Source organism: Cyprinodon tularosa, unplaced genomic scaffold (assembly GCF_016077235.1).
Source record: "Cyprinodon tularosa strain WSP-4 unplaced genomic scaffold, ASM1607723v1 ctg168, whole genome shotgun sequence".
Lineage (NCBI taxonomy): Eukaryota > Metazoa > Chordata > Actinopteri > Cyprinodontiformes > Cyprinodontidae > Cyprinodon > Cyprinodon tularosa.
In genome coordinates, this window is record NW_024038513.1 from 872591 (window position 1) to 925000 (window position 52410).

Genomic DNA, 52410 nt, shown 5'->3' on the forward strand with positions numbered 1-52410 from the left:
CAGCACAGCTGATATTTCTCTCCAAGATGGAGTCACAGCCAAACAGGAACAGACGAGGCAAATAGGGGTCTAACCCCCAGGATAAGACCCCTGGGTACCTGAGAGGAAGCTGGATGCTACACATCAAGTTCTTTAGCGAAATGAGTCAAAGCTCTACAGCAGAGTTCTTCATTTCTAGTTCTCCAGGACTGGTGTCCAGCACCTTTTACATGCCACTCTGCTTCCACACTGAGTCAGAGAATCAGGTCATTAGCAGGACGGAGGAGAACCTGACTGAGTCTCAATGAAGTCATTCAGTCGCTTGATTCAGCTGTGGCACATCTAAAAGGCGCAGGACATCGGATGTTCGACCAAAATTTATGAACTCCGTGTAAGATGGAAGAAAGAAAATTAATTCCACCAAAAGTCCTTCATCTTATATTTTTATTAATGTATTCTCTTTCAGTTTTTTCTTGGAATTATTTCCAAAAACAATAATCTGCATAATAGTTTGGGGAAAGTTTAGTTTTACTTCTGCAGGTAATTTGTTAATATTTTTTTATTGTTGACTGAAATTTTTTGGGTTGTTTTGTAGTTATATAGTTTGTAGTTATATATATATATATATATATATATATATATATATATATATATATATATATATATATATATATATATATATATATATATATATATATATATATATATAACTTTGAATCAGTCTGACTGGATGATCTGGTGAACTGTAAAGTGCCTTGAGATGAAATGTGTTGTGCACTACTGGCGCTATAGAAATAAACTGAATTTAATTGAATCTCCTGAATCGTGCTACATGTGGTTTCACATGAGTTTACTGTTTCCAGCTCTTGAATCTTCTTTCTTTAGCCAAGAAATCTAGTTATTTAGTATATTAGAATCTGAACCATAACCAAACTGGCCTTAAAAACCAGTTCAGAATGTTATAAAGGAAAGAAAACAGAACCATCTTAAATACATTTTTTTATTGTAGGAGGGAAAGCAGGTAAACCTCCTGCACAACAACATAAAACCCAAACTAGAACCAGGTCAGAACCAACCAGATAAACAAGAACCCCCTTACATCTGTCAGTGTTGCTATAGTAACTGTTTTAGTTAACTCCATCTCAAGCTTGTCTGTTTAAAATTAAATAAAAGGCAGCAGAACTTCTGTGAAGTGAGGGTCTGAGGTTCAGTGGAAGGACGATGAGATTCTGAGCGCCACTTTGACCCTGGACCTGCTTTCCATGGAGGTCAGCTCAGATTCGTCAGATTGGATCAGGTTGGAGAGTAAGAACTCCTTTTTAATAAATTTGAAGCTCCTCCAAAACCAGCAGAAAACTGACCCCCAACAAAAACAAAGTCCGTATAAATAAAATAAAGTTTGTTCTCTGTACATCCAGCCGACAGCTTCATAAGCTTCAGCCTCAATAATCCCCGTAGTCTGAGGTTGTCATCTACTCAGCTTCTCATCATACCTGCAGGAGACAGAAACATAAGATATTACAATAAAAAAGAAAAATCTGGAGAACAATTAGATTCTTTTTAAACGTTGGGAGGATTCACTTTAATTTGGGATGTTAGCAAAATACACTCAGAGATACAAAGGTGATCCAGAACAGGTTCTGAAAAGCATCACAGCATTTACAAGATGACGTGAACACAGGGGCGGATTTACCATTAGTCAATACTAGGCAGGTGCCTAGGGCCCCAAGTTCCTAGGGGCCTCATAACTCTGTTTACATGTATAGTTAATACAACTATTCCTTATTTGTGCACATTAATTATGTTTTTGATAAAAATACTTTCTTCAAAATGCCATCAGAACGCTGATAATATTAAGTGTGTCTCAGCCCCCCCCCCTTCAGTGTCCACCATATTGGATCAGTCCATTTGCTGCACATGTTCAGAAAGGTCCAAACAGACAGCAGCAAACCATTTGAAAACAAACCATGCAAAGAGCAGTGTTGCCAACTTAGCGCTTTAGTCGCTATATTTAGCCACTTTTCAGACCCCTCTAGCACTTTGATTTCTAAAAAGCTCCTAGCGCCAAATCTAGAGACTTTTTTCTGCTACTGGAGACTTTGGAGACAACATCTAAAAGCAGCGAACTCTGCTCTCCAGAGCGAGTAGATTGGTAACCCCGCCTCCTGCTCTCCTCTATCTTGTCTGCTGTCATGATTCATGCAGCTATTATTTCATCCAAATGAAAAATGGAGAACAGAGAAGCAGATCATGGCTTGTCTACAGTGAAAAGAAGGACTGGGTTATTTACTTTGGCCTTTTTGGAAACACAGGAAGGAGCAATCAGCTAAGTGAGCTTAGTGCTTGGAAAAAATCTTTCATTCCTTTAGAGACAGCATGAAAAGTCAGCTGAGTACAAAACATAGAGAGGAAAACAAGAAGAAAAGGGACACGAAGAGAGGGACACAACCTAGAACAGATAATGGATGTCTATTCTATTAACATTTCTCTATCTGTAGAATGGGTCTGTTTTATGTGTTGTCTTCTCCATTCAGAGGGCCCCCTGCCTGTCTTTGCCTTGGGCCCCACATTTCCTAAATCCGCCCCTGTGTGAACACGTGAACCAGTAGACAGATCTGCATGCAATTATAGAATTTCCCCAGAGAAACAGAAGGTTCACAATAGAGGTAAAGCCGGTTACAGCAGAGATGCATCACGCCTAATTCAAAGCAGAAACTGAAGAAAGACAGAAATGAAGCTCCTACTGTCGTATTGCATCTGGGATCTGCAGCCTGTCTGTTGGGATGGACTGAGAGAGTTGCTGAAGATTCTGAACAAAACGAATCTTCCTGCTGAACTTGTCACTGTGAAGGACAGGTGAGGTCAGAAGTCACATTAATTACTACAGGAACCAGACATTTAGATGTTGCTTTTTAGGCTAAATCAGGTCATTGTCTTGATTTAATCTAGAAATCGTTGTTGAAAATTGGGCTCTTTGGTCCGTATGTTTTCTTTTCCCACTTTAGTCCAATAACAGAGCAGTTTGCAACGTCTTTTCAACAATCTGAAAATTACTGCCTTTCACTTTTTAATGTAGACATATGGACGTAAATCATGATGTCTTTACAATGTCGTAACCAGTTTTTGCTTGGTGAGAAGACGCTCATGTTGGCAGGTGTTCTTCGGCCCGGTACAGTGCTGCTTAGTTTAAATGGATCAGATGTGATGTAAAGAATGTGTTTCTGATCATTTTTTATGCTCCCCGGACTCTTGGGTGGAAGTCACCTGCGCCGATCACACGCCAAAGTGTTATCCATCTGGCCAAAGTAGCCAGGACGCATCATCATTTCCGACACTAAAAGTGGTAAGGTATGCCACAGAGGGCCTGAGTGGGATTCCATCTCCAGACTCCTGAGTGAAAGTCACGCGCGCTGACCAGTCAGCCGGAGGGTTATCCTCTTGGCCAAGCAGCAAAGGCGCATGATCAGTCATAGACATTGTGACAGAAGCCCACACTGTCACATCTCTCCTCCTCTTTCCTATGAGGTTCCATCTGTGCCAAACATGTGTTCAAGTGTGCTGTGACGTCTGCATGTGTCTATCTAAGGCGTTTACAACATATCTGACATCGTATCTGACATACTTATGTAACTGAAGCTGTTTATTGTGGTCGGAACATTTTGTTTCTCATATTTAATATGAATTTATGCTATTTAATCACTATACATTTTTACTCAACATTTTTCACCTGCAAGGCCACACAATCCCCCTGCATGAGGGCGTTTTTACATACATTCTTCTTTCTCAAGGTTTATTTATAACATGTTACAGTTTAACCAAAGTGTCTGTAATTAGTTTTGACTCTCACAACTTTTCATTATTGTAAGTAAGAGGGGACGGACGCTGGCAAGATCAGAACAGGGCAGATTACCATGCAATAAGGGCCGTATGATGAACCGTTCTCCAACTGATGAAGCGCCAACTGAGAGAAATCAATGTATCTACGTTTATTTAACTGGAGTAAATAGTTGAATGCTTTTTTCCCAGTACGATTTGAAACAGATGGATATCTTGTGTCCAAATCCTGAGTTCATATGTATTGTGTCTGTTGGGATCCTCAGGCTTGCCCACCAGAGGACACCGAGGATCCTCTTCTGCTCTCTTTGTTTTTTCCCTTAGGTTTGGAGTTACTGTGGGGATCTGGAGATTACCCTCTGTCTCCAGCAGGATGCGCTGTGGGTCTTCTGGAGCTGGAACTTTCCTGCACACCTGTTCCTAATCCTCTCATTAGAAGACCTCTCCTTTATAAGCTCCTGCCTGACCTTGATCCCACGCCGCGATTAGGTTTTGTGAAGAAAGAAAGGATCCTGGTCGAGACGTTGGTCGTTTGGTGCATGGCGCGTGTTTTGAAGCTGCTCTGCTTGTGGAGAAATGTCCTGGGCCGTGAGTAGTGAGGAAACAGGAAGCGATTCTTGTGGGATGGAAGAGGGAAATAGTGACAATGAAGGTTGGAAGATAGCAGCATCAAAAAATGAGAAAAAGCTGAAAAAACAGAGATCAGTTAAAGGGGAATCTAGTTCAGAACAATCCAGTGATGATCAATCCATACATTCCACAGCAAAACAAAATGAATTCAAAGTCATATTCAAAGTCGTTAATCAGGCAGACTCTTTTACAAACTGGAATCCGGTTCACTTAACAAAAACCATCAATAAACTTGTTGGAGAAGTCAGAGGTGCCAGAATTCTGTACAGTGGAGACCTGCTAATTAACTGCAGAGACAGCGCCCAGCAAGGCAAAGCAATACGAATTAACAAAATTGACGGGATAAGAGTTCAGTGCAGCCTAATGGAGAACAAAAAGATCAGCAGGGGAGTCATTGGAGGAGTTCCTCTAAAAATTTCTGAAAAAGAGATTCTGGAAAACATAAGCGGTGCAAAAGTAAAAGAAGTAAAACGGTTAAAAACAACAAGAAACTGAGAAAGATCTGACAGTTTATCTGTACTAATTAAATTCGAGGAAGAGCAATTACCAAGCAAAGTATTCATTGGTTACATCAGTTACAATGTCAAAATCTACAATCCTCCACCATTGAGATGTTTCAAATGTCAAAAATTCGGACACATTGCAGCAGTTTGTAAAGGGAAACAGAGGTGTGGAAGGTGTGCAGGAGAACATGAATATGGTAAATGTGGAAAAGAAGCTAAAATAAAATGCTGTAATTGTGGTGGAGGACATACTGCTGCTTATCGCGGCTGTGAAGCAAGCAAAAGGTCTGAAGAAATAAAAAAAATGAAATTTGAGCTTGGAATAACTTATGCTGAAGCTGCAAAAAGGATCCCATCTCAGTCAGAAAAACCCAAACCTACAGTTCAACACACGGCAAATTTCAAACCTCTAGAGAAATCTCCAAAAATTGATGAAGACTCACTAATTGTTAAAAAGACAAATTTTGTTCTTTTCATGGTGGAAGTGATTAATTGTACTGCTCAGACGACAAAAAAAAACAGAAAAAATCAAAATAATAGTGAAGGCTGCAGAAAAATATCTGGATGTTAAAGATATGAACTGGGAGATGGTTGGAAGCATGATGGAAAGACCAATGGGACCATCAGAAACTGGCAGAGTTACGATGACCTAGAGTAAATTAAAATTATACGGGCAAATGTAATTTAGTATAATTTAGTATTATGTGGGTTTAAGTTACACAGGTATTTTTTTTTTTTTTTTTTTTTTTATTGGGGGGGGTGAATCGTTTCCTGTTTCCTTGCTTTACTCCATATCAGTTGGTGGCGGTAATGCACATTTCACAAGTTTGCCAACCGCCATAAAATCTCATAAGAAGAAGAAGATCCCACGCCGCAGTGTTGATCTTAGTTGGTTAGCTTCCTGAACCTTCTGCTCTTGACTGAGTCTTGGTTGTTCCTAGGTCGAGACCAGATTCTAATATCTCTTTATCTGTGCCTCACAGGAATCCTCGTGAAGCTCTGGATGAGCTAAACCTCTTGTCTCCTCGTGAAGCTCTGGATGAGCTAAACCTCTTGTCTCCTCGTGAAGCTCTGGATGAGCTTAACCTCTTGTCTCCTCGTGAAGCTCTGGATGAGCTTAACCTCCTGTCTCCTCGTGAAGCTCTGGATGAGCTTAACCTCCTGTCTCCTCGTGAAGCTCTGGATGAGCTTAACCTCCTGTCTCCTCGTGAAGCTCTGGATGAGCTTAACCTCCTGTCTCCTCGTGAAGCTCAGGAAGAGCACCCTCACTGGAACCCAGTCTCTGGTCTGCAGCTCTGGAGGAGCTGCATCTCAGGAAACCAGTTTCAAGCCTAAAGCTCTAGGAGAGTTAACCAGCTAATCTGCCCTGGTGAGCCACCCCAAGAATCCTACGTGGATGCTACCTGTCGACTTCCCTGTGGAGTTTCCCCAAGAGGTTCCCATGTGGATTTCCCCTGTTGTTTCCCTGCAGTGAGCTGGAACCTCAGCTATCAGCCATCTCCCTTTCCCTGCTCAGACCCCAGTGAACCAGCCCCCTGCCTGAACTGTTATTCACGTGCTTGTGCCTTAAAATAAACTCTTTGGACTTTTTACCAGTGCCTCTGTGTGTGTTCTGCATCTTGGGCTTTACTCTAAGAGAACCCATCATGACAGAACACTGCGGCCACACAAAGCCCAGCAGATCACCTCCGTCGTAGAACTGAGAAACTGGACGCTCTGACTCCTGATCACACACAGTCCCTCCGTGAGTTAAAATCCCAGTTTTACTTTAAGAAAACACACGTTTCAAGATCCCACAGGCTTCGTGGGAATCACAAGATGGCGCCAGTTCAACTTCCGGTTCCGGTTTCGTCACTTCCGGAATTCCGCACGTCACCCCCGAGTCAAGATGATAACCCTCCTTTCTATTCTGAGCTCAGTCCGTCGTTTTCGTCACCTGGTCCTTCACTTCCTGAGAGATTTTCTGGCAACCCACGTAAGCTAAGGGGATTTCTATTTCAGTGTCGGTTATTTTTCAGTTTTCATTCTACTAGCTTTCTTAATGATAAGGATAAGATTGCTTTTGTAGTTTCTTTTCTGTCTGATGAGGCCCTTGAATGGGCAGAGACAAAATTTCCGCTCAAAACCAGAAAGAACCACACATATGAGAGATTCATCCGAGAATTAGAAAGAACCTTTAGCCAGTCCTCTAGTTTCTCCGTTTCCAGTTACCTTCTGAATTTTAAACAGGGTATTAGGTCCGTAGCTGAATGTTCTTCCGAGTTCCTGGGTAGAGCAGCCGTTTCTGGTTGGAACGAGTCTGCACTCAAGTCCGCTTTCCTCTTAGGTCTTAATGAATCTGTCAGAACCGAGCTTTCCTTTTACGTCGAGCCACCTAGCCTCGAAGACCTCATTGAACTAGCCATAGGATTAGATCTAGCATATCAAACCAGTTTCAACTCCTCTCCGTGCCGGTTTAGCCTTAGTTCCCATGTTCTTGACCACCATTTAAGTTCATCCGTTAAAAACCTCAAAATTAGTCCACCAGTTTCACGTCCATCAGTCAGAGTTCCACGCCAGCCAGATTCTGATCCTGAACTAGTAATTAACCCGGATAGTTTTAAACCTGACCCCGTGCCTGATCCCTTAGCTTCTGATCATGTTATTCATTCTGGTACCCTCACGTTTCAACCGGTTTATTTATCGCCAAATCCAATCAGTGAACCCGTCAGTTTAACTTCTAAGACCCCCCGATGTAAGAGACGGCGTCGCCGTAAGCACGCTCTGAGCCGGCTAGAAACCCCTGAGTTAGCCCTGTGCCGTCCAGTGACCCCTAAGTTAGCCCTGTGCCGTCCAGTGACCCCTGAGTTAGCCCTGTGCCGTCCTGAGACCCCTGAGTTAGCCCTGTGCCGTCCTGAGACCCCTGAGTTAGCCCTATGCCGTCCTGAGACCCCTGAGTTAGCCCTGTGCCGTCCTGAGACCCCTGAGTTAGCCCTATGCCGTCCTGAGACCCCTGAGTTAGCCCTGTGCCGTCCTGAGACCCCTGAGCATACATTTAAGAGAACTTCAGAATTTTGTGTTGGTGAAAGTGTGCCTCCAAGAGTCCCTCAGCGAAGGCCTCTAATCACCAGGGACCCTCCACCGACGCCCCAAGCCACCTCAGAGACTGAACTTGAGCCTCCATGGGTGATCCCTTCGTTTCCAGAGGTGGAACCACAGTCGGTGGTCCCACCTGCTCCTGCTCCTGAACCGCAGTCGGCGGCCTCTTCAGAGCCTCCTCCAGAGCCGCACTCGATGGTCTCCCCAGAGCCTCCTTCAGAGCCGCACTCGACGGTCTCCCCAGAGCTTCCTTCAGAGCCGCACTCGACGGTCTCCCCAGAGCCTCCACCAGAGCCGCAGTCGGCGTTCTCCTCAGAGCCTCCTCCTGTTTCTGAGCTGCCGAGGAGGGGACGGGGTACCCCGTGGGGATACCTGTTGAAGCTTGGGCGTCATCCTCCTGATAAGCTGCTTCACCTCCGGCCCCACGGCAGACCTCCAGAGCGTCAGCTTCGCCTCCGGCCCCGCGGCAGACCCCCGGAGCATCATCTTCACCGTCGACCCCGTGGCAGACCCCCAGTGTGTCAGCGTCGCCTTCGACCCCGCTGCCGGCCTCCTGAACCTCAACCTTGTCTCCGGCTCGGCGGTGGTTCCCCTAAGACGCTGCTCCACCTTCATCACAACGGTCGACCTCCTGAGCAGCAACTACGCCTCCGCCATCGGCCCCACGGCAGGCCACCTGAGACTGTGTCCTGCAGCCGGCCCCACGGCAGGCCACCTGAGACTGTGTCCTGCAGCCGGCCCCACGGCAGGCCACCTGAGACTGTGTCCTGCAGCCGCCCCCACGGCAGCCCACCTGGGACTGTGTCCTGCTGCCGGTCCCTCGGCCGGTCACCTGAGAATCTGTCCCGCTGCCGGTCCCTCGGCCGGCCACCAGAGACTGTGCCCAAGAAAGTTTTTGGGTTTTCTTTTGCTGTCGTCCACCATAAGTGGATAGTTTTTTGTTCTGGACTCTGTTTTTGTTTTCTGCCCTCCTGGCCTGTTTCCCCCTTCGCCCACCCTGGGTGGGTTGTTTTTTGTTTGTTGGACCTTTTTTTCTGTTGGTTCTGGCCCTCCTCGCCCCAGTGTCCCCTCCGCCCACCCTGAGTGGGTTGTTTTTTGTTGTTTTTTGGACTTTTTTTTTTCAGGGGGCGTCTGGAATCCGCCCTTGAGGGGGGGGCTCTGTAGGGATCCTCAGGCTTGCCCACCAGAGGACACAGAGGATCCTCTTCTGCTCTCTTTGTTTTTCCCTTAGGTTTGGAGTTACTGTGGGGATCTGGAGATTACCCTCTGTCTCCAGCAGGATGCGCTGTGGGTCTTCTGGAGCTGTAACTTTCCTGCACACCTGTTCCTAATCCTCTCATTAGAAGACCTCTCCTTTATAAGCTCCTGCCTGACCTTGATCCCACGCCGCAGTGTTGATCTTAGTTGGTTAGCTTCCTGAACCTTCTGCTCTTGACTGAGTCTTGGTTGTTCCTAGGTCGAGACCAGATTCTAATATCTCTTTATCTGTGCCTCACAGGAATCCTGTCTCCTCGTGAAGCTCTGGATGAGCTTAACCTCCTGTCTCCTCGTGAAGCTCTGGATGAGCTTAACCTCCTGTCTCCTCGTGAAGCTCAGGAAGAGCACCCTCACTGGAACCCAGTCTCTGGTCTGCAGCTCTGGAGGAGCTGCATCTCAGGAAACCAGTTTCAAGCCTAAAGCTCTAGGAGAGTTAACCAGCTAATCTGCCCTGGTGAGCCACCCCAAGAATCCTACGTGGATGCTACCTGTCGACTTCCCCGTGGAGTTTCCCCAAGAGGTTCCCATGTGGATTTCCCCTGTTTCCCTGCAGTGAGCTGGAAGCTCAGCTACCAGCCATCTCCCTTTCCCTGCTCAGACCCCAGTGAACCAGCCCCCTGCCTGAACTGTTATTCATGTGCTTGTGCCTTAAAATAAACTCTTTGGACTTTTTACCAGTGCCTCTGTGTGTGTTCTGCATCTTGGGCTTTACTCTAAGAGAACCCATGCGAAGTGTTATGTGCACAGTGTGTTTTCTAAACAAAAACAAGGCTTTGTTGGGCCACTCTATAAAACCTGGAACTCAACACTATTTCTGACATTTTGAATTGAAAAAGCTGTCATGTTTCTGTTTCTGTTATGTTTTTCTTTTGAGTATTCAGTCTTACTTTACTTGTTTTCTGGTGTTTTGTCTTCTTTTCTCCATGCTTTATAGTCCTAGTAATTTAATTATCATTTTGTTATTTCCAGTCTTCCAGGTTTTTTATTTGTTGCTCTCTGCTGCCCTCTTATGTTCTCCTTCTTCCCCAGCTCTTTCCCTCTCTTGTTCTGTGCACAGCTGCTCCCAGTTTCCTCATTAGCCCCCTCTTTGTCTCAGTCTCCTTTAAAAGCCCTCTCTCTCTCTTCAGTTCCCCTTTGCTGGGTCCTCGTCAAACTCCGTCAAACATGCTCCTACTCCTTCTGTCTGAGCCTTCCTCCTTATGATTGTGATTCCCCTGATGTTTCCATGGTTTCTGGTACGTTTAGACTAGTTTTGATTTTTGGATAACCTGCCTTTGTTTTCTGTTAACTCATTATTAAATCCACAAGAGATTCACCTCTGCCTCCCTGCCTCTGCTTTTGAGTCAACTAACCATAGCCAATTCGTGACAAAAGCTTCCTGGATGGGAAGCGAAACGTCTTCAAACTTATAAACAAAGTCCAGAGGATTGTTTTTTTAACTTTTTTGTTACATAAGCATGTCAGATAAACACCTTAGATAGACACATGCACACGTCACAACACACTTGAACACATTTTTGGCACAAATGGAACCTCCAACTTTCCATGGTGTTGATTCCTGTCACTATGCCTCGGACTGATGATACGCCTTCGCTACTTGGCCAGTGTGCATTACTGTCATCTGGGAGTCTGGGGGTTGAATCACACATGCGCCCTCTGTTCAGTTCCTTGCCACATGAAGATCATCAGAAATATTCTTTATCTTATAATACTTAGGATAATTACCATTGAAGATGTGTGAGTTTATTCCACCTTAATATTAGCTGACTGTTGCGTGTCAGAACTGATGTTTTCGCCAATAGTTTATTAAATTAAGACAGTTTCTCTGTCCGGATATAAAAGTTATAATCCTTATCCTGTATGTGGCAAATATTTGGGAATGGAATGAGAGCGGCGTTCTTCAGCTAAGAACAAAGTGTAATATTTGTCTCACATTTGTTGTCATCATGGATGTCTCCTCATCTGCTAACGTGTACGATGGAACAATGTGATGATGGGTAGACTGACGTATAAAATACTTCTTTACCTACTTCCTGAAAAGTGAGCCTTGTTGGTAAACAGCTGCCTTCTGTAAGTTATGAAGTGTTATTTAAAGAGTTTGTCCCGAGTGATCTCTTTCCAGGAAAACGAACCAGAGAGAGAAACTTTCCAGGTGTAAACACAGAGCATGCCTTTAACATATCCTATCCACGTTCACATCAATACATATCTGCAGCTGATGTACAATACATGCAGACCTGATGAAGGGTTTGACGAGTGTGATCATAGCTTTGATGTACCAAGCAGGATGGACAACCAATAGTCCCTTCAGGTCCTTCTTCAACCTGGATAGAAAGCACACTGATTTCCACCTCTGTCATGTTTTAACGTACCACCTGAGTATTAGGAATGGTAAACGCTTTCACAGATAAATAGTAATGTTTATAGCAGTCTTTTCTGATAATCTGCCAGTGCTGCTCTGCTAAAAGAAACCATTACCTTCTGTCAATAGAGGTGTAGCACTGGTGGAGCCATTTGATGGCTGGAAGTTTGTTTCTGGGAGCCATTGCACACAGGTAGACCAGCACATAATTCTCCGAAACCATCAGGTCCAAAGTACCTACAATATATCTGCAAGGAAGACCAGAGGTGTGTTACATGTGAGTACAGGTGGAATTTAGTGATGTTGTGTTTCAGTGGTACAGACCCAAACTCACCTGAACAGGTTTTCCATCACATACTCGTAGTTCTCCACTGTATTCTCTGGCAGGTAACATGAAGTGAACAGAATTATGGCATTCATCCCATCTCCATAGTAACCTGCAAATGACATCTATTTTAGATTATCTTCATTGCTCTAACTCACTAGGCCGACACTCTCCCCAAAATAAAGCCCGGTCTGTTTACAGTTCGGACTGCAGCAGCTGATCTTGACCGAGGACATTATTGAATGGTGGAAGGACAGATTTAAGGATCTCCTCAACATGGATTTCATGCCTTTCTCTGGTGGAAATAAAGACCAAGTGCCTGGAGTCAAACTTGTTCGACCACCAAGGTATTCAAAAAAGGCTTTTTAGGTTGATAGCTCTGAGTATTTAAGGTTTCTTGAGGTTAACACACATGTTCAATATTGTCTTCCTACTAGGGACAGTGTCACTGGACTGGCAGACTGAGGTAAACTTCTCTGCATCGATGGGAAGGACGATGCCAGGGTGCTGGCAAACCTTTGCTTCAGAAGGAGCATTGAGGTCTTTGTCCTGGCCATTCTACACTAGACCAGCTTTGCACACTGTGAGGATGCTTTAGTGGTCATGGGAGTTTGCCCAACTGGTCCTGTGATTAGTAGACCTACAGAAGGCATTTGTTATAGTCTCTGGACCAGAGTCTTTGAAAAATAAGCTGATTAGCCAGTCACTTCATTTGGATGGGATTAAACTGATTTCAGATAATAAAGTAAAAAATCTTGGTGCTGTTTTTTATCAGGACCTGTCATTTAAATTCCATATCAAAGAGGTTTCTATATTGCAAAAATTAGAAATATCCTGTCCAGGGGTGTTGCTGAGAAACTAGTCCATGCATTTGTTACTTCAAGGCTGGACTATTGTAATTCTTTACTATCAGGAAGTCCACAAACTGTAGTTAAAAGCCTTCAGCTGATCCAAAATGCTGCAGCCAGAGTTCTGATGAAAATGAAAAAGAGAGATCATATCTCTCCTATCCTGGCTTCTCTTCATTGGCTTCCTGTTAAATCCAGAATAGAATTTAAAATCCTCCTTCTCACATATAAAGCCTTAAATGGCCAAGCTCCATCTGATATCAGAGATCTGATTGTTCCTTATGTTCCTAACAGAGCACTTCGCTCTCAATCTGCAGGTTTACTAGTGGTTCCTAGAATTTCTAAAAGTAGAATGGGAGGCAGATCTTTTAGTTATCAGGCTCCTCTCCTGTGGAACCAACTACCAGTTTTAGTCTGTGAGGCAGACACCCTGTCTACTTTTAAGGCTAGGCTTAAAACTTTCCTTTTTGATAAAGCTTCTGGTTAGAGTGGCTCAGGTTATGCTGAACTATCTCAATAGTTATGCTGCTGTAGGAATAGACTGCTGGAGGACATAGGGACCCCTTTTTCATCATTCTGTTTCATTCTATCTCTATTCTCCCACTCTGCAGAATCTGTTAGTTCAATCTCTAACATTTTGCCATTACTTTTATGGACAGGGTTTCTAGGAGGGGATTTGCTTTGGGAATCAGCTGATTTTGTCTCTGTTTTTTGCAGATGATTTGGTTATGCTGTCTTCCTCCAGGCAAGACTTAAAGCATGTGCTGGGGCACTTAGCAGTCAAGTGCAAAGCAGCTGGGATAAACATCAGCTTTTCCAAGTCTGAGAATGAGTGGAAGACACACAATTTGATACGACTGCCACCATTATGCAAAGGCTGCACAGATTTGTTTTGAAGAGAGAGCTGAAATTTGCATCACGACCAAAAGACAGGATCTTGGATACAACTGACTAAAATAAGCTCCCTCCACTGGGAGGCCTGATTCTCTCCTAGAGCTAAGATAAAGAGGTTCCCACATTTGTTCTGGATGGATGAGCAGGCGTTCCAGGCACGTTCCTTCTGGAGGAGGCCTAGGAACAGTTGGAGGAACTATGTCTCTGGGCTGGGAATGGCGCACCTCAGGTTTCTCCTAGAGGAGCTGGAGGAGGTGTCTGGGGTGAAGAAAGTCTGGACCCCTGCTACCGAGTCTCTAATCAGTGGAAGATCAAGAGTATGAGTGTTACACGTTTGTTTATTATGTTACACAGGTGTTTTATGCGCTGCAGCATTGTTTGAGTGCTTTTTATGTTACATCTATGTTACAGTTGTGTTAGATGTGTCATACGTGTATTGCATTTAATTACTAAAGTGAACTACAGTTGTCTTTCCTGCTGTTAGGTTTATTCAATGATGATTATAAAATTAATGTGTGTTTATGAAACATTTTTGCAAGGCGATGCTCCACTCCTGTCTCATGATTCAGTCAGGAGACCGTCCTGCCTGGTCATTCTGATGGAGCATCCTGTCTTCGTGAACTGATCAATTGTTCTGTCAGAACAATACTCTGTTTGTAACCATGCGCTATGTTCTGTTAATAAACGCTCTGCAGAGGAAGTCCAGTGGGAGACAGTGTGTTTGAGTCTGGGGTTCAACTGTCTCTCTTTCCTGCAGGAATTGTATCCATAAATTGTGTATTTCAGTTCTTCATAAGAAAAAACCTACATTTTATGAACCCGACACCTGCTTTAAACGTTTTTGAAGATCTATACTTCAACACTGTGTCCTGTTTCCTCTGTTTATTCATATGTTACAGGTCATTTGCAGGTGTGTTATATGTGAAGGTGTCACCCTCTAACCTCCATGTGATAGAACCTGCAGGTACGGCTCTAGCACGCTCATGTTGACATGGTACTCGTGCCCAGAGATAGAGAACCTCCTCCAGCGGCGTCCCTGTTCATCCAACTGATCAAGCTCCATCAGACCTTCGCTTGGTTCCACGGGGGTTCCCGCAATGCCCGTAGATCTGCCCTTCCCCATCCTTGGAAGGTCATCTGTCAGAAAGAGGTGAGAGGTCAACTCTGAACATTAGCCTAGCTATTTTAGATCCACTTCCTAGTGTCTCACCTTCCCACTCTAGATCGTACATACTGTCCGGCAGTGTTCCTGTCTCACTGTCCGATGGCGTCTCCAGAGCCTCCAAGTTGATGTCGAGTGATGGTGTCTCGTCTGGAGTCCCTGATAGCGCTGCGGCTGAGAAGCTGTCGTTGTTTGGGTCATGAGGATCTCGCTGGCTCAGAGTGAGACTAAGAGATGGAGCTGCTAGACGCTTCTTGCCCCCAAATCCACCAGCAGCTGACGATGTAAGGTCACTGGATGGGGCTAAGGCTGAGCAGGACGAGTGGTGGATCAGAACCCAGTCACTAAGAATCTCCTTTCATTACCTTAACTTTAACAGCTTTGGATGTTTTAATGGAAAAGTCCAGTTATATCCAGAATTCAAACTTCTGAAAGTTCTTTAAATATAAAATTATTCCATCCTGTTCAATAAATGATCAGTGTTTTCAATTCAGAGTAATTTTCATGTGAATGTGCTTTACTGGAGGCATCCATGTTTGTCAAAGAACACTACTGCCACCTACTGGTTTGTGACGTCACGGTGCGGTATCGGCTGTTGATCAAGTCCCAGTGCTGTATCTGGTGTTTATCACAACGCGCTATTATCCAAGTCATCTTGAAAACATTTTTCTTCCAAATGTTGGCTACATATTACGGGTTTTTTCTCTGGCCAGAAGTTCGATGGCAAATCCTCCCTCTTCAAGTTGGCGATCCAAAGACCAACCCGTCCGTGGAGGATCAGGAATCAGAAAGGTGGAATAACTCTTTTTTTTTCACTTTTACCCGATGTATTCCAGCATCCAGCTGCCATGCACGTGGGCATTGTCAGTTTCACTATAGCTCTGGTGAATTTCAATGGTGAAGTCCTCTGGAAATCTTCAATAATTGTTGTTGATTGCAGATGTGTCTAGTAGTTCCCATTGATTTAGCTTGGAAAGCGGGGAGAATGGCGCTAGGCTTACCGCACCGTGACGTCACTGCTGGAAGATGGCAGGAGGGAGGGGTTACTATGTTTGGGCAAAAATGGCCGCTCCCAGACTCAGTGATTGATATCTAAATTCATTAAATCACCACAGAGGTACTAGTTTTAGGTATAGATGATGATGATAATGATAATGATGAATTGGTTATTCCAGGCTGACAGGACTTTTCCTGTGAGCATTTACTGAGTCCTGCATTTGACTCTCTCAACTTACAGGCACACCTGAGAATAAGACGCACTTTTAGCTGGAGTATACATAACTAAAATAAATAAAGAAAAGCCCTAAAGTTATTGGGTCCAAATGCAAAGTTTTAGTACCAGACTAATGCTCTGACTTAAAATAATATTTGTCTAGAGGAACCAATACGGCAACTGCTACTATGTCTGATTCATTTGCAATTTAAATTACAAAAGAAAGAAATTTGAGCCTAGGCTTGAAATGCATTTGAAAACCAAGAAGAAACCTCAGATGTTATAAATAAGCATCATAATTAGAACTGTATGTTTGATTATCAAATTAGCCAACTGTGCAAAAATGGCCAAAAATGTGTTTTTCACCTCGTAAAAGAGAATCTGGTCAAATAAAAGTAGGAGAGATTTAGGAGAGTTGCAATAATTGTTGGAATAATTATTTTTAGTTCATTTAGAATCCTGCTATATTATACAGGTGCTGGTCATAAAATTAGAATATCAAGAAAAAGTAGATTGATTTCAGTAATTCCATTTAAAAAGTGAAACTTGTATATTATATTCATACATTACATACAAACTCATATATTTCAGATGTTTATTTTGTTTAATTTTGATGATTACAAATGACAACAAATGAAAATCTCAAATTCATCATATCAGAAAATTAGAATATTACTGAAGACCAATAAAAACAAAGGATTTATAGAAATGTTGGCCAACTGAAAAGTATGAACATGAAAAGTATGAGCATGTACAGCACTCAGTATTTAGTTGGGCCTCCTTTGGCCTGTATTACTGCAGCAATGCGGCGTGGCATGGAGTCGATCAGTCTGTGGCACTGCTCAGGTGTTATGATAGCCCAGGTTGCTCTAATAGTGGCTTTTAGCTCTTCTGAATTGTTGGGTCTGGTGTATTGCATCTTCTTCTTCACAATACCCCATAGATTTTCTATGGGGTTAAGGTCAGGAGAGTTTGCTGGCCAATTAAGAACAGGGATACCATGGTCCTTCAACCAGGTACTGGTAGCTTTGGCACTGTGTGCAGGTGCCAAGTCCTGTTGGAAAATGAAATCTGCATCTCCAAAAAGTTGGTCAGCTGCAGGAAGCATGAAGTGCTCTAAAACTTCCTGGTATGTGGCTGCGTTGACCCTGGACCTCAGAAAACACAATGGACCAACACCAGCAGATGACATGGCACCCCAAACCATCACTGACTGTGGAAACTTTACACTGGACTTCAAGCAACGTGGATGAAGTGCCTCTCTTCTTTTCCTCCAGACTCTGGGACCTTGATTTCCAAAGGAAATGCAAAATTTACTTTCATCAGAGAACATGACTTTGGACCACTCACCAGCAGTCCAGTCCTGTTTCTCTTTAGCCCAGGCAAGACGCTTCTGACGCTGTCTGTGGTTCAAGAGTGGCTTGACACAAGGAATGCGACAGCAGAAACCCATGTCTTTCATACGTCTGTGTGTGGTGGTTCTTGAAGCACTCACTCCAGCTGCAGTCCACTCTTTGTGAATCTCCCCCACATTTTTGAATGGGTTTTGTTTCACAATCCTCTCCAGGGTGCGGTTATCTCTCTTGCTTGTACACTTTTTTCGACCACATCTTTTCCTTCCCTTCGCCTCTCTATTAATGTGCTTGGACACTGAGCTCTGTGAACAGCCAGCCTCTTTGGCGATGACCTTTTGTGTCTTGCCCTCCTTGTGCAAGGTGTCGATGGTCGTCTTTTGGACAACTGTCAAGTCAGCAGTCTTCCCCATGATTGTGTAGCCTATAGAACTAGACTGAAAGACCATTTAAAGGCTTTTGCAGGTGGTTTGAGTTAATTAGCTGATTAGAGTGTGGCACCAGGGGCCATCAATTTTGAACCTTTTCACAATATTCTAATTTTCTGATATGATGAATTTGAGATTTTCATTTGTTGTCATTTGTAATCATCAAAATTAAACAAAATAAACATCTGAAATATATGAGTTTGTATGTAATGTATGAATATAATATACAAGTTTCACTTTTTAAATGGAATTACTGAAATCAATCTACTTTTTCATGATATTCTAATTTTATGACCAGCACCTGTATTGATGCAGGAAATGCTCAGTTAGACCCTAAATTCACCAGCAGAACAGAAGATACACCATATTGTAAGTTTATTGGGAAAAAAGGATTTTGAGGTGTTAAAATATTTTGATCAGGTTATTTTTCAGTTCTGAATATTTTTATGAATTAATAACAATTATGTATGATGCTGGCTGCATTAGGTTTGGAGCTAATTATTTACACATGCGGGAAGTAAATCTGACTCATGGGGGAGGAAAGTCCATTACTTTATTTATTTAATAAATTAATTAATTAATTAATTGATTTATTCATCTAGAGAGGTTTAATGATTTTTTTATGAAAATCAATAGGAGTTAAATGCATTTATATACATTTATGTACATATATAATATACATACATATATATATATATATTTTTTTTCTTTTATACATAAATTATATATATGTGTATCTAATAATCCAGTTTAGTTAAGTTTTATAGATGTTACAAATTCTCAGAATACACTTATTGAGAATAAAAAAGGACGTTTTGTAATAATAACACTATAATAATGCTGATTTCATATCGAATATTGTGAATAAAACTGTCATTTTTTATCTAATTCTAAAATCCTGTGGGCAATTATCAGACAGGATAAGTTTGATATATAAATAAATGGTTGGTGCCGACCCAATCATCTCGGCGTGATACTAATTTCCATTTTAGCATTGTTTCTGCAAGTTAAACTGTCTTTGTTCATAACATTTAAAACATCTAAATGTACCATTGTGCAGAACAGAAAAAAAAAATAAAACTAGATTAGTTGAATTAGATAATTTTGTCTTTAAATAGAGGAGTCAGAGCTTTTTAAAACAAACATAACCAGTTTAATTAACTGGGAACAAATCAGGAGGTAAAAGCTGACCAGTCAATCTCACTTAAACAAGCTGCAGCATCATTTTCTGGAAAAAGCTTGTGTCTCAAGTAATTATGTTTTAATATAAGCTCTAAACAAAACTATAAATATAGGATATAATTTTAAGAAGGCATGCAATGGAAAGCTGCTGATAACTATTTAGTTCCATTAAAAAAATCTCATCTTAGTTTCCTCAGTTTTTGTTTTACCTTAGTGTCCCATATGAGTGTTAGAGAATGGAAACTACTCCTAAATTGATAAAACATTGTTTGTAAAATGCTTCAATCATACATTGATCTACTAAATTTTATATATATATTTTTACCTGACTCAGATCCACCTCCTGCTTGACTCTCAGCATCCTCTGTACCTCCACAGTCCTCTGGGAGCGGCCTGAAACATTGGGAAAAAACAGAAATAGATCAAAGTCCCATCTGTGTCCATGAAACAAAGAAAATTCTTAATCTTTTTCAAATAGGAAGTAAGTTTTGCATTATAGCTCCACAGAAATAGTTCACCTTTGGCACATTGGATCTACAGCAGTTTGTTAAGGCTCTGATTCCACCTTAAATTCTCACCTGGATCATCAGTTTTCTATTTCCTCAGTCTGTTACAGAGAGGCTCTGACCTGACTGATGACATCACATACTAGACGTCTTCGGACCTCAAGCCTTCCAGCATGATGGCAGAGACAAAATCTTGTCTTCTCAGGACTTAACCTTGTTTTTTTCATCCTTAAATATTGAAATATTGGGTAGAGTGGAAATTGTGTGCAACTGGTGTCATTTGTCTTTGCAGACCGGATGAGATGCTGTATCTCTATTGTCTACCCCCAGTGATAAGCCCCGGGACCTTGCTAACAGCTAATCAGTCAGTAATCCCTGGTGGGTTGAAGTTGAGAGTATGTGCATCTAAACGGTCTGAGAGAAGTTATCATACCTACGGGACAAAGCCCCCAGTCAATCTGTTCATTAACACGGGAAATGTGAGATTCCTTCCAGACATTTTGGAGGAATTAGCGGCACTAAACCAGCATCAGAGGGCCTGCAGGGAAAGCAACCTGTTGATAACCTGACTCCGCCAGATGGATTTGCTCCGCATATCCATCTGGAAACCTTCCGTTGAAGTGATTTTGGGAAGGGGCGAAAATACTGGTTAGCTGATTGGCCTATGTTGGTGATAGACGGGCCAAATAAACCAATCAGATCAACGAAGCATATGACGTACTAACAGAGCGACGACGAAGAGGAGCCAATTGATAGATCAAAGTCTTGCTGAAACCAGTCGGGAGAAGAGCAAAAACATCTTTTCCTCTGAGAAAAGCCTCCAGAGCAGTGTTTTGCTCTTCTTTCAGTGAAGAAATACTCTGTAATTCCGATAAAACTTGCTCGATAGCCACGCTAACGCTAGTTTCATCGGCTGAAGCCGCCATGTTCTTTAGACTGAACTGTCGCGCTTCTCTTTGCGTCACACCTCAACCCGCCTCAAAGCCAACGCTGATTGGACGTTCGTTTGGTGAACAGCTCCAAATTTTCTTTAATGGAGAGTCTCCAGACTGATCTGCGAGTGAAACCTTGAAAGCTCGCGAGATCAAGATGGTCTCACGAGGCTAACCTGTTGATGCCAACCAAAACCTGGCTAACAGCGCTAACTTTGGACACGGATTGCTTGCATCTACTGGAAAAGTTGTTGGTTTTTTTTGCTATGTTTGTAAAAAAACAGACGGAGCATCTTTGGACATGTAAGAATTAAATAGACCCTATGCAGTAAAGTTACGTAGCTGCTAGCTGTATAGACAGTTTCTAACCTGCTATGGATGTCTTTATCTGCAAACATTTTTACGTCTGTTTGCATTTCTCCTTTTTTTTTACCTGCTCTAGAAACGTTTTTCTACAATTTTGTTTTTTCGCACATTTTTCACTTTCTTGCTTTGAACTGGCTGCTTTTTTTTTCTATTTCTAACTTTTACAATTCTTATCTATGTCTATCAATAACTGGACGGTAGCTTCTTTTTCTATGTCTGCTTCTGTCTCCTTGAACCCCAGTGGGCCTCAACAGATGGCCGCTCACACTGAGCCTGGTTCTGCTGGAGGTTTCTTCCTGTTCAAAGGGAGTTTTTCCTCTCCACTGTCGCTACAAGCATGCTTAGTGTGAGGGATTGCTGAAGAGTCAATGAGTCGATGCAATCAGCTGGTTTTCCTTAGATAGAAAATGTTGAATCAATCTGACTGGATGATCTGGTGAACTGGAAAGTGACCTGAGATGACATGTGTTGTAAATCGGCGCTATAGAAATAAACTGAATAGAATTTAATTGTTTTTTCCTTCCTAAGAGACTTTATTTTTCTCTTTTGCAGTACAGTTTAACGTTTAATATCACTCAGTTGTGTTTGTACCCGGTAAGCTTTCATTTGTCTCCTAGTTATTCTACTGTCACACCTGACTCTCCCCAGTATGGAACAAAAAATTTTTTTTCATATATTTTTGGAGCTGATAGGAACTATTGATGATCATCAGAGTCCAAATTCTGATGCTGATGGAGGCGTTTATGGGTTTAATGAAGGGGACTCCTACCTGGGGAACCCATCATCCTGCCACTCCTCCCTCAGCTCCATGTCCTGAATGTTGTCGGGCTCCGGGGCCTCGGCAGCAGCCCTGCAGGGGGCCAGAAACACTGTTAAAATATGGGAGTGAATTTAGTATAAAAACAACTAGTCAGGAAGCTAATGTCACAGAAACCCCCACCATCGTTGGCTTGTTTCTGCTACGTATTCAGCCCGTTGACAAGAGTTCAGAACCAAACACATCTAAACATGTTTTACCCAAAAATAGTTTCCTTAAAATAACATTTTCTCTCTCATTGTCTCAAACAGTAAGTGGTAAATAAATCAGACTAACTAGGTTTCCTCCTGTCGATGAATCCATCAGCTACATTCTTTCTGTCAGATTTTAATGATTGGTTCTTAAATAAACAGCTTAAACATTTATGAAAACATCATTGAGTCCCCACAAGCCTGTAAAAGACTCTGCAGAGGTCCAGTAGTTATGGTTGGACTGGTCCTGTCTGTCCTCACTGAAGACAGAAGGGGCTTTTTAGAAATCAAAGTGCTAGAGGGGTCTGAAAAGTGGCTAAATATAGCGACTAAAGCGCTAAGTTGGCAACACTGCTCTTTGCATGGTTTGTTTTCAAATGGTTTGCTGCTGTCTGTTTGGACCTTTCTGAACATGTGCAGCAAATGGACTGATCCAATATGGTGGACACTGAAGGCGGGGGCTGAGACACACCTAATATTATCAGGGTTGTATGATAAAAAACTGATTACTGCTAGAATTGATTTTTGTGTATTGTCTCCACAGGTCTGCCTAGAAAGTAGATCATAGAGCTGCAGCTGATCCAGATGTTGCTGCCTGCGTCCTCACTAGAACTAAGAAAGTAGAGAACATCAACCCAGTTCTAAAGTCCTTCTTCTGGCTCCCTGTATCTCAGAGAATAGACTTTAAAATCCTCAAAGATTACATTACGGACTGGTTGGCAGTGAGTCGACAGCCAGACCTCTAAGGTCTACTGTATCAGATCTACTTCGCAGAACCAGAACCAAACACGGAGAAGAAGCTTTTAGTTCTTATTCTACGTAATCTGCAATAAACTCAGAGAAACTGTAAAAGAGCTGAAAACCTCAGTTGCTTTAAATCAAGATTTGTTTACAGGCCTTTGACTGAGCTATGTAAACATTATTCAAGTTTCAACTCTCATAATTTGATCAATAATTGTATCAGTTTTTAAATATGAAAACCAAGACATCCAGTAGTTAGGGTTGGACCGGTCCTGTCTGTCCTCACTGAAGACATCAAGGGCATTCTTCCACAGAGGGACAGATTTTGCAGTCAAAGAGAAAGGTGCAGTCAGGTGACTGGTCCGCAGGTGAGACGCTTCCCCTCAGCGTGCATCGGAGAAAGCTGCACAGGCTGTTTTTCTGGGGAAATGTCACCCAGCAGGATCTGATGGAACCGGCCTGACTGCTCCCACTGACACACCTGAGCAGGTGAAGAGGGGTGGGGCTCATTGTTCTTATTGTTGTTAAGCCCACACACCCAGCCGGGTAACTGCATCTGTGTGTTGACAGTTCACATTTCCTTCATGCTGCCTTTAGGGTCCAGTCGGGAAAAGCAAACCTGACCTGAGGGGGGCGTCCCAGGTTCAAACCCCTGGGAGACTGTCAACATGCTACTTTACTATGGAGAGAAATTTGTTCCAACATCATTGAAAGCAAAGAATATGTTTCAAGAATGGAAATAAAAAAATTATTTAAAAATGGGACTCAGGAAAACCTCATTCTGATGATCTCCTTTCAGCAGGTTGGAGGAATTAGCTTGTTGTCAGAAAAAACAACTTCCTGGAAGTTAAAGGAAGGATCTTAATTGATAATCTAGATGTTAATCTGCACACTCCTGTCCAGGGGCCTCAGAAGACTCCAGATTCTCTGGAGGAGGAGGCATCGTGACTGAGGTTGGAAGGAAAACTATTCTGAGATCTTCTGGAAAATGTCTCAGCAGAATTGTTTAGATCCTCCTCTGGTTCCTCATACAGTAGCAGCCATTCAAAATGGCTCCTTCCCAGTCAAACGGCAGCCAACTTCCAGCCACTGAGTCACCCCCTCCTTCTCCTAACCTGACCCGCATATCCATCTGGAAACCTTCGGTTGAAGTAATTTTGGGAAGGGGCGAAAATACTGGTTAGCTGATTGGCCTATGTTGGTGATAGACGGGCCAAATAAACCAATCAGATCAACGAAGCATATGACGTACTAACAGAGCAACGACGAAGAGGAGCCAATTGATAGATCAAACTCTTGCTGAAACCAGTCGGGAGAAGAGCAAAAACATCTTTTCCTCTGAGAAAAGCCTCCAGAGCAGTGTTTTGCTCTTCTTTCAGTCAAGAAATACTCTGTAATTCCGATAAAACTTGCTCGATAGCCACGCTAACGCTAGTTTCCTCGGCTGAAGCCGCCATGTTCTTTAGACTGAACTGTCGCGCTTCTCGTTGCGTCACACCTCAACCCGCCTCAAAGCCAACGCTGATTGGACGTTCGTTTGGTGAACGGCTCCAAATTTTCTTTAACGGAGAGTCTCCAGACTGATTAGCGAGTGAAACCTTGAAAGCTCGTGAGATCAGGATGGTCTCACGAGGCTAGCGTTCTCCTGGGTGTGCATATTTTTTTACTCTGACTCCACAGTTTCACTGAATTACAGGGTCTGACCAGGAGATGATGCTTCTCTTTGGACCTTAATGTCCGCAAATCATGACAGAAAGAATATTTTATTACAAATATTGATGTTTATAAAGGAATTATAGGGAACCAGCCAAGGACCCATCAAGGGAAGTGGGGAAATTTGGAATGGCTACTGCTGTATGTCTATACCAGAAGAATGTTCTTCATCTCTAGGATTGTTTTAAAGACTCCAGGAGCTCCTGCAGAACTTCCAGCGGAGGCTCGATGTCTGGTTCCTGAAGAAGCTCCAAGTTCCTTTAAAAAGACAATGAGGAGAGCTGCAGAACGGTTCAGAGAAGCAGGTGTTCTTCAGCTTTCAGAGGGGCTTCAATGAACTCTATACTAATACAGTAGATCCTACAACAGTTCCTGGATCTGGACTTGGTTCCAGCCAGTCTCTGTGTTCTTCAGGTATGATCCTGGACCTCGAACCTCTCCGTTTTCCCCTTGGATCCGAATACAAGCTCAGATCAAAGACTAAATTCACAGATTAATGATCTAGATGGTTTGTCGTCTTCCTTTACCTTCAGGCGCCCCACCAACCTCCGCTCTGATTGGACAGTTGCAGCTGGGGTGGATAAAGGTGCGAGGTCAGGGTCAGAGCCCTGTTTACTTCAGGTTCAGAACTTACTGTGGGAGATTTCACACACGGCTTCAGATGGATGTCAGGATAATGGATCTGTTCTCCTCTCAACCTTTTAATCGCACTCTAACAGAACCTTCTGAACCTGGGATGTTCTCCTCCCAGCAGAACCTTCTAGGAATTTTATAATCCTTTGACCTGACATCCAGCATAAGCCAATCAGGACCAGATCTTCCTCGTGACATCATCGATAACTAACCAGCCCCGCTGCATCTGGACCAGAACCAGTTCCATTCTCAGTACAGTCATGTCTCTGAAGCAGGACTGGATCAGGACTGAAGCAGAACCATTGAGCAGTGACAGCAGCACCGCGATGCCTTCATGAAGAGTCAGGAAGAACCAGCGTCAGCACCAGAAATGCAAGTTCCTCTGTGAGCCGGAGCAGGAAGCACACAGACACACACTCACACGCTCTCTGAGGTTCTGCTGCGCCTGTCAGAACCTCTGCTCACCTGTCCTCTGCTGTCCTGACCATCTGCCCAGCGGGGGAGCTCATGATGTCACAGCGATGTCACAGCGTGTTCTGATCTGCATGTATGACCGGCTTGCTGTTGGTGTGTGTGTGTGTGTGTGTGTGTGTGTCTTCCTCCTTTTGAGTTCTCTCTCTCTCTCTCCACTCTAACTCTATGCGACTCGCCCTGTGACTGTCTGACAGGTCTGACTGCATTTCAGTGCAGAGCTGCCGTCTGATTGGCCGAGGCTCACCTGGTCTACGCAGACACCTGAGCTGCAGCAGCCCTTCATTAACATCCACCAATCACAGCGAGGGATGAAGAGCTGGGAAGCTGCAGGGTCCTAAAGCCCGCTGGGTCCTCATCTGTTCTTAAGAACTTGAGCCAGAAGTTCTGCTCAGATGTTTTCGCTCCGGATCGGTTCTGGTTTCCATCGTTAACTGTTGGACAACATTCTGTTCAGTTTTTATCAGGGTTCCCAACCAGAACAGTCCAGAATTTATAAGGACGTTTTACAGACAGGGCCACCTTATTGATCAGCTCTGATCCAGAAGTCTGACGGTTTGTTCTGGTGAAATCTAAACAGCTGGAACTGATCTGGATCAACTGATCCTGCTGCAGATTAAACATCCTTAGAGCTGGTTCTGACCCACTGATCTGGATCAACTGATCCTGCTGCAGATTAAACATCCTTAGAGCTGGTTCTGACCCACTGATCTGGATCAACTGATCCTGCTGCAGATTAAACATCCTTAGAGCTGGTTCTGACCCACTGATCTGGATCAACTGATCCCGCTGCAGATTAAACATCCTTAGAGCTGGTTCTAACCCACTGATCTGGATCAACTGATCCTGCTGCAGATTAAACATCCTTACAGCTGGTTCTGACCCACTGATCTAGATCAACTGATCCTGCTGCAGATTAAACATCCTTAGAGCTGGTTCTGACCCACTGATCTGGATCAACTGATCCTGCTGCAGATTAAACATCCTTAGAGCTGGTTCTGACCCACTGATCTGGATCAACTGATCCCGCTGCAGATTAAACATCCTTAGAGCTGGTTCTGACCCACTGATCTGGATCAACTGATCCCGCTGCAGATTAAACATCCTTAGAGCTGGTTCTAACCCACTGATCTGGATCAACTGATCCTGCTGCAGATTAAACATCCTTAGAGCTGGTTCTGACCCACTGATCTGGATCAACTGATCCCGCTGCAGATTAAACATCCTTAGAGCTGGTTCTAACCCACTGATCTGGATCAACTGATCCCGCTGCAGATTAAACATCCTTAGAGCTGGTTCTAACCCACTGATCTGGATCAACTGATCCTGCTGCAGATTAAACATCCTTAGAGCTGGTTCTGACCCACTGATCTGGATCAACTGATCCCGCTGCAGATTAAACATCCTTAGAGCTGGTTCTAACCCACTGATCTGGATCAACTGATCCCGCTGCAGATTAAACATCCTTAGAGCTGGTTCTAACCCACTGATCTGGATCAACTGATCCTGCTGCAGATTAAACATCCTTAGAGCTGGTTCTGACCCACTGATCTGGATCAACTGATCCTGCTGCAGATTAAACATCCTTAGAGCTGGTTCTGACCCACTGATCTGGATCAACTGATCCTGCTGCAGATTAAACATCCTTAGAGCTGGTTCTAACCCACTGATCTGGATCAACTGATCCTGCTGCAGATTAAACATCCTTACAGCTGGTTCTGACCCACTGATCTAGATCAACTGATCCTGCTGCAGATTAAACATCCTTAGAGCTGGTTCTGACCCACTGATCTGGATCAACTGATCCCGCTGCAGATTAAACATCCTTAGAGCTGGTTCTGACCCACTGATCTGGATCAACTGATCCTGCTGCAGATTAAACATCCTTAGAGCTGGTTCTGACCCACTGATCTGAACTGCAGCTGGACATGCTTCATTTCTCCATCCTTAATATGAGGTTCTGATTTGGTTTTAGAACTCTGACTGCAGAACAGTCCATCAGTTCTCAGTCTGTAGGTATACAGTCCTGCATCAGAACCTTTAGCTGGTTCCTACTGGACCCGGTGGGACTCAGGTGGTACTGTGGGTCAGAGATCAGCAGGATGACGATCTGCTGTGGATAAAAAAAACCTTAAAGCTAAAGTTGGAGGGGAAGAAAGCTTTCCTTTTGTAACTTCCTTTTAATGCAAACTTCCTGTCGGTGTTTCACAATAAAAGCCTGCACCCTGCCTTATTGTGAAACTTTCTCAGCTCTGCGGATCAGCTACTGGTTCTCCACTGTGACAGTTCTATCAGTGACTCTTTCATAAAAGAGGATTTTTTTTTTAATGGATAGAGAAACCACAGTGTGCCCTGGTTCTGCTAATCCAGCTAGAAAACAGGAACCAGGCTCTAAATCTAAACCTTCAGGAGCTCATTAAGAGAGAAACAAAGTAGACCTTCTACCCAGGGACGGATTTAGAAAATTTGGGGCCCAAGGCAGAGACAGGCAGGGGGCCGTCCGTATTGAGAAGACACACATAGAACAGACCCATTCTCCAGATAGAGAAATGTTAATAGAATAGACATCCATTATCTGTTCTAGGTTGTGTCCCTCTCTTCTTGTCCCTTTTCTTCTTGTTTTCCTCTCTATGTTTTGTACTCAGCTGACTTTTCATGCTGTCTCTAAAGGAATGAAAGATTTTTTCCAAGCACTAAGCTCACTTAGCTGATTGCTCCTTCCTGTGTTTCCAAAAAGGCCAAAGTAAATAACCCAGTCCTTCTTTTCACTGTAGACAAGCCATGATCTGCTTATCTGTTCTCCATTTTTCATTTGGATGAAATAATAGCTGCATGAATCATGACAGCAGACAAGATAGAGGAGAGCAGGAGGCGGGGTTACCAATCTACTTGCTCTGGAGAGCAGAGTTCGCTGCTTTTAGATGTTGTCTCCAAAGTCTCCAGTAGCAGAAAAAAGTCTCTAGATTTGGCGCTAGGAGCTTGTTAGAAATCAAAGTGCTAGAGGGGTCTGAAAAGTGGCTAAATATAGCGACTAAAGCGCTAAGTTGGCAACACTGCTCTTTGCATGGTTTGTTTTCAAATGGTTTGCTGCTGTCTGTTTGGACCTTTCTGAACATGAAAATGCAAACTCCATGCAGAGTCTAGGGGAGTTTTGGGGGGAATTTATGAAATTCAATTGATAGCACACTTATTCACCTGAGAACTGATAAAGTATAAGTATAATAAAGTATAAAGAATCTCAATCTATCTACATATTTATTATTATTGCATTTTAAATAGGCCTATAGGCTCATAGGTCTTTTTTCCAACAAATTTTTTTAAAATTCACAGCACCCCCTGATCAAAATGACTTCCAGCAGCCCTGAACAGAGTTTAAAAACATTTGGTGTTTACACCAATGTTGTTATTATATAAATCTTTTTTTCAAGCACTTTTTAACTCTTCTCTCATTGCTCTTTATCTCTCTCTCTCTTCTTTTTTTTAATCTCTGGGTGTTTTATTTGACAGTAAATATCGATCTATTCTTGTATAAGGAAAGCAGAGGGCAGAAGTTAATGGTGGTTTGAGTCACAATTTTCTGTCATCTTTGTTATGGGATTCCAAACATGCCTAAATGTGGGGCCCCACCTGTGAGGGATGTAGGCATCCACCAGAGGGGGCTATACTCCTTCCAAGCCACTGAGCTACCAGCAAAGCACTTAGTGGGGATATCAAACCTAGTTTTATTTTTGCAATCAGACAAGATCAGATCCTGGAATTGACCCCTGGGGGGTGGAAGCTGAAGCCTGGAAGCAGCTGCCGGGGAGACATGAGGTACGGGGGGGGAGGTTTGTTAATACGGAATAGTTCTTGAAGTATTTATGAAGCAACCTTGGTCAAATTCCAAGATTAAAAATATAATCATCTTTAAATTGAATATTTCTTCCAGTTCAGTTAAGCTGCAGCATCTTTAAAGTCCAGTAAATCCAGTTGGATCAGACATGACTGCTCATCCAGAGCTCAGATCAAACACTGATCAGGATTTTATCTCAACAATCTCCTCATCATCAACACAATATCAAACAAATCTGTTTTAATCTCCATTTAAACCCCACAGTGTGACCCCACACTGGTGGAGGATTATTAATCCCTTTTATGTTTGTTTTGCACACAAAACTAATAGAAAAAGAGCCTATAGCCCAAACAAATCAACTCTACCTTTGTCCCTTCTTCCTGCCACATCGTCGATTCAATGATGTAGCAACAGACTGGCTTTGTATAAGCAGTAGTTCTAGATGCTGATAGCTGGTTCTTCTGTAGAGGTCTGTCTTTTACTTGATCTGGAGAAGCCTCTGACTGAAGACACTTTGTTGTTTAACTGTCTGATGAAGGGGATGCTCACTGTTCGCTATAATTCCTGGTTTTATAAAATAGAATAGAATAGAAAATCCCTTTATTTCCCCACAAAGTGGAAATTCTTGTGTTTACAGAAGCAAAAAGATTAGAGTTTTCGACAGCGGGTCCGTGACCCCTAGGGGGTCCACAGGGGGACTTTTTTTTTATCAGAATCAGAAATACTTTAATAATCCCAGAGGGAAATTACATTTGTTACACGCTCCAGTTACAGTTTTATATATATATATATATATATATATATATATATATATATATATATATATATATATATATATACACATCCAACAACACAAGATAATAAAGATAAAAATAAAAAAGAGATAAAATGTATACACATATAGCTCTTCTGTATATATATCTGTACGTATATCTATGCATATGTAAAAATGAAATCCAAGTAAAGTGATAAATCCAAGTAAAGTGATACGTGGCGTGCAAAAATAGTGCATAAATCTCAATTACAGAGGGGGGGTGTCTGAATCACTTGAAGGAGGCGTCATAGAGATTGATGACCACAGGTAGGAATGATTTCCTGTGGCGCTCTGTGGTGCATCTGGGTAGGAGGAGTCTTCTGCTGAAGGAGCTCGTCTGCTGGACCAGTGTGTCGTGGAGAGGAGGTCAGGGTGTCCAGCTGCTCCCCCACAACATCACCAGCCCTCCTGATCAGTTTGTTCAGTCTGTTGCTGTCAGCACCCCTCAGCCCACTGCCCCAGCATGTGACAGCAAAGAAGAGCGTGCTAGCAACAACTGACTCATAAAACAATATACATTCCTCCCTCTGAAATTTTTTCCACTAATAGAAATGTCTTTAAATCCACATTAACAGGAATTCACCAGACTGTAGTAAACAGATAAATAGAGGCAGAAGATGTCTCTCAGTCATCAATGCTCACATTCAGAGACACACAGGAGCTCTTTCAATCTGGACACCGTTTCATTCACAACACCTGTCCCATCAACCAGGAAGAAGAAATACAGAAATTACTTTCGTTACATTACTCCATCTGTAATAGAGTGACTATAGGACCAGCTTGATAGAACACAATTTCATACAATATATATAATAATTAGAGGGTCCCCGCTCCATCTCACCATCAGTTTAGGGGCCCTAGACCTGGAAAACCCTAAAGATCCCTGCTGTAAAGTGTTGAACAATAAAAACTGTGCACCTGGAGAATAAATAACCAATATCCAGCTGGACATTTTTACAGTAATAGATGTTTGAAAATAGCAGCAACATCAGAGATGTGCAAAATGTTATTTATTTTATTTCGAACAGACAGTAAAAACAATCAAGAAAGAAAAAAATTGAATGAAACAAACTTAAGAATGAAAATATAAAACAAATTATTTTGCCCATGTGACATGCAAATTTAATATTTTCTGTTCGAAAAGGAGCAGGTAGAAGATACATCTTATAATGTCCCGCCCCTTTCCTACTTGTCAATTTATCATCAATTAACTGTCAAAACATAAAAAAAAACAAAAAAAAAAAACACTTTCTATTTCGCATGATGTTTAGCCATGTACAAGTATTTTAAGTACTATTTATGTCATCAATTACATTATAGACTATTAAACAGTCATCTTATATAGCATATTTAATTGATTAAGATAGAAAATGTGCAAAATCAGCATGAATGGAGCAACTTATTGAGGTTGTTGGGAACAGTGGTGGTTCTAGAGTCTTCCAGCTGCTGGGAGGAAGGATCTGTGATAACGCTCCCTGGTGCATTTAAGGTGCAGCAGTCTGTCACTGTAGGAGCTGTCCAGTTCAGCACCAGCTGAACCAGCATGGGGTGGGAGACACTATCCTACAGAGATGTTCCTTTAGTTAGAATCATTTTGTTTCCCACCTCCTGCATTAAGTCCAGAGGGCATCCGATCACAGAGCTGGTATCTCAGCTAGAGATGAGCCACTGCTCCAACAGGCTCCATAGAAGATGGCTGATGCCACAACAGTCATAGAAGGTCTTTAGGAGCGCCCCCTGCACTCCATTAGACCTCAGTCTCCTCAACAGAAAGATTCTGCTCCCACCTTTCTAATACAGAGCCTCACTGTTTTCAGTCCTCTCCAGAGGTTCTAGACCATCGCATCACATTTATGTCAAAACATCAGAGAACTTTTTTAACTTAACTTCTGTAAACACCTGGATATGTATATTGATTGCCTCCCTTTTCTGAAGGCTTTTTTTCTCTTGTTTAACAATTCCTTCAAATCACTGGTAATCAAGGGTTTATTACTAGGGAAGCTTTTTACTGTTCTGATGGCCTTGGGATATCCTGATCTCGCGAGCTTTCAAGATTTCACTCGCTAATCAGTCTGGAGACTCTCCGTTGAAGAAAATTTGGAGCCGTTCGCCAAACGAACGTCCAATCAGCGTTGGCTTTGAGGCGGGTGTGACGCAACGAGAAGCGTGACAGTTCAGTCTAAAGAACATGGCGGCTTCAGCCAAGGAAACTAGCGTTAGCGTGGCTATCGAGCAACGAGAAGCGTGACAGTTCAGTCTAAAGAACATGGCGGCTTCAGCCAAGGAAACTAGCGTTAGCGTGGCTATCGAGCAAGTTGTATCGGAATTACAGAGTATTTCTTCACTGAAAGAAGAGCAAAACACTGCTCTGGAGGCTTTTCTCAGAGGAAAAGATGTTTTTGCTCTTCTCCCGACTGGTTTCGGCAAGAATAGCCTGACTTGTGGTTGTGTTTTCGTCGTCGCTCTGTTAGTACGTCATATGCTTCGTTGATCTGATTGGTTTATTTGGCCCGTCTATCACCAACATAGGCCAATCAGCTAACCAGTATTTTCGCCCCTTCCCAAAATTACTTCTACAGAAGGTTTCCAGATGGATATGCGGAGCAAATCCAGCAAATCCATCTGGTGGAGTCAGGTTAGCGTTGGGGTTATATACACAGAAGTTTATGTAGTCAGTCACTCACTCAGTTATTGCATATATGTCCTCTCCATGTGGCTGACGCAGTGCATTTAGCCTCAGAACAACCTCAAAGGGCCTCTTCAGCTTCCTGTGACCATCTTTTTAAAATGCTTTGTATTGCAAGTTGTCTCGTATAAAGGGGCTTAAACTCTGAGCACAGAAAAGCAAGATTGTGATCTGATTTTTCAAGATATCCCCCTCCAGACACCATGTCAGGTTCTGTCTGCAACAAAATAACATTAAAGCACTTTTATTGAGAACCAGACCAAAACAAAGAGGCGGCCTCATTAAGACACTGCATAAAATGTGCAACTAAAGATCACATATAATACAAGACAAAGCCCTTGATGCACATCACACTATGGCTTTTGTGGTTCATAAAACATTTTCAAAAATGAATATTTATCACAAAATTCCACCCAGCACTAATCCATCCAGCAAAATTCTAGAATAAATATCAGATTATGATTAGTATAACGGTGACAATTATTTAAACACTGTCTAATGATTTTACAGATTTGGAAGTATGAAGAGAATTGGACATGAGATACTTCAGAAGTAACCCCTTAAGAATGAACATGAACAAAGTAAAATCTGTTGGACAAATAATGGTAAAACCAGTCTAATGGTTTTTTCTTTTCAATTAAATTAAATTAAATTCCATTTATTTATATAGAACCAATTCAGAACATATCGTCTCAAGGCACTTTACAGAGACTATTTTACCAGATCATACAACCAGCTCCACAGGCAGCCCCGTCCAGGAAACACACAGCCAGGCAGACGAGCTCCGAGCCAGCTCCCATGTCAGAGGATGAAGAGAGCACATCCAGTTAGTCACAGTCAGAGAAACAGGACTACACTGGAAAACAGGCCAAGCTCCAACATCTAGAAACAAAGGTGTTGATGGCAGCAGCACAGCTGATATTTCTCTCCAGGATGGAGTCACAGCCAAACAGGAACAGACCAGATGAAGCTACTATGAGAAAAAGCAGAGAGAGCAGAACGTTAGAGATTGAACTAACAGATTCTGCAGAGTGGGAGAATAGAGATAGAATGAAGCAGAATGATGAAAAAGGGGTCCCTATGTCCTCCAGCAGTCTAAGCCTATAGCAGCAGAACTATAGAGATAGCTCAGGATAACCTGAGCCACTCTAACTATAAGCTTTATCAAAAAGCTTATAGTTAGAATTCTGACTTTTTTCTTAGAATTCTGATTTTAATCTCAGAATTTTGACTTTAATCTTAAAATTCTGACTTTAATCTCAGAATTCTGACTTTTTTCTTAGAATTCTGATTTTAATCTCAGAATTTTGACTTTAATCTTAGAATTCTGACTTTTTTTATTGTCAGAATTCAGTCAGAATTCAGAGAAAAAAGTCAGACTTCTGAGATTAAAGTCAGGATTCTGACTTTTTTTCCCCATACTAAACTGAAGTAAAATTTAAAAATCAGTAAACTTTTTTTAGTGGCCCTAATCCTCTTCCGTACCAAAAGTTATATGGTGTACCCTTTAAGTAAATGAATATATTTGTCTATTTGAAGTGGGTTCACAACCCAAACCTTAGAATCTGATGTGCTTGAGAACAGCTTCTGTTCTGCAAGTTCTACAGTCCAGGAACCACTGAGAAATCTCAGATCCTAATATCCTAATATCATATCTGTAGCAGAGAAATTCACGAGGGATTTGAACTGGTGTTGTGACAGCAGGTCTGTTAACAGTTCTTTGGTTGTTTGTCTGGTTTCCTTCAGCCTTAATCCTTCCTGTTCTTCAGCCTGTAACCGACCCAGAGCAGCTCTGTGATCCATAATCTGCTGTAATCTGTTAATCTGTCCTCCTCTGGCCTGGCTCGTTTCAGCTCTCCGTTTATTACGTCTTGCAGGGATGAAAGCTGCGGCTGCAGAGGAGTTCTTGGTTCTGCCATGGCCCAGCAACAGCGGCGGCGGGTCAGAGCCTGGGCCCGGAGGGGAAGGTTATGGAGCTGTGCTGTTGAAGTGTGGAGCTGCTGTGGGAGTCACTCTGATCTGTAAGAACTTTGCTTTAAAAACGCTTTTTTCTACTAGGATGAATCCAATATTCAGATCCGTTACCGTTTTCTACCCTCAGCAGTAAGTAGATGAATTTCTTGAATGGTTGTTATAGGACTTTTGTTTAAAGAAAACAAAATATAGCTGAACAAACCCAAACTGAGGCTGTTTACATGAAAGGCTGGAACTCTTAGACAAACTAAGAAAAAAAAACACCTAGATAAAAATCCATGGAGTCGAACTTTTACATATTTTCACCTTAAATTTTATTGAATTTTCTGTTACAAACACAAAGCTTAGCAAAACTATGAAGAGGATAAAAAGTGCTGCATAAACTTTAACATGGTTTGCAGATACAATCTGAAAAGTGTGGCATTTTGGCTGTTTTATGTCTAACTTGATGTTCAGGTTGTTGTCTTATTGGAGGGTCGACCTTCTCAGATCTTGTTTCTTCCTGGATTGTCTTGGTCCAGCTTTCCTGTCTCACAGCAGGATGCTGCCACCACTACCTTTTAACTAAAACAATCAGAATGTGTCAAAGCAACTCCAAATACTGATCCAAGAGGAAGATAAATTAAACATTACTTGGTAAAATAATACATTATTTCTTAATCTGAATTCAATAACGTTTTGTTCATTGATTATGCATTTTATTTGTTTGTTATAACGCTTTAAGCTTCTTTAAGCTTGGTTTAAGAAACGATGGAGCTAGTAATTCTATTCAGTTTATTTCTACAGCTCCAATTCACATCATGTCATCTCAGGTCACTTTCCAGTTCACCAGATCATCCAGTCAGATTGATTCAAAGTTTTCTATCTAAGGAAAACCAGCTGATTGTATCATCTCATTGACTCAAATACAATCCCTCACACTAAGCATGCTTGTAGCGACAGTGGAGAGGAAAAACTCCCTTTTAACAGGAAGAAACCTCCAGTAGAACCGGGCAAATAGCTAGCAGACACAAGGGAGCACATGTAAAAGCGACTCTTTAGTTATATTTGGCCAATCAAATGTATTTCGTATTTATAAACAACACCTCAATACATGTCAGCATGGGGTACCATGCGGTAACCCTTAGCTTCCTCTTAGCTTATTTATAACCAAAGTAAACACAATTAAATTATCAAATACCATCAAAAACTAAAATTATTCAGCTTTTAAGGTTGACCTTAGCCTTGCCAGAGCTGGAACCACAGTTGATCTGCATTTTGGAAAGGTGAGGCGTCTCCAAAGGTCAGGAAGGCTTAGCAAGTCAGGGCCTGTAGCAGCAAAGTTTAAATATAAAGATAAAAGCCTCCAGTCTCTAGCATCTCATAGTTTCCTGTAAACTCAGAAAGAAACATTGCAGTTTTGCAGAGCCTGGTTTTGAGATCACCAACAGCCCGACTTAACTTTGGCAGTCAGAAGGTTCTGATTGTTGCCTTCCATACATGGGGTGTCTCTGATATGGCTGACTAAGGATGTAGGAGCACGGCGAGTGGGTAGGATCCATGTCTTGGCGTTAGTGTCTTGTAGGAGGGGCTTGTGTAGCAGATGAAGAGGAGCGTACAGCATCTTCCCTCATCAATGTCCGTAGTTAAACAGCCTGGGCATCGGTCCTAAATTTTCTAAATAAATATGGCTTATTGCATTACAGCTTCCTCTGATTTTCTCTGGGCCACTCTCACATAAAGGACAGATCTATGGAGTGAACAAGTTTGAGTTGGATTTTTTTAATAATCATGCAAGTAAGACAACTTCAACATACACATTAGGAGAGTGGTGGCCTAGTGGTTAGAGCAGTGTGCTCTAAATAGGATGCAAGTACCCTGTGTGATTCCACAGCCTCCACTCTGGGTCCCTGAGCAAGACCCTTAACCCCACACTGCTGCCCGGGCGCCACATAATGGCAGCCCACTGCTCCCCAAGGGGAGGGGTTAAATGCAGAGGCAAATTTCTCCAGTGTGAGAGTAATAAAAAGAAAAGAAAAAAAAGTTAAATACAATTATTTAGAGGTTCAGAAGATCCAACATGGCTCCTGCATGTTGCTCTGTTCCTGCTGCAAGGCAGGTTTATTGGAACAGCACCATTTATTCTCGCATACTAAGAAGTATTTTACAGACAGAAGGAACTACAGTAAAACGTAGTAGTTACAACAGACAGAAGAAAAGACAATAAAGGTGATGGTGTAAATGCTGCTTTCTCTCGCTGATGCAATTACTGTTTTTCCATAACGTAACGTTTTTTCTTATCTTTACCTTTAATAGGTACCTTACCTGCCAGAGAGATAGAGTGTGTGTGAAGAATGCTGATGGGCCATGAAATATATAATAATAAATAAATTGAACTTTATTGATCCCACATTGGAGAAATTAGCCTCTGCATTTAACCCATCCCCTTGGGGAGCAGTGGGCTGCCATTGTCCGGCGCCCGGGGAGCAGTGTGGGGTTAAGGGTCTTGCCCAGGGCCCCAGAGTGGCAGTCTGGGGGAGTGGGGGATCGAACTACCAATCTCAGGATTCAAAGCCCTATGCCCTAATCACTAGACCACCACTCCCCTCCATAACCAGTAGCCAATTCAATAAGTAACTCTTTTAGGTTTATATTTTTTGTAAATCTGACTAACAGAGTCAGTGCGTCACCAACCATGAGTCTCACCACATGTCACTGGGATATTGTTTTATTTAAAGATGAACATGTGTTTTTTTCACATATATGAGGGCCCTTTTAGGTCAAAAGAAAAGCTCCAACAAAAATTAAACAAATTGTTGATTTGTGTTTTCTAAGAGCTGCAGTAACCAATCATATTTAAACCAATTCCAGGACATCTGCTTTCAGAAATGTTGCTCCAGAGCTGAGGACTTGTGGTTCTGTGAACCAACTGAGAGCCTGAGGGTTTTATCTGGTTCCTAAAGGACAGTGGCGCTGACTCCACTCAGGTTCTTGTAGACCGTTACACCAAAGCAGTTATTCAGAGGTTTCTTTAAACCATTTTCTTGTTCAGGACCCTGGCTGAAACATTTTGGAAGAGCTGCTTGACTGACCTCTATAGACATTCAGTAATAAAATTTATAACTGTGGTCGGAAATTTAGATTTCTCTTATTTCAGAAATTGATTTATGCCATTTACTCACTAAAATTTCTGTTTCACCTGCAAGGCCGCACAGTGCCTGAATGAGGGGTGTTTGTAGGCTAGACATGCTCATTCCCATAACAAGCCAGATTCTTTCTCAATGGGGTGACCAGATTTGGGTTTCTGGGTCCAGTTAGTGGCCCCGGGGCCGCAGCTACCGTCACCGGGTCGGGTTCGGTCGCTCCGCCCCCCACTGGCTCGATCCCCCCGTCCGCCAGAGTTCCCGGACCAGCCCCAGAACTGACGGCTCGGTTCTGCTGCACTGTACTCGACCAAAAATCTGAACTATTTTGAAATTCCCCCCTAGACGTTTTTTTGGGTATGAAAAGTAGGACATGTCCCGGAAAAAGAGGACGTTTTTTATCATTGCACGCAGCTCCCAATGCATGTTCTCACACTGTTCGACAAAGTCTGTCAGATTAATAAAAGATGTATCTGTCATGATGTGTTTAGAGGTCTGACCCAAAAATGCAGAGAACCACTTAGAGAGCAGGAAAAAAGGTTAAAAAGGTTTATTGAGGTAAGGGTAGAGGGGGTTGGATTTGGAACTCAGTGTACTCAGAGGGCTGGTGAACCTGAACTGGAAGGTCGCAGTGGTTAGTTCAGGAACCGTGGGAATCTTGAATGCAGTAGGGAAAATGCTAGTGAAGGACTCACGTTAGGGGGGGTCTTCTCTAACTAGCATCCAGTCTGTGTGGGTTGATCAGAGAAGAGGGAACATGTTGAAGAGTGGACAGGTAGACATACTTTGGACCCGGAGGAGCACTGGGGCGGACTGTCGCTTGGATTTCCATGAGGGACTTGAACGGAACATGTGGAGTTGTCTCCCCTGCTCAGTGTGAACTCGGTAAACATTCCTTCCAGGGGAAGAAGGCCAAACATCCAGTATGCAGGAGGACTTCCTGCCAAAGGCAAAGACAAAAAAAAGGTTAGACTCACAGAGACAAAGACTCAGTTTGACTCAGTGAAACAAAGACTCAGGTTAGGCTCTGCTAATGGCTAGAGTACCCAAAACTGGCAAACACTCTGGCGTCGAGGTAATGACAGTCCACTGCTTAAGTACTCCTCCAGATAATGATCCAAAGAGCTGCAGGTGTGCAGGGTGGAGGGAGAGACAGACACAAAACAGACCACACAAACTGGATTCCTGACAGTATCTAGAATTATAATGATAAAAAAATTAAGAATCATAGTTTATTGGTATATTGAAAGGGCTGGAGGCAGAGTAAGACAATCTGAGTTAAGCATCAGAAAAAACAAGGATTTATGTAGACCTTAAAATAACAGTTGAAGTTTTACAGATGGAGGTAAAATACAGGGATTGTTTAAAGGACCAGAACCATTTGTGTTCCTCCTACAGGGGCCAGAACTCTTCAGGTCTTCTTCATTTTTTCAGATTCCACTGTTGAAGCTTATAGAGTCAATGTCTTTTCTCACCTGTTCCAGGTGTGGTCGTGCTCAGGAAATGGATTTCAGGAGGAGTGTGTCGATGTTCCGTCCGGCTGGACGGAAAGACTGTTCTTGTGACCGGAGCAAACACAGGCATTGGTAAAGAGACCTGCAGAGACCTGGCTGGGAGAGGTAAGACTGCCGCGCCTCACCTGACAGACCGGGGTGTTTGATCTGCAGGAGACTTCAACCGGACCGGGCATGCAGGAGGTTCTGATGGGTCCTACTATGTACTATTATTTCTTTTTTTGTTATCTAACATGATCAGATCACCCGTATGTTAACTGTATATAAATATCAAAATTATACTATTTCTAAAGAGAATCCAAATCCATAATATTGAAAGTTCTCAAAGAGCAGTTAGCTCTTCATCTGGTACATCTGGTCAAAGAGACTCAGGTAATGCTGGAGTTTCTTACGGCAGGTAATGTCAGGGTTCAGCCCTCTATTTAAGTTTATTTTTAGTGTCTTTGTATTTGTAGTTGTTTTCTGGGAGGGTTTTGTTCTTGAGTTACTCTCTGTTGCCCCCTTGTGTTTGTTTCCTTTTCCCTTGGCTTCCTTCTAGATGCTTTCATCCACACCTGTTCCCCGTCAGCTCATTAGCCCCGTCTTTGTTCTGTCTCCTATATATACTCCTCCCTGTGGAGTTCCTCAGTCCTGGTTCCTTTTCTTTTCCTGGCTCCTCATGTATGTTTTCCTGTATTTGCTATTTTGTATTTTTGTATTTCTGCCTCAGTTGCCAGTCAGTATTTCATTAAATCAGCTAAACTCATCTCTGCCCACTAATCTACATTTAGGTCCTCAAAACCTCAATCCAAAAGTGACAGGTAGATCTTGTCCATTAGTGTCTTCTCTGTGTCCAACAGCAAATCTCGGTTCTTCAAACAATTATGAAGTGTTGGGCTTGTTTTATGGCCACTCACTTTATGGCCAAGACTCAGACTTTCTGAGTCTTGGCCAATATTTGAGATAGTTTCTAATGCTGAACTAAGCCAGGTTTCCTATTCATCACCAAACTTGTCTGTGATTATCCTGGATCTATGCTGCTGAAACACATCTGTCACCAGTGGTCCTGAAATAAGGACCATGTAAGAATGCCGGAATGAACTTCCTCTGTAGTGATCAGCCTAAGGGAGGAGGAGAGGAGCAACAGGGGAGCAGAGGAGGTTAATTTAATCAGTACCTATTGATGGCCTCACCTTGGACACATTCAGGTCACGTCCAACTTTGAGGAGGCCCTAGGGGAGATGGAGAGATCTCTATAACATAAATAAAGCCATTCTGACATATATCTACCACTAACGTCTGGGTTTGCATCTTGGACGTGTTCCCTGATCTTTGGACAAGCTGAAGACAACACAAGAGGGTTAGATGTGTACTACTAAGTCATAAACATTAGAGCTTTAAAAAAGACCGGCCAATATGAATTGAAGTCTAAGATAAATTTAGGTCTGAGAAGGAAACAGCCAAAAGAGCTTCAGGGTTCTGCGAGGTTCGCATCTACTATGCTGACACTTCAGGAGAAAACACCCTGTTTTTTCAGAAAGTGGTACCTGTAGACCAGTTAGACCCTCAAAGAAGAACACAACTGTTCATGGAGGTGCAAGTTCTGATGCGGAGATGCTGACATGTTGGTGAAGAACTTAGGCGTTGAGTTTAAAGAGGCGTGAAGATCCAACAGTCGGAGCTCCTCCTATTGAGCTCAGCCGGTTTTATCTTCTGAGCACTCCTGCATTAATAACACACAAGTCACCTAAAACCATAATCAGCTCAGAGAACACGGCACCTGCTAACACCTGCAAATCGGCATGCTGGTGTCTGTTCACCAGGAGCCCGGGTGGTGATGGCGTGCAGGGATCTGACCCGGGCGGAACGAGCGGCAGAGGAGGTCCGGCACTCAACAGGAAATGGCAACGTGGTGATCAGACACCTTGACCTTGCCTCTGTTTATTCGGTCTCCCAGTTTGCCAAGGACTTCCTGGACAGTGAGGAAAGATTGGACATCCTGATTAACAATGCAGGTGACATGTCCCTCTGTCTGTCTGTCCTTCTGTCCGCCTCTCTGCTCACCCGTCCGCTCTGCCATCCTGCAGGTGTGATGATGTGTCCCAGGTGGATCACTGAAGATGGCTTTGAGACTCAGCTGGCTGTCAATCATCTTGGTCACTTCCTGTTGACAAATCTTCTGCTGCCATTGCTTAAAAGCTCCGTCCCCAGCCGTGTGATCAACGTGTCATCCATCGCCCACCAGGGGGGTATGTCCTTTGAACTAAGCCTCTTAAATGTTTATGTGATGTTTTTGATCCCTGCAGATGGTGATTGTTCTGTGTTCTGGTTCTCAGGTCGTATCGATTTTGATGACCTATTCTTCAGCAGAAGACCATACAGCGCCCTGGAGAGCTACAGACAGAGCAAGCTGGCCAACGTCCTGTTCACCCGGGAACTGGCCCGTCGGCTCAAAGGTTCTGACAAACACAGAGATTCTGAACTACATCAAAATACTCAAAACCGGAACTCTTTGAGGTTCTAAACAACACCAGAACAGAAGCCGAGTCTGAGCAACACCAGAGCTCCCTGAGATTCTAAACCAGGTTTTCTTGATCCCGGTCCTCAGGGCCCATTGTCCTTCGTGTTTTAAATGTGTTTCTACTTAAGCGCATCTGATGCAAATGATTGCATTGCCTCTTCAACAGCCATCAAATGCTGCAAAAACTCTGTAAATCACCTTTTCATTCAGGTCACACCAGACTTGTCCTTTCTCAAGAATGGACAAGTCTGCTTACAGGCATGCTGGGTAAAGAGGGAGGGGCGAGAACAACATCTGGGGGCTTTGTCCGTTCTCAGTCTTCTTGTTCTTGTGAATTGGAACAGTACTAGGGCTGAAGCTGATGACTATTTCGAGTAAAATGAGCACACGAGAATGCACAAGTACACATATTGAGAAATGGCCTTGCTGCCACCACCCCTACGCTCTGTCGCCTAGTAACTGTGACAGTTGAGTAAGGGATGTTCATTGTACTCTTTTTCTATGAAGCATTGTACAACAGGTAGATTTGCAGACTTATTTTGCTTTAAACTTGCGGTCAACAGAAATATTGGCACCCTGCCTTAGCCTCTCTCTGAATCAAACAAAGCAAACAGCCCCAGAGCAGATCCAGGTGATATTTATTAGACAATCACTCAGCTCCAGACACATGCCAACACCCACTTATAGCTCCACCCACACATGCCCATACATACCTTTAACACATGTACCCTACCCTTAGAGACATGACAAAAATGCATCCTTGCCTCTACATACAATATTCACCACTGCTTGGCGCCATTTCCCTTTTTCCTCTGAGCATGGAGCTTGGCTTGCTTGGACTCACAATGAATCATGGGATACCCAAGGCTAAAGAGGATATAACGGACCTGTCCTTAAAAACGAGCAAAAAGGAGGACACATTTGTCGCCCGCATAACAAGGAGTCTTCCAGTCTGAACAGGGCTGGGTGCCGCGCTAGGACGTAATCGGTCTACAAATCTGGACACAGTCACTAAATTTGAATTCTTCAACTGTATCCAGTTGTGTCCATATTCAGTGGTGGCATTTTTCCAACTCGCAATGTGTAACATAAAGATAAACTGCATTGTGCCATGATTGGATCCTTGTTTTCCTCACCTGATCTATAGGCTCCGGCGTGTCGGCGTTCTGTCTCCACCCCGGGGTGATCCGGACAGAACTCAGTCGCCATGTAGAGGGCTGGTTCCCTCTGCTGGGAGCACTGCTGAGGATTCCTGCTTGGCTGCTAATGAAGACCCCAAAAGAGGGCAGCCAGACCACCGTGTTCTGTGCCGTGACGCCGGGCCTCGAGGAACTATCGGGCAAATACTTCTGGTAGGAGGCAGGACTAAAACTCACCTGCAGGAAGATTCATGGGCATCACAGAGTTTGTCTTTGACAGAACTTTCTGTTTCCACAGCGACTGTGCAGAGAAGGAGGTGGCACCGGAAGGTCGGGATGATGAAGCAGCCCAGAGGCTGTGGGAGGAGAGCGCTCGATTGGTCAGACTGAACGACACAAACTGACCTCTGATGTGCAGAGATAGAAAATTAAAGAGATGGCAGCAGCACCCCCTTCTGGACAAAGGCAAGAAGGGATGAGCATTTCCCTCAGGTGCTGACAAGGAATCCTAGTTCTCCATCTGCTTGGAGCGGAGCAGCAGCACTGCAACAGGACAGTTTCCCTATACTTTTTTTTTTTTAACCAAAGATTTATTGTGATGAGAAACCATCTTGTCCTGCTCCCGCTTTGACTGTTTGACCTAAAACAGGTTGACCAATCACATTGTAGTATGATGGTTTCAGGAGGAAAAGCGTATATCTACTACTGTCATATGAGTTTAAGTACTAACTGGTTGCTGCTATGGCGATAGAGTACATATACCAGCCGTCGCAGGTTCGAGTCCGAGCCTGCCAACTGTCATTGAATGCCTCTCCCCACTCTTGTAACACGCTTTCCTGTCTGCATACTGTCAAATAAAGGCCGCTTGTGCTGAATTTGTCACAATCCATGATTTTGTCTTTGAAAGAAGAACAGCAGCAGTGTAACTTGTTGTGGTTTATCCTGGCCCTGGTTGTTTTGAACATTTTCATTTGTTACTGAGATTGACTAAAGCCAAAGTGTGGTAGGCGGGGACTAGGTGTTGCTTTGTCCTATTAGCTCTGCTGAACGTCCGTCTTTTTCTCAAATGGATTCAATGGAAGCAGGCCCAGATCGATAATATGTAAAACTAAACCGAGGGTGCTACACATATACCCCATTCACACTACCCTTGAAAAACCGATCCATACAGAGACCGGTCTGAGCTTGGATCAGTTAACCAGGCCGAGCTTGGTTCTGACGACCGTTCACACGTCACGCTATCTCGGTTCCTCGACTCCTCGCCTCCTGGTGACGATCTGCGGTATTACTGCCAGTATTGAAGGAGGAAATCAAGCAGTTGGTGGCGGTAATGCACCAAAAGTTGTTTGCCAACCGCCATAAAACACAAGAAGAAGACGAAGAAGGAGGAAATCAAGCAACTCAAAATGGCGCCGCCCGTCACATTCAGAAAGTTATGCTTGATTATTATTGCTGTACTTCGGTGTTTTGCGGAGGGTCAGGCGAATACGGCCACCTTTCTTGGATGTTTATAGTTGTTTATAGTTGTTCTTCTTCTTCTGTGTTGTGTTGGTTGGCAAACAATTTCCGTAGGGGCGCTACTGCCAACTACTGGAATGGAGTGTGAATCGCGATGTGCAGCCAGACGGAGATGACGCATTCTGATCATGCGCTCTTGTTATCAGAGAACCGAGCCAGGGAAAAACCAAGCCGAGCCCACCTCTGGAACTGGTCTGCACTTAGCTCGGTCCGGTTGTGTCTAGCTCGGTTCAGTTCAGTTTGCTTTCCATTTACACACGATAAGTTATCTCAGTTACTGAGCTCGGACCGGTCTCGGCACGGTTTTTAAAGGGTAGTGTAAATGGGGTAATAGTCAATCTGGTTTTCCAGGTTACAGGGCGATTTTCTTTTCCACACTTATGCTACGTTCACACCTAAAGCAGCAGATGCAGCAAAAACGTATGTGCTGCTTCCTTTTTGATGCTTGTAAGTTTAGTTATTAGACGCAGCAGAAGCATCTTTGTTGCTCTAGCAGAAAAGTGGGGAAAAGTGGGTCTGATGCGCGTTGGGCGGAGCTACCCTTTCCTTTCTTTGCCTGAAACAATGGCAGCTATACTTGCTGCGATCCGTGGGTAAAACGTAACTTTAATCTTTTTAAGCGAGAAAGTCCACATGAAAACATGGTCTGTAAAGTCAGTCCATCCAGATTACCATCCTGCCTTCAAATATTATCTCGCTGTCGTAATCCAAACTGCAGGCACCAGAATAATAAAAGCCAACATATTTTTCTGGCTGGTTTCAAAATCTATAGAAAAATACTATAGCATTGATAGACATGTACTTGTTATTCAGTCTTCAAGCTAAATCTTGAAATGATATGCAAAGACCATAACAATATAATAAATACATGTATATGACATGTATATCATCAATTTAACAGTTTTGGCACATTAACAAATTAATTTTATTGTGATGAATTTGTATAATATGTTTTATTACATGATTTATAGACTTCAATGATGCCATACTGATGCAATGTGATGTGTCTATTTTTTTTATTATAAGGTATTCTACTGATGCTATGAAACAGCCAGTGTGTGTCAAAGTGATGAATTTATCTTTATTTTATTGTTTTAAGCCCCCCTGAAAATGAGAACATCATCATTGTTCGATGCTGTATTGCTTGTACTGTTTACATTGTGACCAGTCTAACTAGAGAGTACCAATATGGCGGCCGGTGGCTTCACTCCACGCCGTCCACATCCAGTGGATCAACAGAAATATTTGAGATTTTGCAGGCTTGTGACCTCAAAGCATTGAGTGCATTTCCTCCATGAGCGCATATAGTGTGAGTTTTGGGACTCGGCCTGAGGTGACATTTTACTGGTTCCAGTTCTCATCAGAACTCCAAGGTACCTGCAGGAACCCATCTGGACCTACGGCGCTGATGGAGAGGATGAAGGCTGTATTCTACACAGTGGGTGGGGCTTCCATGCTCCTATTGGCGAGTTAATTTGCATGTGGAGCGGATGCAGGTCTGAGCTGGTAATGAAGCGGGACAGGTCAGACCTGCAGGATGATCTGCAGCTGAGGATGATGATGTTGTCGTTGTTCCTCTAATGATGCGTGTCAGACGATAATCTGCAGATCAGCCGCCGTCTCTCTGCCTGACCCAGTTTGGGATCTGAGCCGACACTGAAACCGACTCTGGGTCAGCTGGGAGGCTTTCAACATCTGCCGGGCCTCCAGAGCAGGATGAGCGGGATTAACACAGTGATCCACATCAGGGATCTGCAGACAGAACCTGAGGGAACATCCGCTGCTACCGACCGAACCCAGAGTCCAGCAGACTCACCTGATTCAGATTAGAGACTGTTTGAAGACTATTTTCTAAATAATTGACCGAAGGTCCAGAAATATGAGCTAAGGAGCATAAAACAGACTTCCTGAATTAAAGCAGAATCTAGGTTAACTGCTTTTAGTAAACATGCAAATTGAAATTGACGTTTTCTAAAGAAAAACAAGCCTTTGTTGGGCTCTTTATAAAACCTGGAACTCAACGCCATTTCTGACATTTTGAATTTAAAAAGCTTCCTGGATGGGAAGCAAAATATCTTCAAACTTGGAAAGAAAGTCCAGTTTTTTTTACTTTTTTGGAATGACAATGAGCTGGATGACTGAAAATCTTCACCAGCATAGAGCTTGAGAAAATATAATCAAGAACATAGGATATTTGGCTTTAAGAACATCTATGAGAAGCTAAAAATAGCTGTTAAAGTCGTAGTGAAGCGGCTGGTCCAACCGTTGCATTTGCTAATTCCCCCGAGTGGTGCACGACTTTACACAAGTTAATAAAGTGAATGTGATTGGTCGATTATTTAAGGGGGCGGGATTGTTGTGGTGGAAGGTTCGCAAGAACCAGAAGCATGTTGCTAACCAGTTAGCAACTTAGCGCTAGCAGGTTCCCAATGGGAAATTCCATTGGGACCAAGTAGCACTAAATTGGTGACTTAGAAACGACGCTGTCAAGGAACGCTATGGACAGCGGAAACATGCAAGAGGAGGAGAGTTTAGTGTCGGAGGTCGTGGATGAGTCTCCTCCGTCATCCATTTTTTATTTAGAGGAGGAAAGCGGGGACGAAGATGTTGTGGAAGAGGACGCCAGGGCGGCAGAAGCTTGGTTTGGTGTAGAAGGCTTCCAGCCGTACATGTTTGAGCCCTTGCCTCGCAACGCTGCCAGTTCTGTCAGCTCTACGCCTGCCGAAGACACAGACGTCCATCCCCGTGAACACTGGGACGGAACTCAATGGGAAAGGATTCTAATTTCTGATTTCAACCGTTGCGTATATTAGCTGCGACATATGAATCAAGATGATATGACTGAAAAAATTTTGATTGACAGATGACCGTAGATATATGATTGGCTGAATTTAGGTGTTCAGGCTGACGTAGAACTAACTGGCCTGCAGAAGATAATGAGAAAAACTAATTTTAAGACAGGATTTTTTTTATTTTCTAACTTTTGGGACAATCTGGTCTGATAAAGAATACATACATGTTTAAGCCAGAATGATTTGACATTTAAATATGATTTCCCTACAACATTTTATAAAAAGTCTAACGTTTATTTGTTGTTTTTTTCAAGATATTCTTTATTTTTTTAATGCTGGTTCTGATACCTAACCTGCTCCAGAATCAATCCAGCAGGTTTCTGATTAAAATGGTTCCAATTCCGCCAGAGGGAGGCGCTGTGACGCTGCCGAGGAGCCGCTGAGCCAGCGGGGAGTCCGGGGGGGAGGAGGAGGAGGAGTAACCGGACACCGACCCCCCAGAGCTGCTGCTGGCTGCTCAGAGTGGAGCAGAGCCCGGCGGCAGCAGCAGCAGCGGGGCGGTCACCTAGTTAACCCCGCAGACAGAGAGCGGAGGCGCGGCGGAGCAGAGCAGGAGGCTCCGGTCCTCCCTGCCGAACTTTCCCCGGCTTTGAACCTCTTTCAGCGGTTGCTGCCGCTCCACAGAGCTGCGTGGACGAATAACGGAGTTCTGCGAAAGTGGGAGAAGTTCCGTCCTAAGCAGCCTGACAGCCGCTGAGATGAAGAAGAACAGCTCCGGGAAACGGGTGAGTTCTGATGGAACCGGTACCGGCTACTTTTCTGCCGAATTTAACCGAACTTTGAGGAACAAAAGCCCCGGGATTAGGATAATCTTTTATTCTGAAGGCAAAGAAGCCGTTATTTATTGCAGACTACGCTTCCGTTTTTCAGAATAAAGGTATAATTTGTTATTGTGGAATTTGATGCGGTCAGAATCCGACAACTTCAGTTTTAAAGTTTATGAGTTATCAAAAGGAACAAAAATCTGGAAAATATAGAGGTGTTGAGTTCTTGTAAAAGATGCATCGTTAAAATCTGGAAATTCGGAGAGGAAGCAGCGAACCCGAACAGAGTGACAGTTAATCTGCCAATAGCTCAACGGTTCAAGTTACAGACATTCACCGAGCCAACATCTGACACCTAAAGGCATCACACTCCACCTTCATCTAACTATCTAGATCCTGAACTCACCGATACTGATAGCGATTTGGATCCTGAACTCATCACAGAAAGGTTGAAATGATCAGTATTGGCTAGAAATGAAAAACAAAACAAAGAAAACAAAACAAGGACCATAAACACACAACAAAACAAGGTAAAACTAAAAATCAGAAAAGTCAACTTAGCTGAACCCCGAACACACCAGATCCATTAAAACTACACGCAGGTCCCTGAACACACCGCAGCCAGTTCAATTACCACTCAGAATCCTAAATTCTCCTCTGACTGGTTAGAAACAACAGTAAGAACTATAAACACACAACAGACCGGTAATAACTATCACCCATGGTCATAAACTCACCACAGTTTATGGCCAATTAGGATCCTGAATGCACCACAGACCAGTTGGAATTAACAGTCTGTCTTTTACTGGTCTTTGAACTCACCAAAGATTAATCAAACTAATAATCATGATCTTGAACTCACCTCATATTAGTTAGAAACTAAAAAAATAGGATCCTGAATGCACCACAAGCCAGGTGGAATTAACAATCAGTCTTTAACTGGTCTTTGAACTCACCAAAGATTCATCAAACTAATAATCGTGATCCTGAACTCACCTCAGATCAATTAAAACTAAAAAAATTAGGACTCTGAATGCACCACAGGCCAGGTGGAATAAACAATCAGTCTTTTACTGGTCTTCGTACTGACCAAAGATTAGTAAAAATGAATAATCCTGATCCTAAACTCACCTCATATTAGTTAAACCAAAAAATTAGGACCCTGAATGCACCACAGATTAGATTATAAAACATTAATTTAAACCCTTCCTGAGGCTTGGTGGTGGATCCTACCTCGTCACATGGTTGGTCCAGCTTACTGACAGCTTCCTGTTTCCTGCATCAGGGCCCGGCGGACTCGGCGCAGCAGAACTCTCCACCAGACAAAGCGGGCTGGATCAAAAAGTTCAGTGGGAAGGGGATCTTCAGGGAGATCTGGAAGAACCGCTTCGTGGTTCTTAAAGGAGACCAGCTGTTTATCAGCGAGAAGGAGGTGAGTCAGCAGGGGGCGGGGCTTGCAGGTGAGCGACACCTGTCACCACCAGGGGTTTAAGCACCACCCTGATAACCTGCTGTACCTGGGGACTGGCATGTGACAGGACAGATGGTGTTGTCATGGAGACAGAAATCACCCATGATGTCATCGCTGACCTGAATCAGTGCGGCCGATTTAAAGGGACGGAGCAGCTTTTTGTTTTTTGTGAGAATCTGAAGTTTTAAACATTTCCTGGTTTTTGACCCAATATTCAATCTTTGAGAACAACGTTCCGCTCTGAGTGAGAGAACCTGAAGGTTCTCCAAACCTCTTCCTGTAGAATCTGAGGTTCCTCTGGGTGTTGGTTTGGTTCCATCTGAAATCTTCAGCTTTCTGCTGTTGATGTTCTGCAGGAGTCACGTTTCAGGCCCAACAGGTGGACACATGGCAGCTCAGGTTACACTGCCACCACGCGGGGTGGAACCTCCTCACAGAACCTTTAACAGAGATAGAATGTGCTCATAGAACTTCTATCACCTGCAGAATGCTCTCATAGAAGCTGTAAACCAGACGACTGCATGCTGGAACCGTTATGGGACACAAATCCTCTACAGAACATGTGTTTACATCCAGCACTGAGGAGAATAAAGCCCCTCTTAGAGCCGCTTCTGGTTCTTTTCAGATTAGACTATGATTCTCACAGCGTTGACGGCTCTGTGGGAACCTTGAGTCTCAGTTGGTTCTTTTTTCTTTTTCTTTTTTTGTTGCCTTTATCAGCCAGAACCTGAGAGGAACCGATTTTTAGTTTGATTCCTCTTTTTGAAAGGCCCCATGTTGGTCACATGACCAGTGGAAGCTTCCTGACAGCCGCCTCAGCACCTTATTAGGCCATCGGCGGTTGGTTTAGTACGTTTCCATGGAGACCAGAGAGGGTGATGTTCCTCTTCTTAGCAGCTAGTCTTCCGGTCTGATCCGAAATAACCTCAGAGGAACCACAGAGGAACAGAAAGTCCCAGTCTGGTTAACATGACAAGATCTGACTTCCAGCCGCAGGCCGCCTCTCTCCGTCTGCCGGACCCTCAGAAACACTGAACCGGTTCCACCAGGTGATCCACAGAACATCAGTGGGTCGTTCTCCAGAGTTCCTTAGATGTTTTCACTCTGATTGGTGGGAAACTGAACCACAGGAGGTGCTGAAGGCAGATTACCGTCTCTGTGAGGACCTTCTGGTTGGTCCATCTGCTGGTTCTGACCTGGTCTCAGAGCTCGGCCCTCCTGTCAGCCATTACTGTGTGTTTCCTTCTAAATGAGGCCACTGACTGAGTTTGGGGGGGTCTCCATAGTAACCACAGGAACACCCCCCCCTTCCCATTGTGGTAGCCAATGGCAACCAGCAGGCCCTCAGTGATGAGGACGGGCGGAACGCCGTCTTAGACATTGTTCTGATTAAAAGGAAATTTGTTTCTCAAATCAGCTCCTCTGAGTTTCCTCAGATATTTGCAAACGATCTGAGAGGATCCGGTTGGGCTCCACAGCTTAGAGGTCACCGTGACCCTGTGGAACCAGGCCGCAAAGGTTCGGTCCAACAGATCGATCCCACTCCAGTTCAGATCCGGCTCCAGATCGGGTCAGATGTCACCCGATACGCAGCAGAACATGTCTGGGTTCAATTCGCCCTCATATGAAAATCATGTCTGACACAGAAGATTAGCAAGGATTAGCATATCACGCTCCATCAGCCCAACAGATGGGCTTTGACCGGGCCTGTCCTCTGATTGGCCACTGCACCTGTCAGCCCTGCAGAGCAGCTTTAATGTCCCGGTTCAGCCTTGATCTCCAACTAAGTGAAACAGGAACCCTGAAGAACCTCTTCAGCGGGTCGGTTTGGATCACAGCCCGATGGCGTGCCTTGGTTCTACACCCAGAACCTTCTGTGTGAGGGACAGCCAGAGGTCAGCCGGCTCGTTATGTAACCGTTCTGGGACAGAGAATCGATTATGGATTGATGATGTAAGTGGGAACATTGGAGGGAACAGTCAGCACTGCCCGAGGACCCAGACAGACCCAGAGAGGACCAGCTGGACCGATGGAGGTTCTGTTTAGCAGCTGTAGCCCGTTTGTCACCATGGTTCGGTTCTGGTTTGATGTCGGAGCAGAACCTCCACAAAATGAGTTTAAAACCGTTCACAGAATAAAACTCCTTCCTGAAACACTGAACAGAACCCAACAGAACACAGGATCCAGAACACTGATCTCTATTCACTGGGTTGCTGATTGCCAGTTGGTAGTACGGGGTTGAAATGAAGCCACTGGCCGCCATATTGGTACTCCCTAGTTAGACTGGTCCCAATGTAAACAATATGTGCGCTACAGCATCGAACGACGATGATGATCTCTTTTTCAGGGAGACTTAAGACTTTTAAAATAAAAATAAATTCATCACTTTGACACAAACTGGCTGTTTCATAGCATCAGTAGATTACTAGTAGATCAATATATATATATATATATATACACACATACATATACATATATATATATGTATGTGTATATATATACACATATATATATACACACATACATATATATATGTATGTGTATGTGTATGTGTATACATACATATATATGTATATATATATATATATACACACACATTATATATATATATACACACACACACATTATATATATATATATATATATATATATACACATACATATATATATATATATATGTATGTGTATATATATACACACATACATACATATATATATATATGTATGTGTATACATACATACATATATATGTATATGTATGTGTTTACATACATATATATATATATATGTATGTGTATACATACATA

The 52410-nt window shown here is 43.2% G+C and overlaps 3 protein-coding genes across 6 annotated transcripts in view; 2 read left to right on the forward strand and 1 right to left on the reverse strand.

Moving 5' to 3' along the window:
* Positions 1-965: 965 nt before the first annotated feature.
* LOC119780897 (bcl-2/adenovirus E1B 19 kDa-interacting protein 2-like protein) lies at positions 966-25575 on the reverse strand. 3 transcript variants are annotated; one of them, XM_038281138.1, is made up of 10 exons: positions 25412-25575; positions 21621-21701; positions 19373-19440; positions 14921-15181; positions 14653-14847; positions 11978-12080; positions 11760-11891; positions 11519-11605; positions 2724-2822; positions 966-1472 (listed from the first exon to the last, which is right to left on the reverse strand). In XM_038281138.1, the coding sequence occupies exons 1-10, from the start codon at positions 25453-25455 to the stop codon at positions 1448-1450; spliced, it is 1095 nt and encodes a 364-aa protein (XP_038137066.1). In that variant the 5' UTR covers positions 25456-25575; the 3' UTR covers positions 966-1447. The 3 variants fall into 3 exon arrangements, with proteins under 3 accessions (XP_038137066.1, XP_038137064.1, XP_038137065.1); XM_038281136.1 differs by lacking the exon at positions 25412-25575 and adding an exon at positions 25159-25346; XM_038281137.1 differs by lacking the exon at positions 25412-25575 and adding an exon at positions 25098-25159.
* A 9018-nt stretch (positions 25576-34593) lies between these two features.
* LOC119780930 (retinol dehydrogenase 13) lies at positions 34594-43873 on the forward strand. Of its 2 annotated transcripts, XM_038281180.1 has the most exons (7): positions 34596-34770; positions 39330-39464; positions 41162-41353; positions 41426-41587; positions 41675-41794; positions 43007-43211; positions 43297-43873. In XM_038281180.1, the coding sequence occupies exons 1-7, from the start codon at positions 34629-34631 to the stop codon at positions 43400-43402; spliced, it is 1062 nt and encodes a 353-aa protein (XP_038137108.1). In that variant the 5' UTR covers positions 34596-34628; the 3' UTR covers positions 43403-43873. The 2 variants fall into 2 exon arrangements, with proteins under 2 accessions (XP_038137107.1, XP_038137108.1); XM_038281179.1 differs by having other exon boundaries at positions 34594-34770; positions 41426-41794.
* A 3897-nt stretch (positions 43874-47770) lies between these two features.
* Positions 47771-52410, forward strand: part of plekho1b (pleckstrin homology domain containing, family O member 1b) — a 26812-nt gene continuing 22172 nt past the window's right edge. The window contains exons 1-2 of the mRNA XM_038281178.1: positions 47771-48093; positions 49418-49564. Of these exons, the coding sequence (XP_038137106.1) occupies positions 48067-48093; positions 49418-49564 (174 nt within the window). The 5' untranslated portion in view covers positions 47771-48066. The remainder of the gene's footprint in view (positions 48094-49417; positions 49565-52410) is intronic.

What these genes read in the sequence shown, in the direction of transcription:
- LOC119780930 (XM_038281179.1), top strand. Translation starts at nt 34,629, where the DNA reads ATGAAAGCTGCGGCTGCAGAGGAGTTCTTGGTTCTGCCATGGCCCAGC. An exon ending in CATCCTGATTAACAATGCAG is followed by an intron (nt 41,354 to 41,425) that starts GTGACATGTCCC and finishes GCCATCCTGCAG; the next exon opens with GTGTGATGATGTGTCCCAGG. An exon ending in CTATCGGGCAAATACTTCTG is followed by an intron (nt 43,212 to 43,296) that starts GTAGGAGGCAGG and finishes CTGTTTCCACAG; the next exon opens with CGACTGTGCAGAGAAGGAGG.
- LOC119780897 (XM_038281136.1), bottom strand. Translation starts at nt 25,208, where the DNA reads ATGACTGTACTGAGAATGGAACTGGTTCTGGTCCAGATGCAGCGGGGC. An exon ending in GTCCAGATGCAGCGGGGCTG is followed by an intron (nt 21,702 to 25,158) that starts GTTAGTTATCGA and finishes GGCCCCCTGCAG; the next exon opens with GGCTGCTGCCGAGGCCCCGG. An exon ending in ATCCCAGATGCAATACGACA is followed by an intron (nt 1,473 to 2,723) that starts GTAGGAGCTTCA and finishes TGTCTCCTGCAG; the next exon opens with GTATGATGAGAAGCTGAGTA.